General features: G+C 45.5%; 2 protein-coding genes and 1 pseudogene across 2 annotated transcripts in view; all 3 read right to left on the reverse strand.

The window, feature by feature from the left end:
- LOC121272214 (integumentary mucin C.1-like) overlaps positions 1–2749 on the reverse strand; it is a gene marked incomplete at both ends in the record, with an annotated part of 6824 nt that extends 4075 nt beyond the window's left edge. The window contains one exon of the mRNA XM_041178741.1: positions 2686–2749. Coding sequence (XP_041034675.1) covers positions 2686–2749 — 64 coding nt within the window. The remainder of the gene's footprint in view (positions 1–2685) is intronic.
- A 17607-nt stretch (positions 2750–20356) lies between these two features.
- Positions 20357–21993, reverse strand: LOC121272373 (annotated as a pseudogene).
- Positions 21994–28053: 6060 nt separating this feature from the next.
- Positions 28054–47855, reverse strand: LOC121272216 (mucin-5AC-like; the record flags this gene model as incomplete). The annotated part of the gene is made up of 8 exons (XM_041178742.1): positions 47743–47855; positions 44594–44754; positions 39809–39913; positions 39215–39739; positions 35721–36490; positions 34664–34850; positions 32516–33058; positions 28054–28583 (listed from the first exon to the last, which is right to left on the reverse strand). Coding segments are annotated over exons 1-8 (2934 nt in total), but the record flags the coding sequence as incomplete, so codon positions are not given.
- Between the last annotated feature and the right edge of the window lie 21087 nt (positions 47856–68942).

Here is a 68942-nt window from a genome sequence, read left to right on the forward strand (position 1 = left end):
GTGTTGCAGTGGTTTTGCTGGTTTCTGTGGTAGGTGTTGAGGTGGTTTTGCTCGTTTCTGTGTTAGGTGTTGAGATGGTTTCACTGGTTTCTGTGGTACGTGTTGTGGTTTCGCTGGTGTCGATGGGAGGTGTTGAGATTATTTCGCTGGTTTCTGTAGTAGGTGTTGAGTTGGTTTCGCTTGTTTCTGTGGAAGGTGTTAAGGTGGTTTCACTCGTATCTATTATAGCTGTTGATGTGGTGTCACTGTTTTCTGTGTTAGGTATTGAGGTGGTTTGATTGGTTCCTGTGGTAGGTGCTGAGGTAGTTTCACTACTTTCTGTTGTAGGTGTTGAGCTGGATTTGCTGATTTCTACTGGAGGTGTTGAGATGCTTTCACTGCTTTCTGTGGTAGGTGTTGCAGTGGTTTTATTGGTTTCTGTGGTAGTTGTTGAGTTGGGTTCCCTAGTTTCTGTGGTAGGTGTTGAGGTGGTTTCGCTGGTTTTGATGGGAGGTGTTGAGGTTACTTTGCTGGTTTTGGTGGTAGGTGTTAATGTGGTTTCACTTGTACCTATGGTAGGTGTTGATGCGATTTCACTGGTTTCTGTGTTAGGTGTTGAGGTGGCTTCACTGCTTTCTGTGGTAGGTGTTACAGTGGTTTTGCTGGCTTCTCTGGTAGTTGTTGAGGTGGTTTCACTGGTTTCTGTGGTAGGTGTTGAGGTGGTTTCACTGGTTCCTATGGTAGGTGTTGAGGTGGTTTTGCTGATTTCTGTGGTAGGTGTTTTGGTGGTTTTAATGGTTCCTATTGGAGGTGATGAGTTCGTTTCACTGGCTTCTGTGGAAGGTGTTGAGGTGGTTGCGCTGGTTTCTGTGTTAGGTGCAAATTTAGTTTCGCTGGTTTCTGTGGTAGGAGTTGAGGTGCTTTCAGTGATTTCTGTGGTAGGTGTTGATGTGGTTTCACTGGTTTCTGTGGTAGGTGCCAAGATATTTTCGCTGTTTTCTGTGGTAGGTGTTGAGGTGGTTTTGGTGGTTTCTGTAGTAGGTGTTGAGGTGGTTTCACTGGTTCCTTTAGTGGGTGTTGAGGTGGTTTCACTGGTTCCTTTAGTGGGTGTTGAGGTGGTTTCGCTGGCTTCTGTGGCAGGTGTTGAGGTGGTTTTGCTGGGTTCTGTGGTAGGTGTTGAGGTGGTTCTGCTCGTTTCTGTAGTAGGTGTTGAGGTGTTTTCAATAGTTCTTATGGTAGGTGTTGAAGTGGCTTTGCTGGCTTCTGTGGTAGGTGTTGAGGTGGTTTCACTGGCTTCTCTGGTAGGTGTTGAGGTGGTTTCAATGTTTTCTAAAGTATGTGCTGTGGAGATTTCACTGGCTTCTGTGGTAGGTGTTGATGTGCTTTTGCTGGTATCTGTGGTAGGTGCAGAGTTAATTTTGCTGGTTTCTGTGGTAGGAGTTGATGTGCTTTCAGTGATTTCTGTGGTAGGTGTTGATGTGGTTTCACTGGTTTCTGTGGTAGGTGCCAAGATATTTTCTCTGGTTTCTGTGGTAGGTGTTGTGTTGATTTTGGTGGTTTCTTTAGTAGGTGTTGATGTGGTTTCACTGGTTTCGATGGGAGGTGTTGTGGTGGTTTCACTGGTTCCTATGGTGGGTGGTGAGGTGGTTTCGCTGGCTTCTGTGGTTGGTGTTGAGGTGGTTTTGCTGGTTTCTGTGGTAGGTGTTGAGTTGTTTTCAATAGTTCCTATGGTAGGTGTTGAAGTGGCTTTGCTGGCTTCTGTGGTAGGTGTTGAGCTGGTTTCACTGGCTTCTCTGGTAGGTGTTGAGGTGGTTTCACTGTTTTCTAAAGTATGTGCTGTGGTGATTTCACTGGTTTCTGTGGTAGGTGTTGAGGTGCTTTTGCTGGTTTCTGTGGTAGGTGCAGAGTTGGATTCGCTGGTTTCTGTGGTAGGAGTTGAGGTGCTTTCAGTGGTTTCTGTGGTAGGTGTTGATGTGGTTTCACTGGTTTCTGTGGTAGGTGCCAAGATATTTTTGCTGGTTTCTGTGGTAGGTGTTGAGGTGGTTTTGATGGTTCCTTTGGTGGGTGCTGAGGTGGTATCGCCAGCTTCTGTGGTAGGTGTTGAGGTGGTTTTGCTGGTGTCTGTGGTAGGTGTTGACATGGGGTTCCTGGTTTCTGTGGTAGGTGTTGAGGTGGTTTCGCTACTTTCTGTGGTAGGTGTTGAGGTGGTTTCGCTGATTTCTACTGGAGGTGTTGAGGTGCTTTTGCTAATTTCTGTGGTAGGTGTTGAGGTGCTTTCGCTGATTTCTGTGGTAGGTGTTGACGTGGGTTCGCTGGTTTCTGTGTTAGATGTTGAGATGGTTTCACTGCTTCCTATGGTAGGTGTTGAGGTGGTTTCGCTGGCTCCTGTGGTAGGTGTTGCGGTGGTTTTGCTGGTTTCTGTGGTAGGTGTTGAGGTGGTTTTGCTTGTTTCTGTGTTAGGTGTTGAGATGGTTTCACTGGTTTTTGTGGTATGTGTTATGGTTTCGCTGGTGTCGATGGGAGGTGTTGAGGTTATTTCGCTGGTTTCTGTAGTAGGTGCTGAGGTGGTTTCGCTTGTTTCTGTGGAAGGTGTTAAGGTGGTTTCACTCGTATCTATGAGAGCTGTTGATGTGGTGTCACTGATTTCTGTGTTAGGTGTTGAGGTGGTTTGATTGCTTCCTGTGGTAGGTGTTGAGGTGCTTTCACTGCTTTCTGTTGTAGGTGTTGCGGTGGTTTTATTGGTTTCTGTGGTAGTTGTTGAGGTTGGTTCCCTGGTTTCTGTGGTAGGTGTTGAGGTGGTTTCGGTGGTTTTGATGGGAGTTGTTGAGGTTACTTTGCTGGTTTTGGTGGTAGGTGTCAATGTGGTTTCACTTGTACCTATGGTAGATGTTGATGTGATTTCACTGGTTTCTGTGTTAGGTGTTGAGGTGGTTTCACCGCTTTCTGTGGTAGGTGCTGAGGTGGTTTCACCCGTTTTTGTGGTAGGTGCCAAGATATTTTCGCTGGTTTCTGTGGTAGGTGTTGAGGTGGCTTCACTGGTTTCAATGGGAGGTGTTGAGGTGGTTTCACTGGTTACTTTGGTGGGTGTTGAGGTGGTTTCGTTGGCCTCTGTGGTAGGTATTGAGGTGGTTTTGCTGGGTTCTGTGGTAGGTGTTGAGGTGGTTTTGCTGGGTTCTGTGGTAGGTGTTGAGGTGGTTTTGCTGGTTTCTGTGGTAGGTGTTGAGGTGTTTTCAATAGTTCCTATGGTAGGTGTTGAAGTGGCTTTGCTGGCTTCTGTGGTAGGTGTTGAGGTGGTTTCACTGGCTTCTCTGGTAGGTGTTGAGGTGGTTTCAATATTTTCTAAAGTTGGGGCTGTGGTGATTTCACTGGCTTCTGTGGTAGGTGTTGAGGTGCTTTTGCTGGTTTCTGTGGTAGGTGCAGAGTTAGATTTGCCAGTTACTGTGGTAGGAGTTGAGGTGCTTTCAGTGATTTCTGTGGTAGGTGTTGTTGTGGTTTCACTGGTTCCTGTGGTAGGTGCCAAGATATTTTCGCTGGTTTCTGTGGTAGGTGTTGAGGTGATTTTGGTGGTTTCTTTAGTAGGTGTTGATGTGGTTTCACTGGTTTCGATGGGAGGTGTTGTTGTGGTTTCACTGGTTCCTATGGTGGGTGTTGAGGTGGTTTCGCTGGCTTCTGTGGTTGGTGTTGAGGTGGTTTTGCTGGTTTCTGTGGTAGGTGTTGAGTTGTTTTCAATAGTTCCTATGGTAGGTGTTGAAGTGGCTTTGCTGGCTTCTGTGGTAGGTGTTGAGCTGGTTTCTCTGGCTTCTCTGGTAGGTGTTGAGGTAGTTTCACTGTTTTCTAAAGTATGTGCAGTGGTGATTTCACTGGTTTCTGTGGTAGGTGTTGAGGTGCTTTTGCTGGTTTCTTTGGTAGGTGCAGAGTTGGATTTGCTGGTTTCTGTGGTAGGAGCTGAGGTGCTTTCAGTGATTTCTGTGGTAGGTGTTCATGTGGTTTCACTGGTTTCTGTGGTTGGTGCCAAGATATTTGCGCTGGTTTCTGTGGTAGGTGTTGATGTGGGTTTGGTGGCTTCTGTAGTAGGTGTTGAGGTGGTTTTGCTGGTGTCTGTGGTAGGTGTTGAGGTGGGTTTGCTGGATTCTGTGGTAGTTGTTGAGGTGGTTTTGCTCGTTTCTGTGGTCGGTGTTGAGGTGATTTTGCTGGTTACTTTGGTGGGTGTTGAGGTGGTTTCGTTGGCCTCTGTGGTAGGTATTGAGGTGGTTTTGCTGGGTTCTGTGGTAGGTGTTGAGGTGGTTTTGCTGGGTTCTGTGGTAGGTGTTGAGGTGGTTTTGCTGGTTTCTGTGGTAGGTGTTGAGGTGTTTTCAATAGTTCCTATGGTAGGTGTTGAAGTGGCTTTGCTGGCTTCTGTGGTAGGTGTTGAGGTGGTTTCACTGGCCTCTCTGGTAGGTGTTGAGGTGATTTCAATATTTTCTAAAGTTGGGGCTGTGGTGATTTCACTGGCTTCTGTGGTAGGTGTTGAGGTGCTTTTGCTGGTTTCTGTGGTAGGTGCAGAGTTAGATTTGCCAGTTAATGTGGTAGGAGTTGAGGTGCTTTCAGTGATTTCTGTGGTAGGTGTTGTTGTGGTTTCACTGGTTCCTGTGGTAGGTGCCAAGATATTTTCGCTGGTTTCTGTGGTAGGTGTTGAGGTGATTTTGGTGGTTTCTTTAGTAGGTGTTGATGTGGTTTCACTGGTTTCGATGGGAGGTGTTGTTGTGGTTTCACTGGTTCCTATGGTGGGTGTTGAGGTGGTTTCGCTGGCTTCTGTGGTTGGTGTTGAGGTGGTTTTGCTGGTTTCTGTGGTAGGTGTTGAGTTGTTTTCAATAGTTCCTATGGTAGGTGTTGAAGTGGCTTTGCTGGCTTCTGTGGTAGGTGTTGAGCTGGTTTCTCTGGCTTCTCTGGTAGGTGTTGAGGTAGTTTCACTGTTTTCTAAAGTATGTGCAGTGGTGATTTCACTGGTTTCTGTGGTAGGTGTTGAGGTGCTTTTGCTGGTTTCTTTGGTAGGTGCAGAGTTGGATTTGCTGGTTTCTGTGGTAGGAGCTGAGGTGCTTTCAGTGATTTCTGTGGTAGGTGTTCATGTGGTTTCACTGGTTTCTGTGGTAGGTGCCAAGATATTTTCGCTGGTTTCTGTGGTAGGTGTTGATGTGGGTTTGGTGGCTTCTGTAGTAGGTGTTGAGGTGGTTTTGCTGGTGTCTGTGGTAGGTGTTGAGGTGGGTTTGCTGGATTCTGTGGTAGTTGTTGAGGTGGTTTTGCTCGTTTCTGTGGACGGTGTTGAGGTGGTTTTGCTGATTTCTACTGGAGGTGTTGAGCTGCTTTTGCTAATTTCTGTGTTAGGTGTTGAGATGGTTTCACTGGCTTCTGTGAAAGGTGTTGAGGTGGTTTTGCTGGTGTCTGTGGTAGGTGTTGTGGTGGTTTCAGTGATTTCTACTGGAGGTGTTGAGGTGCTTTTGCTAATTTCTGTGGTAGGTGTTGAGGTACTTTCACTGATTTCTGTGGTAGGTGTTGTGATTGTTTCACTGGTTCCTATGGTGGGTGTTGAGGTGGCTTCGCTGGCTTCTGTGGTTGGTGTTGAGGTGGTTTTGCTGGTTTCTGTGTTAGGTGTTGAGATGGTTTCACTGCTTCCTATGGTGGGTGTTGAGGTGGTTTCGCTGGATCCTGTGGTAGGTGTTGAGGTGGTTTCACTGGTTTCGAAGGGAGGTGTTGAGGTGCTTTCACTGGCTCCTATGGTGGGGGTTGAGGTGGTTTCACTGGCTTCTGTGGTTGGTGTTGAGGTGGTTTTGCTGGCTTCTGTGGTAGGTGTTGAGGTGGTTTTGGTGGGTTCTGTGGTAGGTGTTGAGGTGGCTTTGCTAGTTTCTGTGGTAGGTGTTGAGGTGTTTTCCATAGTTCCCATGGTGGGTGTTGAAGTGGCTTTGCTGGCTTCTGTGGTAGGTGTTGAGTTGGTTTCACTGGCTTCCCTGGTAGGTGTTGAGGTGGTTTCACTTTTTTCTAAAGTATGTGCTGTGGTCATTTCAATGGCTTCTGTGGTAGGTGTTGAGGTGCTTTTGCTGGTTTCTGTGGTAGGTGCAGATTTAGTTTCGCTGGTTTCTGTGGTAGGAGTTGAGGTGCTTTCAGTGATTTCTGTGGTAGGTGTTGATGTGGTTTCACTGGTTTCTGTGGTAGGTGCCAAGATATTTTCGCTGGTTTCTGTGGTAGGTGTTGAGGTGGTTTCACTGGTTCCTTTAGTGGGTGTTGAGGTGGTTTCACTGGTTCCTTTAGTGGGTGTTGAGGTGGTTTCGCTGGCTTCTGTGGCAGGTGTTGAGGTGGTTTTGCTGGGTTCTGTGGTAGGTGTTGAGGTGGTTCTGCTCGTTTCTGTAGTAGGTGTTGAGGTGTTTTCAATAGTTCAAGTGGTAGGTGTTGAAGTGGCTTTGCTGGCTTCTGTGGTAGGTGTTGAGGTGGTTTCACTGGCTTCTCTGGTAGGTGTTGAGGTGGTTTCAATGTTTTCTAAAGTATGTGCTGTGGTGATTTCACTGGCTTCTGTGGTAGGTGTTGAGGTGCTTTTGCTGGTTTCTGTGGTAGGTGCAGAGTTAATTTTGCTGGTTTCTGTGGTAGGAGTTGATGTGCTTTCAGTGATTTCTGTGGTAGGTGTTGATGTGGTTTCACTGGTTTCTGTGGTAGGTGCCAAGATATTTTCTCTGGTTTCTGTGGTAGGTGTTGTGTTGATTTTGGTGGTTTCTTTAGTAGGTGTTGATGTGGTTTCACTGGTTTCGATGGGAGGTGTTGTGGTGGTTTCACTGGTTCCTATGGTGGGTGGTGAGGTGGTTTCGCTGGCTTCTGTGGTTGGTGTTGAGGTGGTTTTGCTGGTTTCTGTGGTAGGTGTTGAGTTGTTTTCAATAGTTCCTATGGTAGGTGTTGAAGTGGCTTTGCTGGCTTCTGTGGTAGGTGTTGAGCTGGTTTCACTGGCTTCTCTGGTAGGTGTTGAGGTGGTTTCACTGTTTTCTAAAGTATGTGCTGTGGTGATTTCACTGGTTTCTGTGGTAGGTGTTGAGGTGCTTTTGCTGGTTTCTGTGGTAGGTGCAGAGTTGGATTCGCTGGTTTCTGTGGTAGGAGTTGAGGTGCTTTCAGTGATTTCTGTGGTAGGTGTTGATGTGGTTTCACTGGTTTCTGTGGTAGGTGCCAAGATATTTTTGCTGGTTTCTGTGGTAGGTGTTGAGGTGGTTTTGATGGTTCCTTTGGTGGGTGCTGAGGTGGTATCGCCGGCTTCTGTGGTAGGTGTTGAGGTGGTTTTGCTGGTGTCTGTGGTAGGTGTTGACATGGGTTTGCTGGTTTCTGTGGTAGGTGTTGAGGTGGTTTCGCTGCTTTCTTTGGTAGGTGTTGAGGTGGTTTCGCTGATTTCTACTGGAGGTGTTGAGGTGCTTTTGCTAATTTCTGTGGTAGGTGTTGAGGTGCTTTCGCTGATTTCTGTGGTAGGTGTTGACGTGGGTTCTCTGGTTTCTGTGTTAGATGTTGAGATGGTTTCACTGCTTCCTATGGTAGGTGTTGAGGTGGTTTCGCTGGCTCCTGTGGTAGGTGTTGCGGTGGTTTTGCTGGTTTCTGTGGTAGGTGTTGAGGTGGTTTTGCTTGTTTCTGTGTTAGGTGTTGAGATGGTTTCACTGGTTTCTGTGGTATGTGTTATGGTTTCGCTGGTGTCGATGGGAGGTGTTGAGGTTATTTCACTGGTTTCTGTAGTAGGTGCTGAGGTGGTTTCGCTTGTTTCTGTGGAAGGTGTTAAGGTGGTTTCACTCGTATCTATGAGAGCTGTTGATGTGGTGTCACTGATTTCTGTGTTAGGTGTTGAGGTGGTTTGATTGCTTCCTGTGGTAGGTGTTGAGGTGCTTTCACTGCTTTCTGTTGTAGGTGTTGCGGTGGTTTTATTGGTTTCTGTGGTAGTTGTTGAGGTTGGTTCCCTGGTTTCTGTGGTAGGTGTTGAGGTGGTTTCGGTGGTTTTGATGGGAGTTGTTGAGGTTACTTTGCTGGTTTTGGTGGTAGGTGTCAATGTGGTTTCACTTGTACCTACGGTAGATGTTGATGTGATTTCACTGGTTTCTGTGTTAGGTGTTGAGGTGGTTTCACCGCTTTCTGTGGTAGGTGCTGAGGTGGTTTCACCAGTTTTTGTGGTAGGTGCCAAGATATTTTCGCTGGTTTCTGTGGTAGGTGTTGAGGTGGCTTCACTGGTTTCAATGGGAGGTGTTGAGGTGGTTTCACTGGTTACTTTGGTGGGTGTTGAGGTGGTTTCGTTGGCTTCTGTGGTAGGTATTGAGGTGGTTTTGCTGGGTTCTGTGGTAGGTGTTGAGGTGGTTTTGCTGGTTTCTGTGGTAGGTGTTGAGGTTTTTTCAATAGTTCCTATGGTAGGTGTTGAAGTGGCTTTGCTGGCTTCTGTGGTAGGTGTTGAGGTGGTTTCACTGGCTTCTCTGGTAGGTGTTGAGGTGGTTTCAATATTTTCTAAAGTATGTGCTGTGGTGATTTCACTGGCTTCTGTGGTAGGTGTTGAGGTGCTTTTGCTGGTTTCTGTGGTAGGTGCAGAGTTAGATTTGCCGGTTTCTGTGGTAGGAGTTGAGGTGCTTTCAGTGATTTCTGTGGTAGGTGTTGTTGTGGTTTCACTGGTTCTTGTGGTAGGTGCCAAGATATTTTCGCTGGTTTCTGTGGTAGGTGTTGAGGTGATTTTGGTGGTTTCTTTAGTAGGTGTTGATGTGGTTTCACTGGTTTCGATGGGAGGTGTTGTTGTGGTTTCACTGGTTTCGATGGGAGGTGTTGAGGTGCTTTCACTGGCTCCTATGGTGGGGGTTGAGGTGGTTTCACTGGCTTCTGTGGTTGGTGTTGAGGTGGTTTTGCTGGCTTCTGTGGTAGGTGTTGAGGTGGTTTTGGTGGGTTCTGTGGTAGGTGTTGAGGTGGTTTTGCTAGTTTCTGTGGTAGGTGTTGAGGTGTTTTCCATAGTTCCCATGGTGGGTGTTGAAGTGGCTTTGCTGGCTTCTGTGGTAGGTGTTGAGTTGGTTTCACTGGCTTCCCTGGTAGGTGTTGAGGTGGTTTCACTTTTTTCTAAAGTATGTGCTGTGGTCATTTCAATGGCTTCTGTGGTAGGTGTTGAGGTGCTTTTGCTGGTTTCTGTGGTAGGTGCAGATTTAGTTTCACTGGTTTCTGTGGTAGGAGTTGAGGTGCTTTCAGTGATTTCTGTGGTAGGTGTTGATGTGGTTTCACTGGTTTCTGTGGTAGGTGCCAAGATATTTTCGCTGGTTTCTGTGGTAGGTGTTGAGGTGGTTTCACTGGTTCCTTTAGTGGGTGTTGAGGTGGTTTCACTGGTTCCTTTAGTGGGTGTTGAGGTGGTTTCGCTGGTTCCTTTAGTGGGTGTTGAGGTGGTTTCACTGGTTCCTTTAGTGGGTGTTGAGGTGGTTTCGCTGGCTTCTGTGGCAGGTGTTGAGGTGGTTTTGCTGGGTTCTGTGGTAGGTGTTGAGGTGGTTCTGCTCGTTTCTGTAGTAGGTGTTGAGGTGTTTTCAATAGTTCTTATGGTAGGTGTTGAAGTGGCTTTGCTGGCTTCTGTGGTAGGTGTTGAGGTGGTTTCACTGGCTTCTCTGGTAGGTGTTAAGGTGGTTTCAATGTTTTCTAAAGTATGTGCTGTGGTGATTTCACTGGCTTCTGTGGTAGGTGTTGATGTGCTTTTGCTGGTTTCTGTGGTAGGTGCAGAGTTAATTTTGCTGGTTTCTGTGGTAGGAGTTGATGTGCTTTCAGTGATTTCTGTGGTAGGTGTTGATGTGGTTTCACTGGTTTCTGTGGTAGGTGCCAAGATATTTTCTCTGGTTTCTGTGGTAGGTGTTGTGTTGATTTTGGTGGTTTCTTTAGTAGGTGTTGATGTGGTTTCACTGGTTTCGATGGGAGGTGTTGTGGTGGTTTCACTGGTTCCTATGGTGGGTGGTGAGGTGGTTTCGCTGGCTTCTGTGGTTGGTGTTGAGGTGGTTTTGCTGGTTTCTGTGGTAGGTGTTGAGTTGTTTTCAATAGTTCCTATGGTAGGTGTTGAAGTGGCTTTGCTGGCTTCTGTGGTAGGTGTTGAGCTGGTTTCACTGGCTTCTCTGGTAGGTGTTGAGGTGGTTTCACTGTTTTCTAAAGTATGTGCTGTGGTGATTTCACTGGTTTCTGTGGTAGGTGTTGAGGTGCTTTTGCTGGTTTCTCTGGTAGGTGCAGAGTTGGATTCGCTGGTTTCTGTGGTAGGAGTTGAGGTGCTTTCAGTGATTTCTGTGGTAGGTGTTGATGTGGTTTCACTGGTTTCTGTGGTAGGTGCCAAGATATTTTTGCTGGTTTCTGTGGTAGGTGTTGAGGTGGTTTTGATGGTTCCTTTGGTGGGTGCTGAGGTGGTATCGCCGGCTTCTGTGGTAGGTGTTGAGGTGGTTTTGCTGGTGTCTGTGGTAGGTGTTGACATGGGTTTGCTGGTTTCTGTGGTAGGTGTTGAGGTGGTTTCGCTACTTTCTGTGGTAGGTGTTGAGGTGGTTTCGCTGATTTCTACTGGAGGTGTTGAGGTGCTTTTGCTAATTTCTGTGGTAGGTGTTGAGGTGCTTTCGCTGATTTCTGTGGTAGGTGTTGACGTGGGTTCTCTGGTTTCTGTGTTAGATGTTGAGATGGTTTCACTGCTTCCTATGGTAGGTGTTGAGGTGGTTTCGCTGGCTCCTGTGGTAGGTGTTGCGGTGGTTTTGCTGGTTTCTGTGGTAGGTGTTGAGGTGGTTTTGCTTGTTTCTGTGTTAGGTGTTGAGATGGTTTCACTGGTTTCTGTGGTATGTGTTATGGTTTCCCTGGTGTCGATGGGAGGTGTTGAGGTTATTTCGCTGGTTTCTGTAGTAGGTGCTGAGGTGGTTTCGCTTGTTTCTGTGGAAGGTGTTAAGGTGGTTTCACTCGTATCTATGAGAGCTGTTGATGTGGTGTCACTGATTTCTGTGTTAGGTGTTGAGGTGGTTTGATTGCTTCCTGTGGTAGGTGTTGAGGTGCTTTCACTGCTTTCTGTTGTAGGTGTTGCGGTGGTTTTATTGGTTTCTGTGGTAGTTGTTGAGGTTGGTTCCCTGGTTTCTGTGGTAGGTGTTGAGGTGGTTTCGGTGGTTTTGATGGGAGTTGTTGAGGTTACTTTGCTGGTTTTGGTGGTAGGTGTTAATGTGGTTTCACTTGTACCTATGGTAGATGTTGATGTGATTTCACTGGTTTCTGTGTTAGGTGTTGAGGTGGTTTCACCGCTTTCTGTGGTAGGTGCTGAGGTGGTTTCACCCGTTTTTGTGGTAGGTGCCAAGATATTTTCGCTGGTTTCTGTGGTAGGTGTTGAGGTGGCTTCACTGGTTTCAATGGGAGGTGTTGAGGTGGTTTCACTGGTTACTTTGGTGGGTGTTGAGGTGGTTTCGTTGGCTTCTGTGGTAGGTATTGAGGTGGTTTTGCTGGCTTCTGTGGTAGGTGTTGAGGTGGTTTTGCTGGGTTCTGTGGTAGGTGTTGAGGTGGTTTTGCTGGTTTCTGTGGTAGGTGTTGAGGTGTTTTCAATAGTTCCTATGGTAGGTGTTGAAGTGGCTTTGCTGGCTTCTGTGGTAGGTGTTGAGGTGGTTTCACTGGCTTCTCTGGTAGGTGTTGAGGTGGTTTCAATATTTTCTAAAGTTGGGGCTGTGGTGATTTCACTGGCTTCTGTGGTAGGTGTTGAGGTGCTTTTGCTGGTTTCTGTGGTAGGTGCAGAGTTAGATTTGCCGGTTTCTGTGGTAGGAGTTGAGGTGCTTTCAGTGATTTCTGTGGTAGGTGTTGTTGTGGTTTCACTGGCTCCTGTGGTAGGTGCCAAGATATTTTCGCTGGTTTCTGTGGTAGGTGTTGAGGTGATTTTGGTGGTTTCTATAGTAGGTGTTGATGTGGTTTCACTGGTTTCGATGGGAGGTGTTGTTGTGGTTTCACTGGTTCCTATGGTGGGTGTTGAGGTGGTTTCGCTGGCTTCTGTGTTTGGTGTTGAGGTGGTTTTGCTGGTTTCTGTGGTAGGTGTTGAGTTGTTTTCAATAGTTCCTATGGTAGGTGTTGAAGTGGCTTTGCTGGCTTCTGTGGTAGGTTTTGAGCTGGTTTCTCTGTCTTCTCTGGTAGGTGTTGAGGTAGTTTCACTGTTTTCTAAAGTATGTGCAGTGGTGATTTCACTGGTTTCTGTGGTAGGTGTTGAGGTGCTTTTGCTGGTTTCTTTGGTAGGTGCAGAGTTGGATTCGCTGGTTTCTGTGGTAGGAGTTGAGGTGCTTTCAGTGATTTCTGTGGTAGGTGTTCATGTGGTTTCACTGGTTTCTGTGGTAGGTGCCAAGATATTTTCGCTGGTTTCTGTGGTAGGTGTTGATGTGGGTTTGGTGGCTTCTGTAGTAGGTGTTGAGGTGGTTTTGCTGGTGTCTGTGGTAGGTGTTGAGGTGGGTTTGCTGGATTCTGTGGTAGTTGTTGAGGTGGTTTTGCTCGTTTCTGTGGTCGGTGTTGAGGTGGTTTTGCTGATTTCTACTGGAGGTGTTGAGCTGCTTTTGCTAATTTCTGTGTTAGGTGTTGAGATGGTTTCACTGGCTTCTGTGGTAGGTGTTGAGGTGGTTTTGCTGGTGTCTGTGGTAGGTGTTGGGGTGGTTTCAGTGATTTCTACTGGAGGTGTTGAGGTGCTTTTGCTAATTTCTGTGGTAGGTGTTGAGGTACTTTCACTGATTTCTGTGGTAGGTGTTGTGATTGTTTCACTGGTTCCTATGGTGGGTGTTGAGGTTGCTTCGCTGGCTTCTGTGGTTGGTGTTGAGGTGGTTTTGTTGGTTTCTGTGTTAGGTGTTGAGATGGTTTCACTGCTTCCTATGGTGGGTGTTGAGGTGGTTTCGCTGGATCCTGTGGTAGGTGTTGAGGTGGTTTCACTGGTTCCGATGGGAGGTGTTGAGGTGCTTTCACTGGCTCCTATGGTGGGGGTTGAGGTGGTTTCACTGGCTTCTGTGGTTGGTGTTGAGGTGGTTTTGCTGGCTTCTGTGGTAGGTGTTGAGGTGGTTTTGGTGGGTTCCGTGGTAGGTGTTGAGGTGGTTTTGCTAGTTTCTGTGGTAGGTGTTGAGGTGTTTTCCATAGTTCCCATGGTGGGTGTTGAAGTGGCTTTGCTGGCTTCTGTGGTAGGTGTTGAGTTGGTTTCACTGGCTTCCCTGGTAGGTGTTGAGGTGGTTTCACTTTTTTCTAAAGTATGTGCTGTGGTCATTTCAATGGCTTCTGTGGTAGGTGTTGAGGTGCTTTTGCTGGTTTCTGTGGTAGGTGCAGATTTAGTTTCACTGGTTTCTGTGGTAGGAGTTGAGGTGCTTTCAGTGATTTCTGTGGTAGGTGTTGATGTGGTTTCACTGGTTTCTGTGGTAGGTGCCAAGATATTTTCGCTGGTTTCTGTGGTAGGTGTTGAGGTTGTTTTGGTGGTTTCTGTAGTAGGTGTTGAGGTGGTTTCACTGGTTCCTTTAGTGGGTGTTGAGGTGGTTTCGCTGGCTTCTGTGGTTGGTGTTGAGGTGGTTTTGCTGGTTTCTGTGGTATAGGTGTTGAGGTGGTTCTGCTCGTTTCTGTACTAGGTGTTGAGGTGTTTTCAATAGTTCTTATGGTAGGTGTTGAAGTGGCTTTGCTGGCTTCTGTGGTAGGTGTTGAGGTGGTTTCACTGGCTTCTCTGGTAGGTGTTGAGGTGGTTTCAATGTTTTCTAAAGTATGTGCTGTGGTGATTTCACTGGCTTCTGTGGTAGGTGTTGAGGTGCTTTTGCTGGTTTCTGTGGTAGGTGCAGAGTTAATTTTGCTGGTTTCTGTGGTAGGAGTTGATGTGCTTTCACTGATTTCAGTGGTAGGTGTTAATGTGGTTTCACTGGTTTCTGTGGTAGGTGCCAAGATATTTTCTCTGGTTTCTGTGGTAGGTGTTGAGGTGATTTTGGTGGTTTCTTTAGTAGGTGTTGATGTGGTTTCACTGGTTTCGATGGGAGGTGTTGTGGTGGTTTCACTGGTTCCTATGGTGGGTGTTGAGGTGGTTTCGCTGGCTTCTGTGGTTGGTGTTGAGGTGGATTTGCTGGTTTCTGTGGTAGGTGTTGAGTTGTTTTCAATAGTTCCTATGGTAGGTGTTGAAGTGGCTTTGCTGGCTTCTGTGGTAGGTGTTGAGCTGGTTTCACTGGCTTCTCTGGTAGGTGTTGAGTTGGTTTCACTGTTTTCTAAAGTATGTGCTGTGGTGATTTCACTGGTTTCTGTGGTAGGTGTTGAGGTGCTTTTGCTGGTTTCTGTGGTAGGTGCAGAGTTGGATTCGCTGGTTTCTGTGGTAGGAGTTGAGGTGCTTTCAGTGGTTTCTGTGGTAGGTGTTGATGTGGTTTCACTGATTTCTGTGGTAGGTGCCAAGATATTTTTGCTGGTTTCTGTGGTAGGTGTTGAGGTGGTTTTGATGGTTCCTTTGGTGGGTGCTGAGATGGTATCGCCGGCTTCTGTGGTAGGTGTTGAGGTGGTTTTGCTGGTGTCTGTGGTAGGTGTTGACATGGGTTTGCTGGTTTCTGTGGTAGGTGTTGAGGTGGTTTCGCTACTTTCTGTGGTAGGTGTTGAGGTGGTTTCGCTGATTTCTACTGGAGGTGTTGAGGTGCTTTTGCTAATTTCTGTGGTAGGTGTTGAGGTGGTTTTGCTGGTGTCTGTGGTAGGTGTTGACGTGGGTTTGCTGGTTTCTGTGGTAGGTGTTGAGGTGGTTTCGCTACTTTCTGTGGTAGGTGTTGAGGTGGTTTCGCTGATTTCTACTGGAGGTGTTGAGGTGCTTTTGCTAATTTCTGTGGTAGGTGTTGAGGTGCTTTCGCTGATTTCTGTGGTAGGTGTTGACGTGGGTTCGCTGGTTTCTGTGTTAGATGTTGAGATGGTTTCACTGCTTCCTATGGTAGGTGTTGAGGTGGTTTCGCTGGCTCCTGTGGTAGGTGTTGCAGTGGTTTTGCTGGTTTCTGTGGTAGGTGTTGAGGTTGTTTTGCTTGTTTCTGTGTTAGGTGTTGAGATGTTTTCACTGGTTTCTGTGGTATGTGTTATGGTTTCGCTGGTGTCGATGGGAGGTGTTGAGGTTATTTCGCTGGTTTCTGTAGTAGGTGCTGAGGTGGTTTCGCTTGTTTCTGTGGAAGGTGTTAAGGTGGTTTCACTCGTATCTATGAGAGCTGTTGATGTGGTGTCACTGATTTCTGTGTTAGGTGTTGAGGTGGTTTGATTGCTTCCTGTGGTAGGTGTTGAGGTGCTTTCACTGCTTTCTGTTGTAGGTGTTGTGGTGGTTTTATTGGTTTCTGTGGTAGTTGTTGAGGTTGGTTCCCTGGTTTCTGTGGTAGGTGTTGAGGTGGTTTCTGTGGTTTTGATGGGAGTTGTTGAGGTTACTTTGCTTGTTTTGGTGGTAGGTGTTAATGTGGTTTCACTTGTACCTATGGTAGATGTTGATGTGATTTCACTGGTTTCTGTGTTAGGTGTTGAGGTGGTTTCACTGCTGTCTCTGGTAGGTGCTGAGGTGGTTTCACCAGTTTTTGTGGTAGGTGCCAAGATATTTTTGCTGGTTTCTGTGGTAGTTGTTGAGCTGGTTTCACTGCTTCCTATGGTGGGTGTTGAGGTGGTTTCGATGGCTTCTGTGGTTGGTGTTGAGGTGGTTTTGCTGGCTTCTGTCGTAGGTGTTGAGTTGGTTTTGCTGGGTTCTGTGGTAGGTGTTGAGGTGGTTTTGCTGGTTTCTGTGGTAGGTGTTGAGGTGCTTTCAATAGTTCCAATGGTAGGTGTTGAAGTGGCTTTGCTGGCTTCTGTGGTAGGTGTTGAGGTGGTTTCACTGGCTTCTCTGGTAGGTGTTGAGGTGGTTTCACTGTTTTCTAAAGTATGTGCTGTGGTGATTTCACTGGCTTCTGTGGTAGGTGTTGAGGTGCTTTTGCTGGTTTCTGTGGTAGGTGTAGAGTTAGTTTTGCTGGTTTCTGTGGTAGGAGTTGAGGTGCTTTCAGTGATTTCTGTGGTAGGTGTTGATGTGGTTTCACTGGTTTCTGTGGTAGGTGCCAAGATATTTTCGCTGGTTTCTGTGGTAGGTGTTGAGGTGGTTTTGGTGGTTTCTGTAGTAGGTGTTGAGGTGGTTTTACTGGTTCCTTTGGTGGGTGTTGAGGTGGGTTCGCTGGCTTCTGTGGTAGGTGTTGAGGTGGTTTTGCTGGTGTCTGTGGTAGTTGTTGACATGGGTTTGCTGGTTTCTGTCGTAGGTGTTGAGGTGGTTTCGATACTTTCTGTGGTAGGTGTTTTCGCTGATTTCTACTGGAGGTGTTGAGGTGCTTTTGCTAATTTCTGTGGTAGGTGTTGAGGTGCTTTCGCTGATTTCTGTGGTAGGTGTTGACGTGGGTTCGCTGGTTTCTGTGTTAGGTGTTGAGATGGTTTCACTGCTTCCTATGGTAGGTGTTGAGGTGGTTTCGCTGACTCCTGTTGTAACTGTTGCGGTGGTTTCACTGGTTTCTGTGGTAGGTGTTGAGGTGGTTTTGCTTTTTTCTGTGTTAGGTGTTGAGATGGTTTCACTGGTTTCTGTGGTATGTGTTGTGGTTTCGCTGGTGTCGATGGGAGGTGTTGAGGTTATTTCGCTGGTTTCTGTAGTAGGTGTTGAGGTGGTTTCGCTTGTTTCTGTGGACGGTGCTAAGGTGGTTTCAATCGTATCTATGATAGCTGTTGATGTGGTGTCACTGATTTCTGTGTTCGGTGTTGAGGTGGTTTGATTGCTTCCTGTGGTAGGTGCTGAGGTGGTTTCACTACTTTCTGTTGTAGGTGTTGAGCTGGATTTGATGATTTCTACTGGAGGTGTTGAGATGCTTTCACTGCTTTCTGTGGTAGGTGTTGCCGTGTTTTTATTGGTTTCTGTGGTAGTTGTTGAAGTGGGTTCCCTGGGTTCTGTGGTAGGTGTTGAGGTGGTTTCGCTGGTTTTGATGGGAGGTGTTGAGGTTACTTTGCTGGTTTCGGTGGTAGGTGTTAATGTGGTTTCACTCGTACCTATGGTCGGTGTTTATGTGATTTCATTGGTTTCTCTGTTAGGTGTTGAGGTGGTTTCACTGCTTTCTGTGGTAGGTGCTGAGGTGGTTTCACCAGTTTTTGTGGTAGGTGCCAAGATATTTTTGCTGGTTTCTGTGGTAGGTGTTGAGGTGGGTTTGGTGGTTTCTGTAGTAGGTGTTGATGTGGTTTCATTGGTTCCTATGGTGGGTGTTGAGTTGCTTTCGCTGGCTTCTGTGGTAGGTGTTGAGGTGGTTTTGCTGATTTCTACTGGAGGTGTTGAGGTGCTTTTGCTAATTTCTGTTGTAGGTGTTGAGGTGCTTTCGCTGATTTCTGTGGTAGGTGTTGGTGTGGGTTTGCTGGATTCTGTGTTAGGTGTTGAGATGGTTTCAATGCTTCCTATGTTAAGCGTTGAGTGGTTTCGCTGGATCCTGTGGTAGGTGTTGAGGTGGCTTCACTGGTTTCAATGGGAGGTGTTGAGGTGGTTTCACTGGTTACTATGGTTCGTGTTGAGGTGGTTTCGTTGGCTTCTGTGGTAGGTATTGAGGTGGTTTTGCTGGGTTCTGTGGTAGGTGTTGAGGTGGTGTTGCTGGGTTCTGTGGTAGGTGTTGAGGTGGTTTTGCTGGTTTCTGTGGTAGGTGCAGAGTTAGTTTTCCGGTTTCTGTGGTAGGAGTTGAGGTGCTTTCACTGATTTCTGTGTTAGGTGTTGATGTGGTTTCACTGGTGTCTGTGGTAGGTGCCAAGATATTTTTGCTGGTTTCTGTGGTAGGTGTTGAGGTGGTTTTGGTGGTTTATGTAGTAGGTGTCGAGGTGGTTTCACTGGTTCCTATGGTCAGTGTTGAGGTGGTTTTGCTGGTCTCTGTGGTAGGTGTTGAGGTGGTTTTGCTGGTGTCTGTGGTAGGTGTTGAGGTGGGTTTGCTGGTTTCTGGGGTAGGTGTTTAGGTGGTTTCGCTACTTTCTGTTGGTAGTTGTTGAGGTGGTTTTGCTGATTTCTACTGGAGGTGTTGAGGTGCTTTTGCTAATTTCTGTGGTAGGTGTTGAGGTGCTTTCGCTGATTTCTGTGGTAGGTGTTGACGTGGGTTCGCTGGTTTCTGTGTTAGTTGTTGAGATGGTTTCACTGCTTCCTATGGTAGGTGTTGAGGTGGTTTCGCTGGCTCTTGCGGTAGGTGTTGCGGTGGTTTTGCTGGTTTCTGTGGTAGGTGTTGAGGTGGTTTTGCTTTTTGCTGTGTTAGTTGTTGAGATGGTTTCACTGGTTTCTGTGGTACGTGTTGTGGTTTCGCTGGTGTCGATGGGAGGTGTTGAGGTTATTTAGCTGATTTCTGTAGTAGGTGTTGAGGTGGTTTCGCTTGTTTCTGTGGATGGTGTTAAGGTGGTTTCACTCGTATCTATGATAGCTGTTGATGTGATGTCACTGATTTCTGTGTTAGGTGTTGAGGTGGTTTGATTACTTCCTGTGGTAGGTGCTGAGGTGCTTTCACTACTTTCTGTTGTAGGTGTTGAGCTGGATTTGCTGATTTCTACTGGAGGTGTTGAGATGCTTTCACTGCTTTCTGTGGTAGGTGTTGCGGTTGTTTTATTGGTTTCTGTGGTTGTTGTTGAGGTGGGTTCCCTGGTTTCTGTGGTAGGTGTTGAGGTGGTTTTGCTGGTTTTGATGGGAGGTGTTGAGGTTACTTTGCTGGTTTTGGTTGTAGGTGTTAATGTGGTTTCACTTGTACCTATGGTAGGTGTTGATGTGATTTCACTGGTTTCTGTGTTAGGTGTTGAGGTGGTTTCACTGCTTTCTGTGGTAGGTGCTGAGGTGGTTTCACCAGTTTTTGTGGTAGGTGTTGAGATGGTTTCGCTGGTTTCGATGGGAGGTGTTGCGGTGTTTTCACTGGTTTCTGTGGTAGGTGTTGAGCTGGTTTCACTGTTTCCGCGGTAGGTGTTGAGGTGGTTTTGCTCATTTCTGTGGTAGTTGTTGAGTTGGTTTCATTGGTTCCTATGGTAGGTGTTGGGGTGGTATTGCTGGCTTCTCTGGAAGTTGTTGAGGTGGTTTCACTGGTTTCTGTGGGAGGTGTTGAGGTGGTTTCACTGGTTCCTATGGTAGGTGTTGAGGTGGTTTTGCTGATTTCTGTGGTAGGTGTTGTGGTGGTTTTACTGGTTCCTATTGGAGGTGATGAGGTCGTTTCGCTGGCTTCTGTGGAAGGTGTTGAGGTGGTTTTGCTGGTTTCTGTGTTAGGTGTTGAGGTGTGTTCCCTCGTTTCTGTGGTAGATTTGGAGGTGGTTTCATTGGTTTCAATGGGAGGTGTTGAGGTGGTTTCACTGGTTTCTGTGTTAGGTGTTGATGTGGTTTCACTGGTTTCGATGGGATGTGTTGAGGTTATTTTGCTGCTTTCTGTGGTAGGTGTTGAGGTGGATTGGCTGGTTTCTGTGGAAGGTGTTGACGTGGTGTCACTGGTTCCTATTGTAGGTGTTAATGTGGTTTCGGTGGTTTCTGTGGTAGGTGTTGAGGTGGTTTCACTGTTTCCTATGGTAGGTGTTGTGGTGGTTTCACTGGTTCCTATGATAGGTGCTGAGGTGGTTTTGCTGGTTTCTGTGCTAGGTGTTGAGGTGGTTTCCCTGATTTCTGTGGTAGGTGTTGAGGTGGTTTCACTGGTTCCTATGCTAGATGCTGATGTGGTTTCGCTGGTTTCTGTGGTAGGTGTTGAGGTGGATTTGCTGGTTTCTGTGGAAGGTGTTGACGTGGTTTCACTGGTTCCTATTGTAGGTGTTGATGTGGTTTCGGTGGTTTCTGTGGTAGGTTTTGAGGTGGTTTCACTGTTTCCTATGGTAGGTGTTGTGGTGGTTCACTGGTTCCTATGGTAGGTGCTGAGGTGGTTTTGCTGGTCTCTGTTCTAGGTGTTGAGGTGGTTTCCCTGATTTCTGTGGTAGGTGTTGAGGTGGTTTCACTGGTTCCTATGGTAGATGCTGATGTGGTTTCGCTGGTTTCTGTGGTAGGTGTTGAGGTTTTTTCACTGTTTCCTATGGTAGGTGTTGTGGTAGTTTCACTGGTTCCTATGGTAGGTGTTGAGGTGGTTTTGCTGCCTTCTGTGTTAGGTGTTGAGGTGTGTTCCCTGGTTTCTGTGGTAGATTTGGAGGTGGTTTCATTGGTTTCAATGGGAGGTGTTGAGGTGGTTTCACTGGTTTCTGTGTTAGGTGTTGATGTGGTTTCACTGGTTTCGATGGGATGTGTTGAGGTTATTTTGCTGCTTTCTGTGGTAGGTGTTGAGGTGGATTTGCTGGTTTCTGTGGAAGGTGTTGATGTGGTTTCACTGGTTGCTATTGTAGGTGTTGATGTGGTTTCGGTGGTTTCTGTGGTAGGTGTTGAGGTGGTTTCACTGTTTCCTATGGTAGGTGTTGTGGTGGTTTCACTGGTTCCTATGGTAGGTGCTGAGGTGGTTTTGCTGGCTTCTGTGGTAGATGTTGAGGTGGATTCCCTGGTTTCTGTGGTAGGTGTTGAGGTGGTTTCACTGTTTCCTATGGTAGGTGTTGTGGTGGTTTCACTGGTTCCTATGGTAGGTGCTGAGGTGGTTTTGCTGGTTTCTGTGGTAGGTGTTGAGGTGGTTTCCCTGATTTCTGTTGTAGGTGTTGAGGTGATTTCACTGGTTCCAATGGTAGGTGTTGAGGTGGATTTGCTGGTTTTTGTGGAAGGTGTTGACGTGGTTTCACTGGTTCCTATTGTAGGTGTTGATGTGGTTTCGGTGGTTTCTGTGGTAGGTGTTGAGGTGGTTTCGCTGTTTCCTATGCTAGGTGTTGTGGTGGTTTCACTGGTTCCTATGGTAGGTGCTGAGGTGGTTTTGCTGACTTCTGTGGTAGATGTTGAGGTGGTTTCCCTGGTTTCTGTGGTAGGCGTTGAGGTGGTTCCATTGGTTTCTGTGCTTGGTGTTGGGGTGGAATCGCTGGTTTCTGTGGTAGGTGTTGAGGTGGTTCAACTGGTTCCAATGGTAGGTGCTGAGGTGGTTTTGCTGGTTTCTGTGCTAGGTGTTGAGGTGGATTCCCTGATTTCTGCTGTAGGTGTTGAGGTGATTTCACTGGTTCCTATGGTAGATGCTGATGTGGTTTCGCTGGTTTCTGTGGTAGGTGTTGAGGTGGATTTGCTGGTTTTTGTGGAAGGTGTTGACGTGGTTTCACTGGTTCCTATTGTAGGTGTTGATGTGGTTTTGGTGCTTTCTGTGCTAGGTGTTGAGGTGGTTTCACTGTTTCCTATGCTAGGTGTTGTGGTTGTTTCACTGGTTCCTATGGTAGGTGCTGAAGTAGTTTTGCTGGCTTCTGTGGTAGATGTTGAGGTGGTTTCCCTGGTTTCTGTGGTAGCATTGAGGTGGTTCCATTGGTTTCTGTGCTTGGTGTTGGGGTGGTTTCGCTGGTTTCTGTGGTAGGTGTTGAGGTGGTTTCACTGGTTCCTATGGTAGGTGTTGAGGTGGCTTTGCTGATTTCTGTGGTAGGTGTTGTGGTGGTTTTACTGGTTCCTATTGGAGGTGATGAGGTCGTTTCGCTGGCTTCTGTGGAAGGTGTTGAGGTTGTTTCGCTGGTTTCTGTGTTAGGTGTTGAGGTGTGTTCCCTGGTTTCTGTGGTAGATTTGGAGGTGGTTTCATTGGTTTCAATGGGAGGTGTTGAGGTGGTTTCACTGGTTTCTGTGTTAGGTGTTGATGTGGTTTCACTGGTTTCGATGGGATGTGTTGAGGTTATTTTGCTGCTTTCTGTTTTAGGTGTTGAGGTGGATTTTTTGGTTTCTGTGTAAGGTGTTGACGTGGTTTCACTGGTTCCTATTGTAGGTGTTGATGTGGTTTCGGTGGTTCCTATTGTAGGTGCTGAGGTGGTTTTGCTGCCTTCTGTGGTAGATGTTGAGGTGGTTTCCCTGGTTTCTGTGGTAGGTGTTGAGGTGGTTCCATTGGTTTCTGTGCTAGGTGTTGAGGTGGTTTCCCTGATTTCTGCGGTAGGTGTTGAGGTGGTTTCACTGGATCCTATGGGAGATGCTGATGTGGTTTTGCTTGTTTCTGTGGTAGGTGTTGAGGTGGTTTCACTGTTTCCTATGGTAGGTGTTGTGGTGGTTTCGCTGGTTCCTATGGTAGGTGCTGAATTGGTTTTGCTGGCTTCTGTGGTATTTGTTGGGGTGGTTTCGCTGGTTTTTGTAGTAGGTTTTGAGGTGGCTTCACTGCTTTCTGTGGTAGGTGTTAAGGTGGTTTCGCTCGTAGCTATGATAGCTGTTGATGTGGTGTCACTGATTTCTGTGTTAGGTGTTGAGGTGGTTTGATTGCTTCCTGTGGTAGGTGCTGAGGTGGTTTCGCTACTTTCTGTGGTAGGTGTTAAGCTGGATTGACTGATTTCTACTGGAGTTGTTGAGGTGCTTTCGCTGATTTCTGTGGTAGGTGTTGTGGTGGTTTTACTGGTTCCTATTGGAGGTGATGAGGTCGTTTTGCTGGCTTCTGTGGAAGGTGTTGAGGTGGTTTCGCTGGTTTCTGTGTTAGGTGTTGAGGTGTGTTCCCTGATTTCTGTGGTAGATGTTGAGTTGTTTTCACTGGTTTCAATGGGAAGTGTTGAGTTGGTTTCACTGGTTTCTGTGTTAGGTGTTGATGTGGTTTCACTGGTTTCTGTGGTAGGTGCCAAGTTTTTTTCGCTGGTTGCTGTGGTAGGTATTGAGGTGGTTTTGGTGGTTTCTGTAGTATGTGTTGAGGTGGTTTTGCTGGTGTCTGTGGTAGGTCTTGAGATCGATTTGCTGGTTTCTGTGGTAGTTGTTGAGGTGGTTTTGCTACTTTCTGTGGTCGTTGTTGAGATGTTTTCACTGGTTCCTATGGTAGGTTTTGAGGTGGTTTCGCTGATTTCTACTGGAGGTGTTGAGGTGCTTTTGCTAATTTCTGTGGTAGGTGTTGAGGTGCTTTCGCTGATTTCTGTGGTAGGTGTTGACGTGGGTTCGCTGGTTTCTGTGTTAGATGTTGAGATGGTTTCACTGCTTCCTATGGTAGCTGTTGAGGTGGTTTCGCTGGCTCCTGTGGTAGGTATTGCGGTGGTTTTGCTGGTTTCTGTGGTAGGTGTTGATGTGGTTTTGCTCGTTTCTGTGTTAGGTGTTGAGATGGTTTCACTGGTTTCTGTGGTACGTGTTGTGGTTTCGCTGGTGTCGATGGGAGGTGTTGAGGTTATTTCACTGGTTTCTGTAGTAGGTGTTGAGTTGGTTTCGCTTGTTTCTGTGGAAGGTGTTAAGGTGGTTTCACTCGTATCTATGAGAGCTGTTGATGTGGTGTCACTGATTTCTGTGTTAGGTATTGAGGTGGTTTGATTGCTTCCTGTGGTAGGTGCTGAGGTGGTTTCACCAGTTTTTGTGGTAGGTGCCAAGATATTTTTGCTGGTTTCTGTGGTAGGTGTTGAGGTGGTTTGGCTTGTTTCTGTGGAAGGTGTTAAGGTGGTTTCACTCATATCTATGAGAGCTGTTGATGTGGTGTCACTGATTTCTGTGTTTGGTGTTGAGGTGGTTTGATTGCTTCCTGTGGTAGGTGCTGAGGTGGTTTCAGTACTTTCTGTTGTAGGTGTTGAGCTGGATTTGCTGATTTCTACTGTAGGTGCTGAGGTGCTTTCACTGCTTTCTGTGGTAGGTGTTATGGTGGTAGTTGTTGAGGTGGGTTCCCTGGTTTCTGTGGTAGGTGTTGAGGTGGTTTCGCTGGTTTTGATGGTAGGTGTTGAGGTTACTTTGCTGGTTTTGGTTTTAGGTGTTAATGTGGTTTCACTCGTACCTATGGTAGGTGTTGATGTGATTTCACTGGTTTCTGTGTTAGGTGTTGAGGTGGTTTCATTGCTTTCTGTGGTAGGTGCTGAGGTGGTTTCACCAGTTTTTCTGGTAGGTTTTGAGATGGTTTCGCTGGTTTCGATGGGAGGTGTTGAGGTGGTTTCACTGGTTTCTGTGGTAGGTGTTGAGCTGGTTTCGTTGGGTTCTGCGATAGGTGTTGAGGTGGTTTTGCTCATTTCTGTGGTAGGTGTTGAGTTGGTTTCATTGGTTCCTATGGTAGGTGTTGGGGTGGTTTTGCTGGCTTCTCTGGTAGTTGTTGAGGTGGTTTTTCTGGCTTCTGTGGTAGATGTTGAGGTGGTTTCCCTGGTTTCTGTGGTAGGTGTTGAGGTGGTTCCATTGGTTTCTGTGCTAGGTGTTGAGGTGGTTTCCCTGATTTCTGCGGTAGGTGTTGAGGTGGTTTCACTGGTTCCTATGGTAGATGCTGATGTGGTTTCGCTGGTTTCTGTGGTAGGTGTTGAGGTGGTTTCACTGTTTCCTATGGTAGGTGTTGTGGTGGTTTCACTGGTTCCTATGGTAGGTGCTGAAGTGGTTTTGCTGGCTTCTGTGGTATTCGTTGAGGTGGTTTCGCTGGTTTTTGTAGTAGGTGTTGAGGTGACTTCACTGGTTTCTGTGGTAGGTGTTAAGGTGGTTTCGCTCGTAGCTATGATAGCTGTTGATGTGGTGTCACTGATTTCTGTGTTAGGTGTTGAGGTGATTTGATTGCTTCCTGTGGTAGGTGCTGAGGTGGTTTCGCTACTTTCTGTGGTAGGTGTTAAGCTGGATTGACTGATTTCTACTGGAGTTGTTGAGGTGCTTTTGCTGATTTCTGTGGTAGGTGTTGAGGTGGTTTCACTGGTTCCTATGGTAGGTGCTGAAGTGGTTTTGCTGGCTTCTGTGGTATTCGTTGAGGTGGTTTCGCTGGTTTTTGTAGTAGGTGTTGAGGTGACTTCACTGGTTTCTGTGGTAGGTGTTAAGGTGGTTTCGCTCATAGCTATGATAGCTGTTGATGTGGTGTCACTGATTTCTGTGTTAGGTGTTGAGGTGGTTTGATTGCTTCCTGTGGTAGGTGCTGAGGTGGTTTCGCTACTTTCTGTGGTAGGTGTTAAGCTGGATTGACTGATTTCTTCTGGAGTTGTTGAGGTGCTTTTGCTGATTTCTGTGGTAGGTGTTGAGGTGGTTTCACTGGTTCCTATGGTAGGTGCTGAAGTGGTTTTGCTGGCTTCTGTGGTAGACGTTGAGGTGGTTTCCCCGGTTTCTGTGGTAGGTGTTGACGTGGTTCCTTTGGTTTCTGTGCTAGGTGTTGAGTTGGTTTCACTGTTTCCTATGGTAGGTGCTGTGGTGGTTTCACTGGTTCCTATGGTAGGTGCTGAAGTGGTTTTGCTGGCTTCTGTGGTATTTGTTGAGGTGGTTTCACAGGTTTTTGTAGTAGGTGTTGAGGTGGCTTCACTGGTTTCTGTGGTAGGTGTTAAGGTGGTTTCGCTCGTCGCTATGATAGCTGTTGATGTGGTGTCACTGATTTCTGTGTTAGGTGTTGAGGTGGTTTGATTGCTTCCTGTGGTAGGTGCTGAGGTGGTTTTGCTACTTTCTGTGTTAGGTGCTAAGCTGGATTGACAGATTTCTACTGGAGTTTTTGAGGTGCTTTCGCTGTTTTCTGTGGTAGGTGTTGTGGTGGTTTTACTGGTTCCTATTGGAGGTGATGAGGTCGTTTCGCTGGCTTCTGTGGAAGGTGTTGAGGTGGTTTCACTGGTTTCTGTGTTCGGTGTTGAGGTGTGTTCCCTGGTTTCTGTGGTAGATGTTGAGGTGGTTCCACTAGTTTCAATTGGAGGTGTTGAGGTGGTTTTGGTGGTTTCTGTAGTAGGTGTTGAGGTGGTTTTGCTGGTGTCTGTGGTAGGTGTTGAGGTGGGTTTGCTGGTTTCTGTGGTACTTACTGAGGTGGTTTTGCTTGTTTCTGTGTTAGGTGTTGAGGTGGTTTCACTGATTTCTACTGGAGGTGTTGAGCTGCTTTTGCTAATTTCTGTGTTAGGTGTTGAGATGGTTTCACTGCTTCCTATGGTAGGTTTTGAGGTGGTTTTGCTGGCTCCTGTGGTAGGTGTTGTGGTGGTTTCACTGGTTTCTGTGGTAGGTGTTGAGGTGGTTTTGCTCGTTTCTGTGTTAGGTGTTGAGATGGTTTTGCTGGTTTCTTTGGTGGGTGTTGTGGTGTTTTTGCTGGCTTCTGTGTTAGGTGTTGAGGTGGTTTCGCTGGTTTCTGTGGAAGGTGTTAAGGTAGTTTCACCCGTATCTATGAGAGTTGTTGATGTGGTGTCACTGATTTCTGTCTTAGGTGTTGAGGTGGTTTGATGGCTTCCTGTGGTAGGTGCTGAGGTGGTTTCACTACTTCCTGTTGTAGGTGTTGAGCTGGATTAGCTGATTTCTACTGGTGGTGTTGAGATGCTTTCACTGCTTTCTGTGGTAGGTGTTGCGGTGTTTTTATTGGTTTCTGTGGTAGTTGTTGAGGTGGGTTCCCTGGTTTCTGTGGTAGGTGTTGAGGTGGTTTCGCTGGTTTTGATGGGAGGTGTTGAGCTTACTTTGCTGGTTTTGGTGGTAGGTGTTAATGTGGTTTCACTTGTACCTATGGTAGGTGTTGATGTGATTTCACCGGTTTCTGTGTTAGGTGTTGAGGTGGTTTCCCTGGTTTCTGTGGTAGGTGTTGAGGTGGTTCCATTGGCTTCTGTGCTAGGTGTTGAGGTGGTTTCCCTGATTTCTGTGGTAGGTGTTGAGGTGGTTTCACTGGATCCTATGGTAGATGCTGATGTGGTTTTGCTGGTTTCTGTGGTAGGTGTTGAGGTGGTTTCACTGTTTCCTATGGTAGGTGTTGTGGTGGTTTCACTGGTTCCTATGGTAGGTGCTGAAGTGGTTTTGCTGGCTTCTGTGGTATTTGTTGAGGTGGTTTCGCTCGTTTTTGTAGTAGGTGTTGAGGTGGCTTCACTGGTTTCTGTGGTAGGTGTTAAGGTGGTTTCGCTCGTAGCTATGATAGCTGTTGATGTGGTGTTACTGATTTCTGTGTTAGGTGTTGAGGTGGTTTGATTGCTTCCTGTGGTAGGTGCTGAGGTGGTTTCGCTACTTTCTGTGGTAGGTGTTAAGCTGGAGTAACTGATTTCTACTGGAGTTGTTGATGTGCTTTCGCTGATTTCTTTGGTAGGTGTTGTGGTGGTTTTACTGGTTCCTATTGGTGGTGATGAGGTCGTTTCACTGGCTTCTGTGGAATGTGTTGAGGTGGTTTCGCTGGTTTCTGTGTTAGGTGTTGAGGTGTGTTCCTTGGTTTCTGTGGTAGATTTGGAGGTGGTTTCATTGGTTTCAATGGGAGGTGTTGAGGTGGTTTCACTGGTTTCTGTGTTAGGTGTTGATGTGGTTTCACTGGTTTCGATGGGATGTGTTGAGGTTATTTTGCTGCTTTCTGTGGTAGGTGTTGAGGTGGATTGGCTGGTTTCTGTGGAAGGTGTTGACGTGGTGTCACTGGTTCCTATTGTAGGTGTTAATGTGGTTTCGGTGGTTTCTGTGGTAGGTGTTGAGGTGGTTTCACTGTTTCCTATGGTAGGTGTTGTGGTGGTTTCACTGGTTCCTATGATAGGTGCTGAGGTGGTTTTGCTGGTTTCTGTGCTAGGTGTTGAGGTGGTTTCCCTGATTTCTGTGGTAGGTGTTGAGGTGGTTTCACTGGTTCCTATGCTAGATGCTGATGTGGTTTCGCTGGTTTCTGTGGTAGGTGTTGAGGTGGATTTGCTGGTTTCTGTGGAAGGTGTTGACGTGGTTTCACTGGTTCCTATTGTAGGTGTTGATGTGGTTTCGGTGGTTTCTGTGGTAGGTTTTGAGGTGGTTTCACTGTTTCCTATGGTAGGTGTTGTGGTGGTTCACTGGTTCCTATGGTAGGTGCTGAGGTGGTTTTGCTGGTCTCTGTTCTAGGTGTTGAGGTGGTTTCCCTGATTTCTGTGGTAGGTGTTGAGGTGGTTTCACTGGTTCCTATGGTAGATGCTGATGTGGTTTCGCTGGTTTCTGTGGTAGGTGTTGAGGTTTTTTTCACTGTTTCCTATGGTAGGTGTTGTGGTAGTTTCACTGGTTCCTATGGTAGGTGTTGAGGTGGTTTTGCTGCCTTCTGTGTTAGGTGTTGAGGTGTGTTCCCTGGTTTCTGTGGTAGATTTGGAGGTGGTTTCATTGGTTTCAATGGGAGGTGTTGAGGTGGTTTCACTGGTTTCTGTGTTAGGTGTTGATGTGGTTTCACTGGTTTCGATGGGATGTGTTGAGGTTATTTTGCTGCTTTCTGTGGTAGGTGTTGAGGTGGATTTGCTGGTTTCTGTGGAAGGTGTTGATGTGGTTTCACTGGTTGCTATTGTAGGTGTTGATGTGGTTTCGGTGGTTTCTGTGGTAGGTGTTGAGGTGGTTTCACTGTTTCCTATGGTAGGTGTTGTGGTGGTTTCACTGGTTCCTATGGTAGGTGCTGAGGTGGTTTTGCTGGCTTCTGTGGTAGATGTTGAGGTGGATTCCCTGGTTTCTGTGGTAGGTGTTGAGGTGGTTTCACTGTTTCCTATGGTAGGTGTTGTGGTGGTTTCACTGGTTCCTATGGTAGGTGCTGAGGTGGTTTTGCTGGTTTCTGTGGTAGGTGTTGAGGTGGTTTCCCTGATTTCTGTTGTAGGTGTTGAGGTGATTTCACTGGTTCCAATGGTAGGTGTTGAGGTGGATTTGCTGGTTTTTGTGGAAGGTGTTGACGTGGTTTCACTGGTTCCTATTGTAGGTGTTGATGTGGTTTCGGTGGTTTCTGTGGTAGGTGTTGAGGTGGTTTCGCTGTTTCCTATGCTAGGTGTTGTGGTGGTTTCACTGGTTCCTATGGTAGGTGCTGAGGTGGTTTTGCTGACTTCTGTGGTAGATGTTGAGGTGGTTTCCCTGGTTTCTGTGGTAGGCGTTGAGGTGGTTCCATTGGTTTCTGTGCTTGGTGTTGGGGTGGAATCGCTGGTTTCTGTGGTAGGTGTTGAGGTGGTTCAACTGGTTCCAATGGTAGGTGCTGAGGTGGTTTTGCTGGTTTCTGTGCTAGGTGTTGAGGTGGATTCCCTGATTTCTGCTGTAGGTGTTGAGGTGATTTCACTGGTTCCTATGGTAGATGCTGATGTGGTTTCGCTGGTTTCTGTGGTAGGTGTTGAGGTGGATTTGCTGGTTTTTGTGGAAGGTGTTGACGTGGTTTCACTGGTTCCTATTGTAGGTGTTGATGTGGTTTTGGTGCTTTCTGTGCTAGGTGTTGAGGTGGTTTCACTGTTTCCTATGCTAGGTGTTGTGGTTGTTTCACTGGTTCCTATGGTAGGTGCTGAAGTAGTTTTGCTGGCTTCTGTGGTAGATGTTGAGGTGGTTTCCCTGGTTTCTGTGGTAGCATTGAGGTGGTTCCATTGGTTTCTGTGCTTGGTGTTGGGGTGGTTTCGCTGGTTTCTGTGGTAGGTGTTGAGGTGGTTTCACTGGTTCCTATGGTAGGTGTTGAGGTGGCTTTGCTGATTTCTGTGGTAGGTGTTGTGGTGGTTTTACTGGTTCCTATTGGAGGTGATGAGGTCGTTTCGCTGGCTTCTGTGGAAGGTGTTGAGGTTGTTTCGCTGGTTTCTGTGTTAGGTGTTGAGGTGTGTTCCCTGGTTTCTGTGGTAGATTTGGAGGTGGTTTCATTGGTTTCAATGGGAGGTGTTGAGGTGGTTTCACTGGTTTCTGTGTTAGGTGTTGATGTGGTTTCACTGGTTTCGATGGGATGTGTTGAGGTTATTTTGCTGCTTTCTGTTTTAGGTGTTGAGGTGGATTTTTTGGTTTCTGTGTAAGGTGTTGACGTGGTTTCACTGGTTCCTATTGTAGGTGTTGATGTGGTTTCGGTGGTTCCTATTGTAGGTGCTGAGGTGGTTTTGCTGCCTTCTGTGGTAGATGTTGAGGTGGTTTCCCTGGTTTCTGTGGTAGGTGTTGAGGTGGTTCCATTGGTTTCTGTGCTAGGTGTTGAGGTGGTTTCCCTGATTTCTGCGGTAGGTGTTGAGGTGGTTTCACTGGATCCTATGGGAGATGCTGATGTGGTTTTGCTTGTTTCTGTGGTAGGTGTTGAGGTGGTTTCACTGTTTCCTATGGTAGGTGTTGTGGTGGTTTCGCTGGTTCCTATGGTAGGTGCTGAATTGGTTTTGCTGGCTTCTGTGGTATTTGTTGGGGTGGTTTCGCTGGTTTTTGTAGTAGGTTTTGAGGTGGCTTCACTGCTTTCTGTGGTAGGTGTTAAGGTGGTTTCGCTCGTAGCTATGATAGCTGTTGATGTGGTGTCACTGATTTCTGTGTTAGGTGTTGAGGTGGTTTGATTGCTTCCTGTGGTAGGTGCTGAGGTGGTTTCGCTACTTTCTGTGGTAGGTGTTAAGCTGGATTGACTGATTTCTACTGGAGTTGTTGAGGTGCTTTCGCTGATTTCTGTGGTAGGTGTTGTGGTGGTTTTACTGGTTCCTATTGGAGGTGATGAGGTCGTTTTGCTGGCTTCTGTGGAAGGTGTTGAGGTGGTTTCGCTGGTTTCTGTGTTAGGTGTTGAGGTGTGTTCCCTGATTTCTGTGGTAGATGTTGAGTTGTTTTCACTGGTTTCAATGGGAAGTGTTGAGTTGGTTTCACTGGTTTCTGTGTTAGGTGTTGATGTGGTTTCACTGGTTTCTGTGGTAGGTGCCAAGTTTTTTTCGCTGGTTGCTGTGGTAGGTATTGAGGTGGTTTTGGTGGTTTCTGTAGTATGTGTTGAGGTGGTTTTGCTGGTGTCTGTGGTAGGTCTTGAGATCGATTTGCTGGTTTCTGTGGTAGTTGTTGAGGTGGTTTTGCTACTTTCTGTGGTCGTTGTTGAGATGTTTTCACTGGTTCCTATGGTAGGTTTTGAGGTGGTTTCGCTGATTTCTACTGGAGGTGTTGAGGTGCTTTTGCTAATTTCTGTGGTAGGTGTTGAGGTGCTTTCGCTGATTTCTGTGGTAGGTGTTGACGTGGGTTCGCTGGTTTCTGTGTTAGATGTTGAGATGGTTTCACTGCTTCCTATGGTAGCTGTTGAGGTGGTTTCGCTGGCTCCTGTGGTAGGTATTGCGGTGGTTTTGCTGGTTTCTGTGGTAGGTGTTGATGTGGTTTTGCTCGTTTCTGTGTTAGGTGTTGAGATGGTTTCACTGGTTTCTGTGGTACGTGTTGTGGTTTCGCTGGTGTCGATGGGAGGTGTTGAGGTTATTTCACTGGTTTCTGTAGTAGGTGTTGAGTTGGTTTCGCTTGTTTCTGTGGAAGGTGTTAAGGTGGTTTCACTCGTATCTATGAGAGCTGTTGATGTGGTGTCACTGATTTCTGTGTTAGGTATTGAGGTGGTTTGATTGCTTCCTGTGGTAGGTGCTGAGGTGGTTTCACCAGTTTTTGTGGTAGGTGCCAAGATATTTTTGCTGGTTTCTGTGGTAGGTGTTGAGGTGGTTTGGCTTGTTTCTGTGGAAGGTGTTAAGGTGGTTTCACTCATATCTATGAGAGCTGTTGATGTGGTGTCACTGATTTCTGTGTTTGGTGTTGAGGTGGTTTGATTGCTTCCTGTGGTAGGTGCTGAGGTGGTTTCAGTACTTTCTGTTGTAGGTGTTGAGCTGGATTTGCTGATTTCTACTGTAGGTGCTGAGGTGCTTTCACTGCTTTCTGTGGTAGGTGTTATGGTGGTAGTTGTTGAGGTGGGTTCCCTGGTTTCTGTGGTAGGTGTTGAGGTGGTTTCGCTGGTTTTGATGGTAGGTGTTGAGGTTACTTTGCTGGTTTTGGTTTTAGGTGTTAATGTGGTTTCACTCGTACCTATGGTAGGTGTTGATGTGATTTCACTGGTTTCTGTGTTAGGTGTTGAGGTGGTTTCATTGCTTTCTGTGGTAGGTGCTGAGGTGGTTTCACCAGTTTTTCTGGTAGGTTTTGAGATGGTTTCGCTGGTTTCGATGGGAGGTGTTGAGGTGGTTTCACTGGTTTCTGTGGTAGGTGTTGAGCTGGTTTCGTTGGGTTCTGCGATAGGTGTTGAGGTGGTTTTGCTCATTTCTGTGGTAGGTGTTGAGTTGGTTTCATTGGTTCCTATGGTAGGTGTTGGGGTGGTTTTGCTGGCTTCTCTGGTAGTTGTTGAGGTGGTTTTTCTGGCTTCTGTGGTAGATGTTGAGGTGGTTTCCCTGGTTTCTGTGGTAGGTGTTGAGGTGGTTCCATTGGTTTCTGTGCTAGGTGTTGAGGTGGTTTCCCTGATTTCTGCGGTAGGTGTTGAGGTGGTTTCACTGGTTCCTATGGTAGATGCTGATGTGGTTTCGCTGGTTTCTGTGGTAGGTGTTGAGGTGGTTTCACTGTTTCCTATGGTAGGTGTTGTGGTGGTTTCACTGGTTCCTATGGTAGGTGCTGAAGTGGTTTTGCTGGCTTCTGTGGTATTCGTTGAGGTGGTTTCGCTGGTTTTTGTAGTAGGTGTTGAGGTGACTTCACTGGTTTCTGTGGTAGGTGTTAAGGTGGTTTCGCTCGTAGCTATGATAGCTGTTGATGTGGTGTCACTGATTTCTGTGTTAGGTGTTGAGGTGATTTGATTGCTTCCTGTGGTAGGTGCTGAGGTGGTTTCGCTACTTTCTGTGGTAGGTGTTAAGCTGGATTGACTGATTTCTACTGGAGTTGTTGAGGTGCTTTTGCTGATTTCTGTGGTAGGTGTTGAGGTGGTTTCACTGGTTCCTATGGTAGGTGCTGAAGTGGTTTTGCTGGCTTCTGTGGTATTCGTTGAGGTGGTTTCGCTGGTTTTTGTAGTAGGTGTTGAGGTGACTTCACTGGTTTCTGTGGTAGGTGTTAAGGTGGTTTCGCTCGTAGCTATGATAGCTGTTGATGTGGTGTCACTGATTTCTGTGTTAGGTGTTGAGGTGGTTTGATTGCTTCCTGTGGTAGGTGCTGAGGTGGTTTCGCTACTTTCTGTGGTAGGTGTTAAGCTGGATTGACTGATTTCTTCTGGAGTTGTTGAGGTGCTTTTGCTGATTTCTGTGGTAGGTGTTGAGGTGGTTTCACTGGTTCCTATGGTAGGTGCTGAAGTGGTTTTGCTGGCTTCTGTGGTAGACGTTGAGGTGGTTTCCCCGGTTTCTGTGGTAGGTGTTGACGTGGTTCCTTTGGTTTCTGTGCTAGGTGTTGAGTTGGTTTCACTGTTTCCTATGGTAGGTGCTGTGGTGGTTTCACTGGTTCCTATGGTAGGTGCTGAAGTGGTTTTGCTGGCTTCTGTGGTATTTGTTGAGGTGGTTTCACAGGTTTTTGTAGTAGGTGTTGAGGTGGCTTCACTGGTTTCTGTGGTAGGTGTTAAGGTGGTTTCGCTCGTCGCTATGATAGCTGTTGATGTGGTGTCACTGATTTCTGTGTTAGGTGTTGAGGTGGTTTGATTGCTTCCTGTGGTAGGTGCTGAGGTGGTATTGCTACTTTCTGTGTTAGGTGCTAAGCTGGATTGACAGATTTCTACTGGAGTTTTTGAGGTGCTTTCGCTGTTTTCTGTGGTAGGTGTTGTGGTGGTTTTACTGGTTCCTATTGGAGGTGATGAGGTCGTTTCGCTGGCTTCTGTGGAAGGTGTTGAGGTGGTTTCACTGGTTTCTGTGTTCGGTGTTGAGGTGTGTTCCCTGGTTTCTGTGGTAGATGTTGAGGTGGTTCCACTAGTTTCAATTGGAGGTGTTGAGGTGGTTTTGGTGGTTTCTGTAGTAGGTGTTGAGGTGGTTTTGCTGGTGTCTGTGGTAGGTGTTGAGGTGGGTTTGCTGGTTTCTGTGGTACTTACTGAGGTGGTTTTGCTTGTTTCTGTGTTAGGTGTTGAGGTGGTTTCGCTGATTTCTACTGGAGGTGTTGAGCTGCTTTTGCTAATTTCTGTGTTAGGTGTTGAGATGGTTTCACTGCTTCCTATGGTAGGTTTTGAGGTGGTTTTGCTGGCTCCTGTGGTAGGTGTTGTGGTGGTTTCACTGGTTTCTGTGGTAGGTGTTGAGGTGGTTTTGCTCGTTTCTGTGTTAGGTGTTGAGATGGTTTTGCTGGTTTCTTTGGTGGGTGTTGTGGTGTTTTTGCTGGCTTCTGTGTTAGGTGTTGAGGTGGTTTCGCTGGTTTCTGTGGAAGGTGTTAAGGTAGTTTCACCCGTATCTATGAGAGTTGTTGATGTGGTGTCACTGATTTCTGTCTTAGGTGTTGAGGTGGTTTGATGGCTTCCTGTGGTAGGTGCTGAGGTGGTTTCACTACTTCCTGTTGTAGGTGTTGAGCTGGATTTGCTGATTTCTACTGGTGGTGTTGAGATGCTTTCACTGCTTTCTGTGGTAGGTGTTGCGGTGTTTTTATTGGTTTCTGTGGTAGTTGTTGAGGTGGGTTCCCTGGTTTCTGTGGTAGGTGTTGAGGTGGTTTCGCTGGTTTTGATGGGAGGTGTTGAGCTTACTTTGCTGGTTTTGGTGGTAGGTGTTAATGTGGTTTCACTTGTACCTATGGTAGGTGTTGATGTGATTTCACCGGTTTCTGTGTTAGGTGTTGAGGTGGTTTCCCTGGTTTCTGTGGTAGGTGTTGAGGTGGTTCCATTGGCTTCTGTGCTAGGTGTTGAGGTGGTTTCCCTGATTTCTGTGGTAGGTGTTGAGGTGGTTTCACTGGTTTCAATGGGAAGTGTTGAGGTGGTTTCGCTGGTTTCTGTGGTAGGTGTTGAGGTGGTTTCACTGTTTCCTATGGTAGGTGTTGTGGTGGTTTCACTGGTTCCTATGGTAGGTGCTGTGGTGATTTCGCTGGCTTCTGTGGTATTTGTTGAGGTGGTTTCACTGGTTTTTGTAGTAGGTGTTGAGGTGGCTTCACTGGTTTCTGTGGTAGGTGTTGATGTGGTTTCGCTCGTAGCTATGATAGCTGTTGATGTGGTGTTACTGATTTCTGTGTTAGGTGTTGAGGTGGTTTGATTGCTTCCTGTGGTAGGTGCTGAGGTGGTTTCGCTACTTTCTGTGGTAGGTGTTAAGCTGGAGTAACTGATTTCTACTGGAGTTGTTGATGTGCTTTCGCTGATTTCTTTGGTAGGTGTTGTGGTGGTTTTACTGGTTCCTATTGGTGGTGATGAGGTCGTTTCACTGGCTTCTGTGGAATGTGTTGAGGTGGTTTCGCTGGTTTCTGTGTTAGGTGTTGAGGTGTGTTCCTTGGTTTCTGTGGTAGATGTTGAGGTGGTTTCATTGGTTTAAATGGGAGGTGTTGAGGTAGTTTCACTGGTTTCTGTGTTAGGTGTTGATGTGGTTTCACTGGTTTCGATGGGATGTGTTGAGGTTATTTTGCTGCTTTCTGTGGTAGGTGTTGAGGTGGATTTGCTGGTTTCTGTGGAAGGTGTTGATGTGGTTTCACTGGTTCCTATTATATGTGTTGATGTGGTTTCGGTGGTTTCTGTGGTAGGTGTTGAGGTTGTTTCACTGTTTCCTATGGTAGGTATTGTGGTGGTTTCACTGCTTCCTATGGTAGGTGCTGAGGTGGTTTTGCTGGCTTCTGTGGTAGATGTTGAGGTGGTTTCCCTGGTTTGTGTGGTAGGTGTTGAGGTGGTTTCGCTGGTTTTGATGGTAGGTGTTGAGGTTACTTTGCTGGTTTTGGTTTTAGGTGTTAATGTGGTTTCACTCGTACCTATGGTAGGTGTTGATGTGATTTCACTGGTTTCTGTGTTAGGTGTTGAGGTGGTTTCACTGCTTTCTGTGGTAGGTGCTGAGGTGGTTTCACCAGTTTTTCTGGTAGGTGTTGAGATGGTTTCGCTGGTTTCGATGGGAGGTGTTGAGGTGGTTTCACTGGTTTCTGTGGTAGGTGTTGAGCTGGTTTCGCTGGGTTCTGCGATAGGTGTTGAGGTGGTTTTGCTCATTTCTGTGGTAGTTGTTGAGTTGGTTTCATTGGTTCCTATGGTAGGTGTTGGGGTGGTTTTGCTGGCTTCTCTGGTAGTTGTTGAGGTGGTTTTTCTGGCTTCTGTGGTAGATGTTGAGGTGGTTCCATTGGTTTCTGTGCTAGGTGTTGAGGTGGTTTCCCTGATTTCTGAGGTAGGTGTTGAGGTGGTTTCACTGGTTCCTATGGTAGATGCTGATGTGGTTTCGCTGGTTTCTGTGGTAGGTGTTGAGGTGGTTTCACTGTTTCCTATGGTAGGTGTTGTGGTGGTTTCACTGGTTCCTATGGTAGGTGCTGAAGTGGTTTTGCTGGCTTCTGTGGTATTCGTTGAGGTGGTTTCGCTGGTTTTTGTAGTAGGTGTTGAGGTGACTTCACTGGTTTCTGTGGTAGGTGTTAAGGTGGTTTCGCTCGTAGCTATGATAGCTGTTGATGTGGTGTCACTGATTTCTGTGTTAGGTGTTGAGGTGGTTTGATTGCTTCCTGTGGTAGGTGCTGAGGTGGTTTCGCTACTTTCTGTGGTAGGTGTTAAGCTGGATTGACTGATTTCTACTGGAGTTGTTGAGGTGCTTTTGCTGATTTCTGTGGTAGGTGTTGAGGTGGTTTCACTGGTTCCTATGGTAGGTGCTGAAGTGGTTTTGCTGGCTTCTGTGGTAGACATTGAGGTGGTTTCCCCGGTTTCTGTGGTAGGTGTTGACGTGGTTCCTTTGGTTTCTGTGCTAGGTGTTGAGTTGGTTTCACTGTTTCCTATGGTAGGTGCTGTGGTGGTTTCACTGGTTCCTATGGTAGGTGCTGAAGTGGTTTTGCTGGCTTCTGTGGTATTTGTTGAGGTGGTTTCACAGGTTTTTGTAGTAGGTGTTGAGGTGGCTTCACTGGTTTCTGTGGTAGGTGTTAAGGTGGTTTCGCTCGTCGCTATGATAGCTGTTGATGTGGTGTCACTGATTTCTGTGTTAGGTGTTGAGGTGGTTTGATTGCTTCCTGTGGTAGGTGCTGAGGTGGTTTCGCTATTTTCTGTGTTAGGTGCTAAGCTGGATTGACAGATTTCTACTGGAGTTTTTGAGGTGCTTTCGCTGTTTTCTGTGGTAGATGTTGTGGTGGTTTTACTGGTTCCTATTGGAGGTGATGAGGTCGTTTCGCTGGCTTCTGTGGAAGGTGTTGAGGTGGTTTCACTGGTTTCTGTGTTCGGTGTTGAGGTGTGTTCCCTGGTTTCTGTGGTAGATGTTGAGGTGGTTCCACTAGTTTCAATTGGAGGTGTTGAGGTGGTTTTGGTGGTTTCTGTAGTAGGTGTTGAGGTGGTTTTGCTGGTGTCTGTGGTAGGTGTTGAGGTGGGTTTGCTGGTTTCTGTGGTACTTACTGAGGTGGTTTTGCTCGTTTCTGTGTTAGGTGTTGAGGTGGTTTCGCTGATTTCTACTGGAGGTGTTGAGCTGCTTTTGCTAATTTCTGTGTTAGGTGTTGAGATGGTTTCACTGCTTCCTATGGTAGGTTTTGAGGTGGTTTTGCTGGCTCCTGTGGTAGGTGTTGTGGTGGTTTCACTGGTTTCTGTGGTAGGTGTTGAGGTGGTTTTGCTCGTTTCTGTGTTAGGTGTTGAGATGGTTTTGCTGGTTTCTTTGGTGGGTGTTGTGGTGTTTTTGCTGGCTTCTGTGTTAGGTGTTGAGGTGGTTTCGCTGGTTTCTGTGGAAGGTGTTAAGGTAGTTTCACCCGTATCTATGAGAGCTGTTGATGTGGTGTCACTGATTTCTGTCTTAGGTGTTGAGGTGGTTTGATGGCTTCCTGTGGTAGGTGCTGAGGTGGTTTCACTACTTCCTGTTGTAGGTGTTGAGCTGGATTTGCTGATTTCTACTGGTGGTGTTGAGATGCTTTCACTGCTTTCTGTGGTAGGTGTTGCGGTGTTTTTATTGGTTTCTGTGGTAGTTGTTGAGGTGGGTTCCCTGGTTTCTGTGGTAGGTGTTGAGGTGGTTTCGCTGGTTTTGATGGGAGGTGTTGAGCTTACTTTGCTGGTTTTGGTGGTAGGTGTTAATGTGGTTTCACTTGTACCTATGGTAGGTGTTGATGTGATTTCACCGGTTTCTGTGTTAGGTGTTGAGGTGGTTTCCCTGGTTTCTGTGGTAGGTGTTGAGGTGGTTATATTGGTTTCTGTGCTAGGTGTTGAGGTGGTTTCCCTGATTTCTGCGGTAGGTGTTGAGGTGGTTTCACTGGATCCTATGGTAGATGCTGATGTGGTTTTGCTGGTTTCTGTGGTAGGTGTTGAGGTGGTTTCACTGTTTCCTATGGTAGGTGTTGTGGTGGTTTCACTGGTTCCTATGGTAGGTGCTGAAGTGGTTTTGCTGGCTTCTGTGGTATTTGTTGAGGTTGTTTCGCTCGTTTTTGTAGTAGGTGTTGAGGTGGCTTCACTGGTTTCTGTGGTACGTGTTAAGGTGGTTTCGCTCGTAGCTATGATAGCTGTTGATGTGGTGTTACTGATTTCTGTGTTAGGTGTTGAGGTGGTTTGATTGCTTCCTGTGGTAGGTGCTGAGGTGGTTTCGCTACTTTCTGTGGTAGGTGTTAAGCTGGAGTAACTGATTTCTACTGGAGTTGTTGATGTGCTTTCGCTGATTTCTTTGGTAGGTGTTGTGGTGGTTTTACTGGTTCCTATTGGTGGTGATGAGGTCGTTTCACTGGCTTCTGTGGAATGTGTTGAGGTGGTTTCGCTGGTTTCTGTGTTAGGTGTTGAGGTGTGTTCCTTGGTTTCTGTGGTAGATGTTGTGGTGGTTTCATTGGTTTAAATGGGAGGTGTTGAGGTAGTTTCACTGGTTTCTGTGTTAGGTGTTGATGTGGTTTCACTGGTTTCGATGGGATGTGTTGAGGTTATTTTGCTGCTTTCTGTGGTAGGTGTTGAGGTGGATTTGCTGGTTTCTGTGGAAGGTGTTGATGTGGTTTCACTGGTTCCTATTATATGTGTTGATGTGTTTTCGGTGGTTTCTGTGGTAGGTGTTGAGGTTGTTTCACTGTTTCCTATGGTAGGTATTGTGGTGGTTTCACTGCTTCCTATGGTAGGTGCTGAGGTGGTTTTGCTGGCTTCTGTGTTAGATGTTGAGGTGGTTTCCCTGGTTTGTGTGGTAGGTGTTGAGGTGGTTTCGCTGGTTTTGATGGTAGGTGTTGAGGTTACTTTGCTGGTTTTGGTTTTAGGTGTTAATGTGGTTTCACTCGTACCTATGGTAGGTGTTGATGTGATTTCACTGGTTTCTGTGTTAGGTGTTGAGGTGGTTTCACTGCTTTCTGTGGTAGGTGCTGAGGTGGTTTCACCAGTTTTTCTGGTAGGTGTTGAGATGGTTTCGCTGGTTTCGATGGGAGGTGTTGAGGTGGTTTCACTGGTTTCTGTGGTAGGTGTTGAGCTGGTTTCGCTGGGTTCTGCGATAGGTGTTGAGGTGGTTTTGCTCGTTTCTGTGGTGGTTGTTGAGTTGGTTTCATTGGTTCCTATGGTAGGTGTTGGGGTGGTTTTGCTGGCTTCTCTGGTAGTTGTTGAGGTGGTTTTTCTGGCTTCTGTGGTAGATGTTGAGGTGGTTTCCCTGGTTTCTGTGGTAGGTGTTGAGGTGGTTCCATTGGTTTCTGTGCTAGGTGTTGAGGTGGTTTCCCTGATTTCTGAGGTAGGTGTTGAGGTGGTTTCACTGGTTCCTATGGTAGATGCTGATGTGGTTTCGCTGGTTTCTGTGGTAGGTGTTGAGGTGGTTTCACTGTTTCCTATGGTAGGTGTTGTGGTGGTTTCACTGGTTCCTATGGTAGGTGCTGAAGTGGTTTTGCTGGCTTCTGTGGTATTCGTTGAGGTGGTTTCGCTGGTTTTTGTAGTAGGTGTTGAGGTGACTTCACTGGTTTCTGTGGTAGGTGTTAAGGTGGTTTCGCTCGTAGCTATGATAGCTGTTGATGTGGTGTCACTGATTTCTGTGTTAGGTGTTGAGGTGGTTTGATTGCTTCCTGTGGTAGGTGCTGAGGTGGTTTCGCTACTTTCTGTGGTAGGTGTTAAGCTGGATTGACTGATTTCTTCTGGAGTTGTTGAGGTGCTTTTGCTGATTTCTGTGGTAGGTGTTGAGGTGGTTTCACTGGTTCCTATGGTAGGTGCTGAAGTGGTTTTGCTGGCTTCTGTGGTAGACATTGAGGTGGTTTCCCCGGTTTCTGTGGTAGGTGTTGACGTGGTTCCTTTGGTTTCTGTGCTAGGTGTTGAGTTGGTTTCACTGTTTCCTATGGTAGGTGTTGTGGTGGTTTCACTGGTTCCTATGGTAGGTGCTGAAGTGGTTTTGCTGGCTTCTGTGGTATTTGTTGAGGTGGTTTCGCTCGTTTTTGTAGTAGGTGTTGAGGTGGCTTCACTGGTTTCTGTGGTACGTGTTAAGGTGGTTTCGCTCGTAGCTATGATAGCTGTTGATGTGGTGTTACTGATTTCTGTGTTAGGTGTTGAGGTGGTTTGATTGCTTCCTGTGGTAGGTGCTGAGGTAGTTTCGCTACTTTCTGTGGTAGGTGTTAAGCTGGAGTAACTGATTTCTACTGGAGTTGTTGATGTGCTTTCGCTGATTTCTTTGGTAGGTGTTGTGGTGGTTTTACTGGTTCCTATTGGTGGTGATGAGGTCGTTTCACTGGCTTCTGTGGAATGTGTTGAGGTGGTTTCGCTGGTTTCTGTGTTAGGTGTTGAGGTGTGTTCCTTGGTTTCTGTGGTAGATGTTGAGGTGGTTTCATTGGTTTAAATGGGAGGTGTTGAGGTAGTTTCACTGGTTTCTGTGTTAGGTGTTGATGTGGTTTCACTGGTTTCGATGGGATGTGTTGAGGTTATTTTGCTGCTTTCTGTGGTAGGTGTTGAGGTGGATTTGCTGGTTTCTGTGGAAGGTGTTGATGTGGTTTCACTGGTTCCTATTATATGTGTTGATGTGGTTTCGGTGGTTTCTGTGGTAGGTGTTGAGGTTGTTTCACTGTTTCCTATGGTAGGTATTGTGGTGGTTTCACTGCTTCCTATGGTAGGTGCTGAGGTGGTTTTGCTGGCTTCTGTGGTAGATGTTGAGGTGGTTTCCCTGGTTTGTGTGGTAGGTGTTGAGGTGGTTTCGCTGGTTTTGATGGTAGGTGTTGAGGTTACTTTGCTGGTTTTGGTTTTAGGTGTTAATGTGGTTTCACTCGTACCTATGGTAGGTGTTGATGTGATTTCACTGGTTTCTGTGTTAGGTGTTGAGGTGGTTTCACTGCTTTCTGTGGTAGGTGCTGAGGTGGTTTCACCAGTTTTTCTGGTAGGTGTTGAGATGGTTTCGCTGGTTTCAATGGGAGGTGTTGAGGTGGTTTCACTGGTTTCTGTGGTAGGTGTTGAGCTGGTTTCGCTGGGTTCTGCGATAGGTGTTGAGGTGGTTTTGCTCATTTCTGTGGTAGTTGTTGAGTTGGTTTCATTGGTTCCTATGGTAGGTGTTGGGGTGGTTTTGCTGGCTTCTCTGGTAGTTGTTGAGGTGGTTTTTCTGGCTTCTGTGGTAGATGTTGAGGTGGTTTCCCTGGTTTCTGTGGTAGGTGTTGAGGTGGTTCCATTGGTTTCTGTGCTAGGTGTTGAGGTGGTTTCCCTGATTTCTGAGGTAGGTGTTGAGGTGGTTTCACTGGTTCCTATGGTAGATGCTGATGTGGTTTCGCTGGTTTCTGTGGTAGGTGTTGAGGTGGTTTCACTGTTTCCTATGGTAGGTGTTGTGGTGGTTTCACTGGTTCCTATGGTAGGTGCTGAAGTGGTTTTGCTGGCTTCTGTGGTATTCGTTGAGGTGGTTTCGCTGGTTTTTGTAGTAGGTGTTGAGGTGACTTCACTGGTTTCTGTGGTAGGTGTTAAGGTGGTTTCGCTCGTAGCTATGATAGCTGTTGATGTGGTGTCACTGATTTCTGTGTTAGGTGTTGAGGTGGTTTGATTGCTTCCTGTGGTAGGTGCTGAGGTGGTTTCGCTACTTTCTGTGGTAGGTGTTAAGCTGGATTGACTGATTTCTACTGGAGTTGTTGAGGTGCTTTTGCTGATTTCTGTGGTAGGTGTTGAGGTGGTTTCACTGGTTCCTATGGTAGGTGCTGAAGTGGTTTTGCTGGCTTCTGTGGTAGACGTTGAGGTGGTTTCCCCGGTTTCTGTGGTAGGTGTTGACGTGGTTCCTTTGGTTTCTGTGCTAGGTGTTGAGTTGGTTTCACTGTTTCCTATGGTAGGTGCTGTGGTGGTTTCACTGGTTCCTATGGTAGGTGCTGAAGTGGTTTTGCTGGCTTCTGTGGTATTTGTTGAGGTGGTTTCACAGGTTTTTGTAGTAGGTGTTGAGGTGGCTTCACTGGTTTCTGTGGTAGGTGTTAAGGTGGTTTCGCTCGTCGCTATGATAGCTGTTGATGTGGTGTCACTGATTTCTGTGTTAGGTGTTGAGGTGGTTTGATTGCTTCCTGTGGTAGGTGCTGAGGTGGTTTCGCTATTTTCTGTGTTAGGTGCTAAGCTGGATTGACAGATTTCTACTGGAGTTTTTGAGGTGCTTTCGCTGTTTTCTGTGGTAGGTGTTGTGGTGGTTTTACTGGTTCCTATTGGAGGTGATGAGGTCGTTTCGCTGGCTTCTGTGGAAGGTGTTGAGGTGGTTTCACTGGTTTCTGTGTTCGGTGTTGAGGTGTGTTCCCTGGTTTCTGTGGTAGATGTTGAGGTGGTTCCACTAGTTTCAATTGGAGGTGTTGAGGTGGTTTTGGTGGTTTCTGTAGTAGGTGTTGAGGTGGTTTTGCTGGTGTCTGTGGTAGGTGTTGAGGTGGGTTTGCTGGTTTCTGTGGTACTTACTGAGGTGGTTTTGCTCGTTTCTGTGTTAGGTGTTGAGGTGGTTTCGCTGATTTCTACTGGAGGTGTTGAGCTGCTTTTGCTAATTTCTGTGTTAGGTGTTGAGATGGTTTCACTGCTTCCTATGGTAGGTTTTGAGGTGGTTTTGCTGGCTCCTGTGGTAGGTGTTGTGGTGGTTTCACTGGTTTCTGTGGTAGGTGTTGAGGTGGTTTTGCTCGTTTCTGTGTTAGGTGTTGAGAAGGTTTTGCTGGTTTCTTTGGTGGGTGTTGTGGTGTTTTTGCTGGCTTCTGTGTTAGGTGTTGAGGTGGTTTCGCTGGTTTCTGTGGAAGGTGTTAAGGTAGTTTCACCCGTATCTATGAGAGCTGTTGATGTGGTGTCACTGATTTCTGTCTTAGGTGTTGAGGTGGTTTGATGGCTTCCTGTGGTAGGTGCTGAGGTGGTTTCACTACTTCCTGTTGTAGGTGTTGAGCTGGATTTGCTGATTTCTACTGGTGGTGTTGAGATGCTTTCACTGCTTTCTGTGGTAGGTGTTGCGGTGTTTTTATTGGTTTCTGTGGTAGTTGTTGAGGTGGGTTCCCTGGTTTCTGTGGTAGGTGTTGAGGTGGTTTCGCTGGTTTTGATGGGAGGTGTTGAGCTTACTTTGCTGGTTTTGGTGGTAGGTGTTAATGTGGTTTCAATTGTACCTATGGTAGGTGTTGATGTGATTTCACCGGTTTCTGTGTTAGGTGTTGAGGTGGTTTCCCTGGTTTCTGTGGTAGGTGTTGAGGTGGTTCCATTGGTTTCTGTGCTAGGTGTTGAGGTGGTTTCCCTGATTTCTGCGGTAGGTGTTGAGGTGGTTTCACTGGATCCTATGGTAGATGCTGATGTGGTTTTGCTGGTTTCTGTGGTAGGTGTTGAGGTGGTTTCACTGTTTCCTATGGTAGGTGTTGTGGTGGTTTCACTGGTTCCTATGGTAGGTGCTGAAGTGGTTTTGCTGGCTTCTGTGGTATTTTTTGAGGTGGTTTCGCTCGTTTTTGTAGTAGGTGTTGAGGTGGCTTCACTGGTTTCTGTGGTAGGTGTTAAGGTGGTTTCGCTCGTAGCTATGATAGCTGTTGATGTGGTGTTACTGATTTCTGTGTTAGGTGTTGAGGTGGTTTGATTGCTTCCTGTGGTAGGTGCTGAGGTGGTTTTGCTACTTTCTGTGGTAGGTGTTAAGCTGGAGTAACTGATTTCTACTGGAGTTGTTGATGTGCTTTCGCTGATTTCTTTGGTAGGTGTTGTGGTGGTTTTACTGGTTCCTATTGGTGGTGATGAGGTCGTTTCACTGGCTTCTGTGGAATGTGTTGAGGTGGTTTCGCTGGTTTCTGTGTTAGGTGTTGAGGTGTGTTCCCTGGTTTCTGTGGTAGATGTTGAGGTGGTTTCATTGGTTTAAATGGGAGGTGTTGAGGTAGTTTCACTGGTTTCTGTGTTAGGTGTTGATGTGGTTTCACTGGTTTCGATGGGATGTGTTGAGGTTATTTTGCTGCTTTCTGTGGTAGGTGTTGAGGTGGATTTGCTGGTTTCTGTGGAAGGTGTTGACGTGGTTTCACTGGTTCCTATTATAGGTGTTGATGTGGTTTCGGTGGTTTCTGTGGTAGGTGTTGAGGTTGTTTCACTGTTTCCTATGGTAGGTATTGTGGTGGTTTCACTGGTTCCTATGGTAGGTGCTGAGGTGGTTTTTCTGGCTTCTGTGTTAGATGTTGAGGTGGTTTCCCTGGTTTCTGTGGTAGGTGTTGAGGTGGTTCCATTGGTTTCTGTGCTAGGCGTTGAGGTGGTTTCGCTGGTTTCTGTGGTAGGTGTTGAGGTGGTTTCACTGTTTCCTATGGTAGATGTTCTGGTGGTTTCACTGGTTCCTATGGTAGGTGCTGAAATGGTTTTGCTTGCTTCTGTGTTATTTGTTGTGGTGGTTTTGCTCGTTTCTGTGTTAGGTGTTGAGTTGGTTTTGCTGGTTTATTTGGTGGGTGTTGTGGTGTTTTTGCTGGCTTCTGTGGTAGGTGTTGAGGTGGTTTCGCTGGTTTCTGTGGTACGTGTTGTTGTTCCGCTGGTGTCGATGTGAGGTGTTGAGGTTATTTCGCTGGTTTCTGTAGTAGGTGTTGAGGTGGTTTCGCTTGTTTCCGTGGAAGGTGTTAAGGTGGTTTCACTCGTATCTATGAGAGCTCTTGATGTGGTGTCACTGATTTCTGTGTTAGGTGTTGAGGTGGTTTGATTGCTTCCTGTGGTAGGTGCTGAGGTGGTTTCACTACTTTCTGTTGTAGCTGTTGAGCTGGATTTGCTGATTTCTACTGGAGGTGTTGAGATGCTTTCACTGCTTTCTTTGGTAGGTGTTGCGTTGGTTTTATTGGTTTCTGTGGTAGTTGTTGAGGTGGGTTCCCTGGTTCCTGTGTTAGGTGTTGATGTGGTTTTGCTGGTTTTGATGGGAGGTGTTAATGTGGTTTCACTTGTACCTATGGTAGGTGTTGATGTGATTTCACTGGTTTCTGTGTTAGGTGTTGAGGTGGTTTCATTGCTTTCTGTGGTAGGTGCTGAGGTGGTTTCACCAGTTTTTGTGGTAGGTGTTGAGATGGTTTCGCTGGTTTCGATGGGAGGTGTTGCGGTGGTTTCACTGGTTTCTGTGGTTGGTGTTGAGCTGGTTTCGCTGGTTTCTGCGGTAGGTGTTGAGGTGGTTTTGCTCGTTTCTGTGGTAGTTGTTGAGTTGGTTTCATTGGTTCCTATGGTAGGTGTTGGGGTGGTTTTGCTGGCCTCTCTGATAGTTGTTGAGGTGGTTTCACTGGTTTCTGTGGTAGGTGTTGAGGTGGTTTCACTGGTTCCTATGGTAGGTGTTGAGGTGGTTTTGCTGGCTTCTGTGGTAGATGTTGAGGTGGTTTCCCTGGTTTCTGTGGTAGGTGTTGAGGTGGTTCCATTGGTTTCTGTGATAGGTGTTGAGGTGGTTTCCCTGATTTCTGCGGTAGGTGTTGAGGTGGTTTCACTGGATCCTATGGTAGATGCTGATGTGGTTTTGCTGGTTTCTGTGTTAGGTGTTGAGGTGTGTTCCCTGGTTTCTGTGGTAGATGTTGAGGTGGTTTCATTGGTTTAAATGGGAGGTGTTGAGGTGGTTTCACTGGTTTCTGTGTTAGGTGTTGATGTGGTTTCACTGGTTTCGATGGGATGTGTTGAGGTTATTTTGCTGCTTTCTGTGGTAGGTGCTGAGGTGGATTTGCTGGTTTCTGTGGAAGGTGTTGACATGGTTTCACTGGTTCCTATTATAGGTGTTGATGTGGTTTCAGTGATTTCTGTTTTAGATGTTGAGGTGGTTTCACTGTTTCCTATGGTAGGTGTTGTGGTGGTTTCACTGGTTCCTATGGTAGGTACTGAGGTGGTTTTGCTGGCTTCTGTGGTAGATGTTGAGGTGGTTTCCCTGGTTTCTATGGTAGGTGTTGAGTTGGTTCCATTGGTTTCTGTGCTAGGTGTTGAGGTGGTTTCGCTGGTTTCTGTGGTAGGTGTTGAGGTGGTTTCACTGTTTCCTATGGTAGATGTTCTGGTGCTTTCACTGGTTCCTATGGTAGGTGTTGAAGTGGTTTTGCTGGCTTCTGTGGTATTTTTTGAGATGGTTTCACTGGTTTTTGACTCAAAGCCTTCCCACACATACACACACACACACACTCACACACACACACACAGAGAAGCTATCCAAACCCACTATTAATGCACTTTTACAAAAAAAATCACAATAATATTATGAGAATTATTATATTTTCATGACATATCCACATCTTGTGAATTAATAAATAAAAATTCTGAAGTCACCACCCCCTCTCTCTCTCTCTCCCCCAACCACCCCCTCTCTCTCTCTCTCCCTAACCTCCCCCTCTCTCTCTCTCTCCCCCTAACCACCCCCTCTCTCTCTCCCCCTAACCACCCCCTCTCTCTCTCTCCCCCTAACCTCCCCCCCTCTCTCTCTCCCCCTAACCTCCCCCTCTCTCTCTCTCTCCCCCTAACCTCCCCCCTCTCTCTCTCCCCCTAACCTCCCCCTCTCTCTCTCTCTTTCATTGATTTCTGTGGTATGTGTTGTGGTGGTTTTACTGGTTTCTGTGGTAGGTGTTAATCTGGTTTCACTCGTATCTATGGTAGGTGTTGATGTGATTTCACTGGTTTCTGTGTTAGGTGTTGAGGTGGCTACATTGGTTTCTGTGGTAGGTGTTGAGGTGGTTATGCTGGTTTCTGTGGTAGACGTTGAGGTGCTCGCACTGATTGCTATGGTTATAAACAAAAAAGCATAAATCAGTCCTGCACTGAAGTGGATTATAATCCTTGTCCCTATTTGGGACTATTCTGGGTCAGGCGTACTCATTGGATGATCACTCTCTTTTAAGATTGAGAATGACAGGCCTCACACGGACACTAAAATGGGTCTAAAGAACTAATCTAACACTGCCCGAAGGAAAGAAACCACCAAAGAATATTGCCATCTTCCGGTTAGTTTTTTTTTAGCTTTGACAGTTCTAGGAAAAGAAATTATAAATTTATTTCTATGAGAGAATCTAGGTCTTAATAATATTACAGAGATATATTCAAGGTATCCATCAATATTTAAAGTAGTATTTAAGTTAAATCCCTGAGTAGAAGGCTACAGAGTTAATTATGGCGAGTAGTATTATAGCTACACTTCAGAAGCCATACTTTTACATATGACAGATGCCATGTAGTTCCAATAATTATCCCATGAAAGAGCTAAACCAGCAGGCAACATGTTGAGCACACATGCTGGGCAGCATGCTTTGTTTTAGTCAATGTCCTTCGCTTTAGTCAACATCCTTCAAGCAAACAGGATACTGAGGAGCATAGGTGATGGTCACTATACTCAATTTCCAGGATTCATTTAACAAGTTATTTCAGGTCATCCTTAAGATAATTTATTATTAGATTGAGGGATCTAACAATTTATCAATTCCTTGCTGACTAGCTGTAGAGGCCAGTTCCTGTTTTTATGGGGAACTGTCTTGTGTCGGAGGATATAACATATTCTATGCCATACTATGTTAGTGTCGTTGAGCGTATAATTATGCCAATGCATGTTTATAGTTTCTGAACCTTTGTCCCACAGATGAATTCTGCCTTTAATTTTTAATCCCTACTTCATAGGAGGATCACTCTTCTTAATCTTATAATTCTGTATTTATAGCTGGATTCTCTTAAAACTTCATATTTATGGCTACATTCCTTCACACAGTCCTCAACCCTCATCCACACTCTCCATGACCGATCCATGCCACCTCATGCCAAGCGAATCCACAAGGTTCAGCCCTGTTTCTAACAGGTCTAATCTGTGCACATTGAGCTTCAGACACCTCTCACACCAAAATCAGACGTGAACGGAGGGAGCTGCTGATTTCAATGGGCATGCGCAAATCCAGACCTTGGCCCATTCCTGCCCCATGTGTAAATGGTAGCTTCCGTGTTCAGGTATGGGACTTCCAGACTTGGGCTTCTTTTGCCATTTTCACCATGAAGCGGCCTTCGTCTCTTCATGCTATCAGAGACCTTATCTGTGTTCTAACCCTCCACCCCATTCCACATTTCCCTGGCTCTGCACTTCCTTAAAAACTATTCAATCTCTGACAAGGAGAGGCAATATAAACTACAATGCACAACTTTAAGGGGAATGTAGGAACAAAAGATCTTGGAAGTGTATATACACAATCTTTGAAGATGTTATGAGAAATTGAGAAGACTTTTAAAAATGCATACAGACTTCTTTCTATCTTTCAGCCTCCCCGTTGTTGCCCATTGACCACCTGATATGATATTCAGGTGGCCCTCTGAATGGGTGAGCAGCCCACCTGCCAGAAAGAGCTTTAATTACATAAATCCAGGGATTTGATGCCAGTCCTCAAAGGAGGATCACTGGTGTCCTTTTAAAAGACAACTACAGGTAAGGACAGCTTACGGACAGAAATTTTAGGTCAGAGTACGGGTGCTCAAGCGTAAAACAGCGCGTGATGATGTTGGGTGTGCATCCCGATGTTATCACGCACTCGCGCGATATTTCAGTCAGTGGGCATGCACAATGTCGGAAGCGTGCTCACCAACAATTAAAAGGGCAATTAAGCCCATTAAAGTTCCAATTGTCCCTGATTTTTCATGGTCTGTCCAACCTTATGGGTGGCGGATTGGCAAATCTGTCAGGCGGACTTTGCATTTTTGATGAAACATCACCCAAGAATGGAATGAGGTTTCCGTTAATAAATAGAAATAAAATAAAAATGTATGGACATCATTTTCATCATGTATGTGTCAGGTGACTGATTCTGATGTGTAGACATTTTTTTCCTGGATTTTAAATTTTTATTTATTGGTTATAAATTCTTCAGCTCTCTGAGGCAGCTTTCTGCCTTCAGGGAGCTTTCAATTCACGCTCCCCCACGCTCACGTCAGCACTTGCCCTCCTGCCGCCCCCAACCCGGCAGCCCTGGGCATTTCAGTGCGTGCTTCACGCTGGCTGCCCAATAATTGACCCGGCAACATGACATTGCAGCCAGTGGCCGTTCACAGGCAGCAGTTGATTCCCAGGCCACTCCCGGGCTGGCCAACCTAAAAATCCTGCCCTATGTTATTTTCGTGGGGCAAGGAATGACTGGTGAATTTTGCTTTGGAATCTCATCTCACTCCACACCCACACAGATCACCCCTCCAATAAACTCTGACCCATTACCAGTTTGCGGATATTTCACCCCAACACACACCACCCACCCTTGCCCCAGTCCCAGGTTCTCTCTCCTCCTCACCCTCTCAGGCCAGTCAGCTCAGCGTGTGAACAGTTGATTAGCAAACATATTACTGAAGAGTATAACATATCGAGACTCACCTGCAGCTATAGCAAAAACCAGGCAGCATAAGTATATACTAGTCCTCATTTTGTACATTGTGCTTTTTGTTTTAAAATCCCAGTCAAAACAAGACTTGAAAGGGACAAAACGATAGAGGAGTTAAAATAGTTGAAGTTGGAAATGAGCTGTTTTTCAAGGTATCTTCAGGTAAAGTTCATTCCAATTCTAAAGATGGGCTAGTAATCCACTGGAGTAAGTGGTGAAAGTGTCGGAGGCAGTTAAACTGAAGTGCGATAATATGTTCCAACAATGAACTTTGTGACTCCAGATAAATAAATTATCAGACCAAGGTCATATATTCTCTAGGTGTTTAGTGCCCCATAACTAATGGGGAAGTTATCCATTTCTTTGGGACAGAATCAGTGGTTCCTGTACTGATTTTGCTTCATGTGTCTTAAGGAAGGACTTACACTGAGAATGACTTTCAGTGCACATTGTCTTGCTTGACAATACCTAGGACTTTTGAGTATTTCAATGTTATTTTATGATCATCATTTTTAGCTAACTCCATTACACAATCATACAAACATATGAATTAGGAGCAGGAGTAGGCCACTGACCTGAATGTAACCTCAACCCCACATTCCTACTTACACCCTGATAATCTTTCAACCGTTGTTAATCAAGAATCTATTTAGCTTGGCCTTAAAAATATTCAAAGTCTCTGCTTCCATCACCTTTTGAGGAAGAAAATTCCAAAGACTCAGAGAAAAAAAATTCTCCTTGTGTGTTTCTTAGGTGAACGACTCCTTATTTTTAAACAGTCACCGCTAGTTCTGGATTCCCACACAAGAGGAAACATCCTCTCCACATCCACCCTGTTAAGAGCCCTCAGGGTTGTAAATGTTTCTATTAAGTTGCCTCTTACTCTTCTAAATTCCAGTGGATACAAGCCCAGCCTGTCCAGCCTTTCCTCATAAGAAAACCCACCCATTCCTGGTATTAGTCTAGTAAACCTTCTCTGAACTGCTTCTAATGCCTTTACATTTGTCTTTAAATAAGGAGATCAGTATTGCACACAATACTCCAGATGTGGTCTCACCAGTGCCCTGTACAACTGAAGCATTAGCTCCTTACTTTTGTAATCAATTCCCCTCACAATAAGTGATAACAGTCTATTAGCTTTCCAAATTAACTGCTGTACCTGCATAATAACCTTTTGTGATTCATGCATCGGACCGATCCCTCTGAATCTCAGAGCTCTGCAATCTCTCACCATTTAGATAATAAGCTTATTTTTTATTCTTCCTTCCAAAATGGACGATTTCACATTTGCCCACATTATACTCCATTTGCCAGATCTTTGCCCACTCACTTAACCTATCTATGTCACTTTGTAGCCTCCTTACATCCTCTTCACAATTTACCAATTTACTTTCCTACCTATCTTTGTGTCATCATCAAATTTAGCCACCATTCCTACGGTCACTTCATCCAAGTCATTTATATAAATTGTAAAAAGTTGAGGTCCCAGCACTGATCCCTGTGGCACACCGCTTGTCACATCCTGCCAACCAGAAAAAGACCCATTTGTGCCAACTCTGCTTCCTGTTAGCTCGTTAATCTTCTATCCATGCCAATATGTTTCCCCTGCACCATGAGCTTTTATTTTCTGCAATAACCTTTATTGTGGCACTTTTATCAAATGCCTTCTGGAAATCTAAGTACAGTACATCCACCTGTTCCCCTTTATCCATTGCACATGTGACTCCTTCAAGGAACTCCAATGAATTGTTTAAACACGATTTCCCTTTTACAAAACCATGTTGGCTCTGCCTAATTGTCTTGAATTTTTCTAAGTGCCATGCTATAACATCTTTAATTATATCTTCCAGCATTTTCCCTATGACAGCTGTTAGGCTAACTGGCCTGTGGTTTCCTGCTTTCTGTCTCCCTCCCTTTTTGAATAAAGGAGTTACATTTGTCATTTTGTCATGGAACCTTCCCCAATTCTGGGAATTCTGGAAAATTAAAACCTATGCATCAACTCTCTCACTGGCCACTTCTTTCAAGACCTTAGGGTGGTGTCCATCTGGAGCCTGGGGATTCGTCAGCCCACAGTCCCAACCATTTGCTTAACAGCACTTCCCTAGCGATTGTAATTTTCCCAAATTCTTCCCTTCTTTCTATTTCCTGATTTGCAGCTATTTCTGGGATGTAACTTGTGTTCTCTTTAGTGAAGGCTGAAGCAAAATACCTGTTTAATTCATCCGCCATTTTCCTACTTTCCATTATCAATTCCCCAGAAGCACTCGCTATAGGACCAACGCTGCTATAATTGGTTAATTCATTTCTTATTCAAATATCTGTAGAAACACTTACTATCCGTCTTTATATTACAAGCTAGCTTTCTCTCATTCTCTACTTTTTTGCTCACTAATATTTATGTCATTCTTTGCTGTTCTTTATATTCTTTTCAATCTTCTGACTTGCCACCTGTCTTTGCTTAATTATATGCTTTTTCTTTAAGTTTGATACTGTCTTTAACTTTTTCAGTTAACCACAGATGTTTTTTTTCATTGGAATGTATATATTCTGTGTATTCTCAAATACCTCTGCCACTGAACTTCTATTCACCGATCCCTTAATCTTGTTTGCCAGTTCACTTTAGCTAGCTCCCCGCTTTCATGCCCTCATAATTGCCCTTAAGTTTAAAATACTAGTTTTGGATGCATTTGTTTTTCCCTGAAAATGAATGTAAAATTCAATCATATTATCATCGCTGCTACCTTAGGGGTGCCTTCACTATGAAGTAATAGGACCATATGACATATGAGCAGAAGTAGGCCATTCGGCCCATCACTTCTGCTCTGTCATTCAATGAGATCATCGCTGATCTGATAATCCTCAACTTCATTTTCCTGCCTTTTCCCTGTGCCTCTTGATTCCCTTACTGATTAAAAATCTTCTACTCAGCCCTGAATATACTTAATGAGCCAGCCTCTACAGCCCTCTGTCATAAAGAATTCCACAGATTGACTACCCTCTGAGAGGAAAAATCCTCACAGTCGCTGGAGGAGCTGACAGAGTCAGAGAGTGTCCATGGCGCCAGCAGTCAGAGAACTGCAGGGGACCAGGCACATGATCAGTCGGTGCCTGATGATGTGCCTCTGGAGTCGTCCACAACGCAGCAAACACATGAAATGCGGCCAGGTGTGCAGGAGCATCTGGTGGTGATACATGAGACTATGCTTGGCTTGGTCTCCATAGTGGAGGAGTTTACGCGGACGATCGCCGATTCAGTGAGCCACATGTCCGAACGCCATGCATCCTCCATGGAGAGAGTGGCGACTCTCGTGAAGAGGGGCTTCCAGGAGAACAAGCAACTCCTCCTGGGGTTACGCTCAAGCCTGCAAGCCCTCACAGTGCCAGTAGCCACAGCTGGTCATTGCCAATGTGGGAGATGGTGTGGTCTTTAAGCTTCTCAGCTTGTCGCCCAACCATCAACAGTGAGCAGGGAGGTCCGGGGCAACCTCACGTCGGCACAGCAGCAGCCTGTCGTATCTGCGGGCTCCTCTCAGGGCATTCCGGATGAGGGCACCAGCTGCTCCTCCCCACTCCCAGTGACCGCTTCATCGGGTGAGGCTGCGACGACTGGGGAACTGCCAGCTGTGGACCTGGCAGATCCCTCCCAGGTGGGGCCAGCACAGACTCCACGGGACAGAGGAAGGCCGCCAAGGTCATCGAAGCCAACAGGACAGCAGAGTCAGCAGGCTGTCTCAGAAGCCACTCCGAGCGATGGGGCAACACCAAGTCGTAGCACCCATAAACGTAGGCATAAGGCACCTGAGGCACACCATGGGTTTCTCACTGGTGCTTTTGTGTTGGCCCCAAATTAGGGAATTATTATTTCTTGCTGTTGTAAAAATGTTTTGCTTTCATTTTTTTTGACCATATGATGAATAAAATTAAACCCAGATGTGTTACCATGGCTGAGGGTGGCTCCTTTGTTCTGCATTTGTATGTTTTACAGTCATGTCATGAGTGTTTGAGTGGACATTGAGGTTTATGTCCAAAGCCCTTAGTTGCAGCTGATGAAGTGGCAGATGTAGCACTTAAGTGTCGAGTATGGAAGCACCCGGCAAAGCAGGTCCTCCTGATCCATTTGTGTGGAGCTAGCTGAAGTATTTGTTAGATTAAAGTCTCCCAGGTGTCCCTGCCTCCTTGGTATAGTGTCGGGTCAGCGATCAGCCCCTCATCATTCCCCTGTGTTTTCTCATCCTCCAAATCAGTTCTGGACTCCTCATGTGCAGCCACATCCACTGCATCAATGTCTTCATCATCCACTGTGTCACCCCCTTTCCAGCGCAAGATTGTGCAGGGCACAGCATGCTACCACATGACAGAACCCATACCCAGACTAAAGGGAGGCCTCCGGAAAGCTGCAGGCCCGATGAAAATTCCTGGTTGAATAGTGCTGAGCTGAAGTTTCAAAGTACTCAGAAAGCTGCTGGAATTCATTATGAACTGCTACAGATCACACAGGCAAGTTTAAAAAACTTTCTGCAATAAATACTCACAGACCAGATTGACAACCCACTGAGCCTTCTTATCCTGCCCGCGAATGAGTTTTACTAAAAAGTCGCTTACCCACCTGCTTGTTGCGCCCGTGCGGCGACCCGAAGATTGTACGTGCGCTTGAAAATCGGCATTGATTGCTGATCTAAGGGCCTTAACTAGCCCGTTAATTAATGGCGGATGTGCATCACTCTTCATCGTGCACTGCCCAACGAAATATTGCAACGCTCGCCCGACGTCACCACGTGTCATTTTACGTGCTGACGTGCAGGGCCCACTCCCTGCACGCTGCCCAGCAAATTCTGCCCTTGGATCCGTTTATATAATTGGTTGGTTTAAAATGACCTCAGCAACAAAGAGCATGGGGCTGAAATTCTACTGGGTTGAAGGTTGGGAAATGGCTCCCAATCACGCACCATAACTGTGGGAGATGTGTGAATTAGTCTTGGAGAAATGGTTTAAACGCTGTTTAATCAATTTTCTTGGAGTTTTTGTGAATCTTGATATGCAATTATGAATGATTATTCTTCCAGGGACTCACCTCTCCCTGTGTCTTTAACCTCCTCCAGCAATCAAATCCTCTGGGAACTCTGCTTTCCTTCAATTCTAGACTCTTGTCCATCCCTTATTTCCTTCACCATATCATTGGCAGCCTTCTGCTACCTGGACCCTAACCTCTGGAATTCCTTCCTTAATTCTCTCTGTTTCTCGTTCCTCCTTGCAGACAGTCCTTGAAGTCTTTTTGACCAAGCCTTTGGTCACTGTTTTACAAACATATGAACATATGAATCAGGAGCAGGAGTCGTTCATTCATGGCTGATCTGATTGTGGCCTCAACTCCACATTCCACCTTTCTGGGGAAGAGAGTTCCAAAGATTCACAACCCTCTGAGAGAAGAAAAAATCATCTCATCTCTGTCATAATTTTTATTTTATTTTTAACTTATTTTATTTTAAAACTTATGTTTAAACTGAGTCCCCTAGTTCTAGTCTCTAGTCTTAGTATCTCCTTATGTGGCTCTGACAATGTTCCTGTGAACTGCCTTGGGTTGTCTCACTACATAAGTGCTGCATAAGTGCAAATTGTTTTTAAAGCCATGGATCTCAGCTGACTTCTAAGAAAGAATTTTGATGGACAGAACATTGTGCTTTTGTGCACTTGGATGACATGCACCATGGGGCTGGGAGGTGAAGTTAAATTGAACTTGGCCTGTTGCCAAAGTGCATCCTGTGGATTGTACATGCCACGAAGGGGTGGGTGCTCATGCCTGGAAATTTGTTTGCATCCATGTTTTGCTTACACAATTTGGCACAGGGCTTGTGCCTTGGGCCTGAATGGTGAGGTCTGAGGAGCCTTCGATATTGTGCCTTTGACCTCTGTAACATAAAGCTGGTCTGGTGAGAGGGGTATCAGGGCCAGTGCTGGCAGTTAATACCACGTTGCACTGAGTGAGATTAGCACTCAGCAAGTGGGACACACGGGTGTTCAAAAATTGGTCCTGTAGGATGCTGGTTTGAATAAATGCTTTCTCCTTCTAACGCCAATGCAACCACTGGAATATGGCTGGAGGTGCAATTCCAGCTGGCCATATTGGAGGCTTAGGAGGCTCTTTTGAGCCCCCCAAAAAAGACCAGATCTCTAGATCAGAGCCTTTTTAGGACATTAACATTAGGTCACTCTTATAAGGCAGGAAATTTGCACACAGTCCAAACAGCAATTTTGATGTCTGCTGAAGGATGAGCATCAAACAGGGAACCAGTGAGAAATCCCCTGCTGTTGTTCTAAAAAATGCTATGTGATCCTTCACACCCACCTGAAAGGGCAGCTGGGGCCTCAGATTTACATTGCTGGATTGGGAATTGAACCCCCAAACTTGTGACTACAGATGTGAGCTTGTTACCACATTCTGGGATGGTGGGGCTCTAGTGCCATTTTTGGAGTTGTGCAGCATTCTTCCTTGTAAAATTGGCCATAGCTCTTCCACTAGTTAGCAAGAAACCTGTTAGTGAGTGTAATAGGGTTGACATGTTACAAGAGTCTGAAAACATGAAAAAGGGGGCGGGGCAGGTGGAGCAAAAGAGAAGGCCAAGGATAGGTTAGATACTGGAGGAGATAAAGTGCCTTGCTCTCATGCTCACATTTCTGTCCTTGGCCTGCTACAATGTTCCAAGCCCAACATAAGTGTGAGGAACAGCACCTCATCTTCTAATTAGGCATTTGACAGACTTCTGGACTCAACATTGAGGTCAACAACTTCAGACCATGAACTCTGTCCTCCATTTTGATTTTTTTCCTCTAGTACCAATCTGTCTCTTGTTTTCATGTTTTGCTTTCAGACAGTGCTGACCTTTATTCTGCTATTGACACCTATTTTGGCCAAGATTAGTACCTTTAATACTATCGTTACCTCTCCCATTACATGTGTTTCATGACATCTTTGTCATTTGATCTCCCCCACTCTATAACCTATCCCTCACCTCCTCTTTTCCTCCACATGCCCCTCCCCACTTTTTCAACATCATAAAATCCATCACATTTCTGCCTTTCTTCAGTTCTGAAGAAGAGCCATATTGGACTCGAAATGTTAACTCTGTTTATCTCTTCACAGATGTTGCCAGAACTGCTGAGTTTTTTCCAGCACTTCCTGTTTTTATTCGGATCTCCAACATATGCAGTATTTTGCTTTTATGCTTTACATTACCATGTAAACTTGGAAATAGTTTTGCTCATATTTCAGTCCTTAGAACCTCATTTCAATCAAAGTCTCTTTTGCTTAAGTTGCTCATAGCCTTAACAATGGCAATGGTGATGAATATTGGTGCTTTTCCAAGGTCTTGTACCTATCAATAGCCATAAAGGTGCATACATTTTGCCTCAATGATCTCCTCATGGGACATTGACCTCTTGTTAAACTCAGGGACTATCATTGCCTATGACTAGATCCATATATAAAATAGGTAGGTGTTAGAGTTAAGAATGTAAGAAATAGGAGTAGAAGTAGGCCTGATGGCCCCGTGAGCTTTCTCTGCCTTTATGCGTGTAATTGATCCTCAAATTCAATTCCATTTTCCTGCCCAATCCCCATACTCCTTGATTCCCCTCAAGCCACAATTAATTGACCTTCACCTTGAATATATTCAACAGCTAAGCCAATGTAAAGAATTCTAAGCCCTCAACGTGAAGAAATTTCATCTCACCTCAGTCCCAGATGGCCATCCATTATCCTTAAACTATGCCCCTTTAGTTTTGACCCCAGCCAGGGGAAACAGTTTCTCAGCATCTCCCCTGCCAAGCTTTCTCGGAATATTGTATGTTTCAATGAGATTACCTATCATTCTTCTAATTCCTAGAGAGTATAGGTCCTCACTTTATAGAGCTAAAGATATAACTGAGAAAGGCAGAAAAGGGTAGTTTGTGAGAGTGAGTCTTTTATTAGCGTTCACTACCTAAATTCTGTTTCCCCTTTCATTAGTATATCCTCCAGTACCAACAATGCCAATACACTGCTAGGTCCACAGGTCTATCTTAACAAAACAATCCACAGCCTTGCAGCATTATCCTTTGCACCAGTTCCTCAGCATTTGCTCTGGCAATTGATATTTAAGCTCATCTATTAGCATCTTGCATCTCCCACTTGATTGTTTTGTTTGGTCTTTATGTTCCACTAGAGAGCTCCTGGCTGGACACTGTCCTCAGCTCAGTCTTAATCACTGGCATTACGTGTCAATGTTACAATGAATTTCAATTCTGTTTTGTGTTGTAATATGATTGAAATGCTACTCAGTTCTTGTTATATAGCTTGATAAACGGTCTCCTTTAGTCTAAGGTCCAGCTGAACGCAAAGGGGTAATGTAGATCATATTTCATTGCAAATAAACTTTGAACAAATGTATTGCAGTAATTAATAAGATTAGTAAGAATAGTAAGAGTTATGCATTATTGAAAACTTGAGCAATATTTTATGATATGCTTATTTGGTGAATATTTTGCTCAACAAGATGAGGCATCTTGTGCTAAGTAAACAGCCCTATATATTGTATCAAACACACCCAGGTCAGGTACAGCATAGGATAGCTATAAAGTTCCCACTACCCCCATCACATCAAAGATTCTTTGGGCAGGTACAACATAGGGTGATACAGTATAAAGCTTGAACACTATCCTTTTGTTTCACTCTTTATTTCGGCATCAGCCAAATTTACAACAATTTTCACCAATTCTAGAACAAGCATTACCCATCCATGAAAAGGAATTGAGAAACATCATTGAATAATGAACAAGGTAACTACAGACATGGGAAGCTCAGCTTCTTCGAGGCACCTCTTCCGGTCCTCACTCATCGAATTTCCATTGCTGGGACCCGACCTTTTTACATTGGATTGTAAGTATTTAAATTATGAATCTTTTCATGCATTCTGGGGCAAGTTTTGTGATGTTGGTGAACAACCTTCCTGCAATGCAACTATGTGGTGAGAAAACATGCTGTGAGGTCAGCACACACAATTCATAGCAAAAATTGACTTGCAAGGTCATGAATTTGGCAGCTTTGAAATTCCCCACCACCTCTAGAAAAGTCTGGGTAGGCATAGCCATTCACCAAAGCTCACCATTAGGATTCCTGAATAGTGACATTCACTGTAGCTGTCTTTGCCATGTGTTGGTGGACAGCACTTTCTGCATAATATGCTCTGGATGAGACAGGGGACTTTCTGCACTCCATTTGGTGCTGGAGGTCAATGTTGGTAACAGGGAAATGGAGGATTACAGGCATTTTTTAAAAATACATTCACTTGATGTGAGCATTGATCACAAGACCCTTTATTATTGCCTATCCTTAGCTGGCCATGAGAAAGTGATGGTGGATCTTCTCCTTGAAGTGTTCCAGTCTACATGGTGAATGTGCTTCCAAAGTGCTGTCAGGAATTTCCAGGATTTTGACCGAATGATCCTGAAGGAATGATGATATATATCCAAGTTAGAATGGAAATGACTTGGATGAGAACTTTTGAGGTGGTCAAGTTCCCAAGTGCTTGCCAAGTATATAAGAAATAGGAACAGGCTTAGCCTTGTCCACCATTCATAGTTGATCTTCTTCCTGCACTATCCTGACTGCTTCTCAAATCCCTTGATTCCCTGAGAGTCCAAAAATCTATCCAACTCAGCCATAAACAGACTAAACAATGGAGTACCCATAACCCTATGGCATTCTAACCTCCTGACATAAGAGCCAACATGTCATTTGCCTTCCTAATGCTGGCCCAACCAGTGAAGCCCACATCCCTTGAATGAATAAAACATAAAATAATTACTTGATGTACCTGCATACTAAATTTTTGTACTCCTTGTAAATATACCTAAGTCTCTCTGAACGTCAACATTTAGAAGTTTTGCACCTTTTAGAAATATTCTGCTTTTCTATTCTTACTACCTAAGTGAATAACCTCACGTTTCCCCACATTATGCTCCATCTGTCACCTGCCTCTTTGTGTCATCCTCACAGCTTACATTTCCACCTAGCTTTGTGTCATCAGAAAATTTGTATACATTACCCAGGGTCTCAATTGGCTAAGCCATTAATATAGATTGTAAATAGCTTGCGGCACTCCACTAGTTACAAACTACCAACTTGAAAATGCCCCATTTACCCCTACTCTTGGCTCCCTGTCCATTAACTAATCTTTCACCCATGCTAATATATTACGTAGATGGAGTCAAGCTTTTTGTGTGTTGTAGCTGCACCCATTCAAGCACTCATTTGGGAATCAGGCAGGCAGGTGGGATTAGAAAAACTGCACCAATGTAGACTGGTTAATTCTTTGTGATGGGAAGAATGGAAAAGATTCATCTGCCAGGTGTGGGAAAATGCAAAAAGCAAGTTAATGCCTGTGATAAAACAGCAGAGATATTAACTGGAATTGTAGCAGGGATGAGGGATTTCAGCGATGTGAAGGAACTGGGATTGTTCTCCTTTGAACAGAGAAGGATAAGGGGGGATTTAATAGTGACATTCCAAATTACGAAGGGCAGAATTTTGCCTTTGATGGGCAGGCGGTTCCGACGGACTCGGCAGTGAGTGGGCAGCCGATCGCCGCCGCCGAAACGGGCCCCACCGCCATTTTAAGTGGGTGGGCCAATTAAGGCCCGCCCAGCGGGTCACCCGATGGGAAGCGCTTTGCGTTTCCTGTGCAGGCTAGGTGTGTGGGGGAGGAATCCCCAACTGCGAGAGTGCTCTCTTTCACGCGTGAGTGCGAAAAAGTGCACATCTCCCTGAGGCAAAGTGCTGCCTCAGGGAGATCGCTGAAACCCTGTGAAACTCTAAAAATAGAAAAATTTAAAAATGATTAACATGTCGCCTTCATGTGAAAATGTCACACGAGATGGGACATGTTAGTGAAGAACACAAACACTTCATTAAAAGTTTTAAACCTGATATCAAACCACAACCTGCCACTGGATGAGGTTTGTAAAAAAATCACTTACCTGCCTGCCCGTTGGGCCCATGCGCCGACCCGAAGTTCGCACGGGCCCCTCAAAATCCTGGTCGATTGGAGAGTTAATGGCCTTAATGAGGCCTTTAATTAATGGTGGGCGCGCATCACACTGCATAGTGCGCCCGCCAGCTGAAATATTGCGATGCCGAGCGCTGATGTTGGAACGCTCGCACGACGTCAGCGCACGACATTTTAAGAGCTGGCGTGCGGACTCCACCATCCACACGCCAGCCAGAAGATTCTGCCCAAGGAATTTTGACTGAGTGAACAGATAGAAATATTTCTAATGGCAGAAGGGTCAGCAACCATAGAACACAGATTTAATATTACACAGGAAGTTGTCATGATTTGGTTCTGCGATTTTGCAAATGCTTTGAGCAGTCATACAGCTAACGTCACCAACTGATTGCTGGCCATATTTGTTGGCGTCATTGTGAAAATAACAAGAAGAGTTCCCTCAGGCTCAGGTTTTGACGCTGACTTATCTCTCTGCGTCATGGCTAGAATGTCTTGGGGTATCTGTGTTCGATTGGCACTCTCAGTTATCACAATCCAACCAGCCTTTAGAAACCAGGCTTTCATTCAGAAGAAGCTTCCAGTTGTGCAGAGCTCTCAGTGCCAGACCAAAACCTCAGGAGCAACTGGGTTCACTTTTCCACAAACCTTTTGTTTCACTCTGCTCAATGTGCAAAAATTGCACTTTACAAAGGGTTTCTGAAGGCGTCATGCCCAAATGTAGCAAAGAACAGAGTAGCTAATAGCTCCAGTGCAAGAAGCGGAGGAGAACGCAATGCAAGGGGGGGAGACAGAAAGTTGTGGGGAAGGGGAGAGTGGTGTGAGGGTGGAGAGGGAAAGGTGCAAGGGGAGGAGAAGGAGCGTTGTGAGGAGGGAGAAAACTGTGAAGAAAGGAGAGACAGTGATGCGAGGAGTAGGAGAGAGCAGTGCAAGGAAGGGAAGAGAGCATTCTTAAGGGTGCACTGGGAATGGAGGAATAGTACATGGAGTGGGGGTTGCCCATTGTGTACATTAGCATTACCATCACAGGGACATTTAGCTCACCCATGTTTAACTGATATAATAAATATCCAAAATCACAATTATGTAGAACAGAAAACCATCTGATGAAATGTGAACTTTGCCCCTTCTCTCTCAATACCTTCTCCTGACAAGAGGACTATGGGGGGGAGATCAGAAATCTCAGGTTTATATTACAATCTCTTGATATTTGATAACTCCCCAATACTGACCCACAGGACAGTAAAGTGCCAGGCCAGGCCTCAGCTGAGCCAGGCCAGCACAAAGGGCCACTAAAGGTGGTTCAGTCCCAGGGGTAAGGAAAGGAGCCCCTACTCATAATTTCTATCCTGTGTTCCACTGTGGGAATGTATAGGAAGCCCCTTCTCTCCATTCCACCAATCTCAGCTGTGACAAGTCCTGTTGAGGCACTGCGAGATACACGGGGCTATTGATCCCATGGATCTTCACCCAGGCTTCCTGACGTTGAGGGCAAAGCAAAATGTGAGAACTAATAAACCATGCTCTTTTTACTGGAATTAACTCTAAAGAAGAAAAACAAATCTAAACACAATGTGATAATCAGACTATTGCAGCTTAGTTCAGTTTGTTAACCCGAAGCATGAGAAGTTAATCAGATCAGTAGAAGGAGATCGTAGACTTTAGACAGCATGTAGTTCTGTGATCTGCGGCCTTGGGATTTTGATTTGCAGAATAAAAAAACAGAATAATAAAGCTTTAATGCCTGGCTATTTGCAGGGTATTAGATTACAAAGAGGACGGCGTAGTGCTGTAGTGTTGCGGGGTGTGCAGAGTGGGGTGGGGAAGAGGGGTAGGGGGGATGGGGGGTGGAGGGGGTTGGGTTGGAAAGGCCTGGGGGAAGGGGCTGCACCCCAGGTCAGACCTTGGGGTGGGGAAGGGGAGGCTCCCAATTAGGGAAAGAGATATCCATGAGGGTGCCTGAGGACTGAGCTGCCTACCTGCCATAAATTGGTTGCTTAAGGGCAATTGGGGGAGGCCTTGCCCGCACCCCACCCCCTCCATTATATATCAGATGGTTTGGGGCAGGTGGCTAGATGGATGGAAGGCCGCCTGGGGTATTTTACAATCCCACCCCCTCTAAACACCTGCTGTCAGGGGCTGTAAAATTCTGTTTACAATCTTAAAGTTCAAACAAGGTCATACAGGAGTGAAATCAGGAAGCAATTTTGGACATAAAGGGTAGGGAAAATCTGTTACATTTGTGATCGATGTTGCTGTTGAAACTGGGGTTAATTGGCACAATAGTGAGATTGATTGAGAGACAGGAAGCAGAGTAGGGGTAAATGGAGCATTTTCCAGTCGGCAGGCTGTGACTGGCGGAGTGCCACAAGTGTAGTGCTGTGACCTCAGCTATCTACAATTTTCATTAATGTCATAGACAAACAGACAGAGAGTAATGTATCTAAGTTTGCTGATGATATGAAACTGGGTAGGAACGTAAGCTGTGAAGAGGACACAGTGGCTGCAAAGAGTGAGTGGGCAACAAGGCGGAAGATGGAGCATAATATGGGGAAGTGTGAAGTTATTCGCCTTGATAATAAAAATAGAAACATAGGATATTTTTTCAAAGGTGTTAAACTTGTAAATGTTGATATTCAAAGGGACTTGGGTGTACTTGTACAAGGAACACAATGTTAGCATGCGGGTACAGCAAACAATTAGAAAGGCAAATCAGATGCTGTTGGGCTTTATTGCAAGGGGATTCGAGTACAAGAATAAAGAAGCATTGTTATAGTTGTACATGGCTTTGGTGAGACTGTGTGCAGGGTTTCCATATTTAAGGAAGGATATATTTGCATTGGACGCGGTAATGTGAAGGTTCGCTCGATTGTTTCCTGCGATGAAAAGTTTGTCCTATGATGAGAGGCTGAGTAAATTGGGTCTATATTCTCTGGAGTTTAGAACATGACCATGTTAATGAAACCATGGACAGATTCCTGCTCTATTTCTGTCCAATGGAATCCTAACATTCAGGTTATCAAATGAAGTCTTACCCCAAAAGATGAGTTCACGGCCTCCATTCTGGGCAAGAAATTTTCCAATTCCTTGTCCCCGGAAAGAGCTGAAAATTTGAACATAGCTGTAAAAAGGTATTGTACTCTCCTTATCATTGAAAGGTCTACACCTGCTTCAGGTCCACAGCACTGAGAATGTTCTGTAGCCAGGCATCCCCTGAGAGCTGCGTGAACCAGCCTTCCCAACTCCCATACGCTGATTCAACAGCATCCCAGCACCTAGAACCCGAGTGATTCAGGATCCCAGCAGCCAGGATCTGAGTCCTGCAGCATCTCAGATCCCAGCACCCAGCATTTCTGAGTCCCACAGCATCCCAACACTCAGACTCCAAGTGAAGTAGGATCCCAACACCCAGATATCTTTGCTACTTTCAGTTCATCAGTTCATTGGCGGAATGTTTCTGTTAACTTTTGATTGTCCAAAATCGATTGTTAAGCAAAGCTTAAATCAATTACCTTTCTCCGTCACTTAGGAGACAGTTTCTCAGACTCTCCTCAATGGCTGTGCCAATCTAACTTCAGGCACATCCCAACAGTTTATCAATCACACAGCACGAAAGGCATTGAGTCTTACCATGGAAATTCGCAGGCCAGTCCCAATCCTCCTCCTCCCACCAAGGTGTTATCTGTTTTCCTCTCTTCTCCCTGTTGGATTACAAATGTTTTGCCCTGTGTTAGTGGATGCACAGACTCAGGGTGATACTGATCAGATTTGTCCCTTGAAGGATCTCTTGGGTCCAATTCTCAGAGGAATACTGTACAGGGAAGCAGGAATTACAGTCAGTTTTACTTTTTATTTGTTGACGTTTCGAGTCCTCATGACCCTTCGACAGAACTTGAGCTCAAGTTCTGTCGAAGGGTCATGAGGACTCGAAACGTCAACTCTTTTCTTCTCCGCCGATGCTGCCAGACCTGCTGAGTTTTTCCAGGTAATTCTGTTTTTGTTTTTGTTTTTGTTTTGGATTTCCAGCATCCGCAGTTTTTTTGTTTTTACTTTTTATTTGTTTATTATTAAGCAGGCTTCGCTGACAAGGCCTGAGGGCAGCTAAGAGACAACCCACATTGATGTGGGATTGAAGTCTCATAGATCAGACAGGGTAAGAATGGCAGATTTCCTTCCCTGGAGCATTAACGGATCAGCTGGGTTTTGCAACCACCCAACAGCTCCATATGGTCACTGTAACCAGCTGTTTATTTTCATATTTTTTTAAACAGAATTCCAATTCTCAATTTGGCAAGGTGAGATTTAAACTCAGGTTCTCTGGGTTATTAGTCCATGGATGCTAAGCCAAAGAAGGAGACATCAGAAGAGGTGACCAAAGGACCTTTTTATTGGGCATTACTTATCCATATGCTGGTATCTTTTGCAACATAAAATCATCACTATCGGCACGTCTATGATTATCAGGGCCACCACTACCATCACCAGGATCAGCTTCAATATGTGGACTGGAAATTGGCAGTTTCCTCCAATGTACCAGTAATCCTTCGACGTTTCACAACTGAAACCAAAAATAAATGGTCAGGCTCATTGAAGTTACTGAACGAAAATACAGATCCAGAGTAAAGTTCCCTCAACACTGTCTCCAAACACTCCCAGGGCAGGTACAACATGGGTTAGGCACAGAGTGAAGTACCATCTGCACTGCCTCATCAGACACTTCCAAGCCATGGATATCATGACTAAGACGCAGACTAAAATTTGTTGTAGAATGCTTCCTCAATTTTGTTAATCTGCAGCCTCAGATAAGTATCCCCCATGGCTTGTGTGACATTTCTCCATTTCATCAATCTGCCATTTTGGTCCTTCTAATTGTGATTGCCAATTTCAGTCTGATTGCATTGCATGTTAGGTATGTCTGACCTATTTGAGAATCCAGTTCCACGTCAACGTGGTTGACATTGACATCTTAACTATTGTCTGAAGTGGCTTTGCAAGCCGCTCATTTGTATCAGCATCCACTCAGGGAAAATAATGATAAACAGTAAGTGCATCAAACAGGGCACTATGGGTGGATAAAAAGTCCTTGACAGGACTTGACAGCAGCACCTTCATCCTGAGTTTCAATGAAAAAAAGCTTCTCAGTCTTTGCTAGATCCAACCCTTGGCCAAGAGAAGTGACAGTTCAGTACCAACCCATGACTCCTCTTTAAGTTTTGGCTTTCCCAAGCTGATCATCATTTTAGCCAGAAGTGTCATGAAAGGCAATTACCAAACAGAGATCAATGCATCAACAGCAGCAAATAAAAAACTATGAGATAAATTTTTTGACGTCCCACTCCTGGGCTGTAAGGTGTAGGTCTTTCCCAATTCTGTAACCCACATTCCCTTCTGATGGAATTTTGGGTCTTGCCAGGGTTGCCAACATTAGTTGGACATAGTCCTGGAGGTTTCATCACATGACATCTGACCTCCCCACCCAAACAGCTTTATTCCTGTTTTCCAGTATTTTAAAACTAATAAACGAAAGTGTTCAATGCAAATAAGAATAACACACAGTTCTTTTTAATACTGCAATGATTTTTCTTCTTGGTTTGCTCGTGGCATTGTCCAGGAGATTAATCCTTAAATCTGGAGATACCAAGACAATTCTATGGGGTTAGCAACCCTATACCTCGCTAAATTAACTGCTATGAATCAAATACAACTGAATCTTACAAGCACTTGGGGCCTTTCCTTGAGATTTCGCATTTTCCATATATGCACTTTAAAGCATCTTTACTGTCTTTGTGAGACCTCGACACACAGACTCATCTTGAGGGTGTACTTTCAGTTGTTTATTAGTCCTTGAAATTGTCTTCAACATTCGCGGTGAAATTAACTGTTGAACAAAGTCCGTTAGTGGATAACAGTATCATCACCTTGCTAATATATCCTGCACTGCCCGCAAACGTTTCCTCTAAGCTGCACTAGTGTGCAGCCCTGCAGCAATAATGAATGTACCACGGAACACAATAAACAACCTTGCGCACAATCAATGTTCCCTTTATGCATAAGTTACCCACATGATCAATAAATATGTACCAAGGAAAATGTATTGCATAAAATAGATGTCATTGGATTAAATTATTCGATTAGTTTCAGATTCTTCCAAAGTGTAAATTCCAGTTCATGTGAAACAAATTTCTAAGTTTTATAACAGAAAATGAGCGAATGTCATTAATTAACCAATCACATTAAACACTAAGGTCTTGCACTCTCTGCACAATTGTTTTGTAACCTGTTCTCCCTAGTTAGACATTCAAGAAATACATGTAGATTGCCCAGTATCAACTAGGCAGGATATAATGATCCCAGAATACTCTTAAAACAATATTGCCAACACGTTGGGCTCTACAACCTGGTAATCTCCATCCCCCCAAAACTATGTCTAATTGCCTTTTTAACTAATTCACAATATTAATTTCAGGGGTCTTCCAATTGTTAAGTAAGAGTGAAGCAAATTCTCATGTGCAGCAATCATACATAATCACTGTGAATGTCCTGAAGTCATGACTTGGATTTGTTTATATAATTGTGAGTTACATATGGTTGATTCAATATGGCTCAGCAACAAAGAGCATGGGGTTGAATTTCCACTGGGTCAAGGTTAGGGAATAGCTCCCAATCATCCACCATAACTCTGGGAGAGATCTGATAAATTCCTGGAGAAATGGCTTATGCGTTGTATAATCCATTTCCTTAGCAATTCAGTGGATCTTGATATTAATGCAATTTGTAATTTTGAGTGAAAATTCTTCCATGACCTCACCTCTCCCCATGCCTTTAACTTCCTCCAGCCATCCAATCCTCTGAAAACTCTGCTTTCCTCCAATTCTGGCCTCTCGTCCATCTTGATTTCCTTCACCCCACCTTTGGCAGCCTTCAGCTGCCTGGGCCCTAATCTCTGGAATTCCTTCCTTAAACCTCACTGCCTCTCTCACCTCCTTTTACTCCTTAATAATTTAACTACATAATAATTTTCCTGTGAAGTACCTTGGGATGTTTCACTATGTTCAAGACGCTATATAAATGCAAGCAGTTATAGCCCTAAGAAAGAATTTTTATGGATAGAATATCTTTTATTATTAGTCCTTATTTTACATGTGAAGTTTGAGGAGGACATCTTGTATGTGGGTTGACTTATACTTGAATATTGTTTTAACTTATTTGTTTTCAGGACGTAACCAACGCTAGTATTTACTGTGTGTCCCTGTTTGCCATGAGATGGTGATGCTGAGTCTTTTCTTTGACCTGCTGCAGATCTGTGGAGGTGCTTCCTCAATGGTGATAGACAGGTAATCTCAGAATATTGGCCCAGTAATGATGAAGGAACTGCAATATAGGCCTATGACGGATATGGAGGAGAACTTGAGAAAAGAGAGGTGATCTTGTTTAAACTTATGATTCTATGGAGTCTTAACAGGATTTATGCTGAGGGGAATCTAGAACTCGGGGGCACAATCCAAAAATATGGGATCTACTGTTTAAGACAGAGATGAGAACAAATTTATTCTCTTAGAGGGTCATTAATCTTTGGATTATTGAGTCATTGGGTCATTAAATATAATCAAGGCTTAGTCATGGCTTATGGGGGACAGGCAGCAATTTGGAGTTAAGGCCACGAACAGATCAGCCACATCTTATTGAAGGGTGTAGCAGGCTCAAGGGGCCAAACGACCTACTCCTTTCCCTATTTCTTGTGATGTTATGGAATCTCCTATGGTTCTTACTTATCTCCTCTCCTGTGGCTCTCTGGTTGTCAAATGACCGGCTGATTTATGCCACATTGACTCCTGTTCTTGCCAACTGTAAATTGTACCACTGATGTTGTAAAGGTCACATGGGCCAAGCTGAGCACTGTACCGGGGGTATGCAGCGCTGAGAGAGAAAATTCCGCTGTAATTGCAGGCAGAAGCCAAATGGACATTGAACGGATGGTCAGAGGAACATCAAGCTCATGGAAGCAGGTGCCTGAGGAAAGAAAGATGAGAATTGATTAAATTGCCTGTATAGCAGAGAGTCAGAGCTGGAGGGTGAAAATACCTGGAACCACAGTGTGGGCAGTGGAATTCCCATGTGAAGTTGGAAGAAATGGACAACAGTACTAGAATGACAATGTGGGAGAGAGGGGTAGAATGTTTGGAAAATGTTACCGTGAAATTATACTTGGGAGTGCAGGGAAGAAAGGAGGCATTGTGGTGGGAGTGGATAAAGCAACTTAAGTAACTGGCAGTGAGCGAAGGTCAGGAGGCCGAGGCTGGAGAGACGTTAATTAAAGCCACAGAAGGAACTGGCATTTTTAAAAAATGTAAATGACTGTTAGGACCAAACAAGGGGAAGCAGCAGGAGCAAGATGGGTGTTGAAAGACCCCGGAGGAGAACAAGAGCCAGAAGAGGAGGCTATGGCCAAAGTAAAAATTTAAAAATCTAAATCGTCAGTACAGACAACTGGGAGGTCTGTAAAAAAGTGAAGGATAAACAGGTTTCGGGGAAGTTAATACTGGACAGGTGGATATACCAGCAGAAACTAAAATCACCGATTGAAAAGAGAAAATGCCAAGTGAGAAGAATAGGGCAAAGAGTCAGCATTGGCTGGGAGGAAGAGCTGCTTAGGACAAGGGCCAGAGTTCAGGCTCCCAGAGGCATGTGGAGGTCAAAAAGGTAAT

Source organism: Carcharodon carcharias, chromosome 33, assembly GCF_017639515.1.
Source record: "Carcharodon carcharias isolate sCarCar2 chromosome 33, sCarCar2.pri, whole genome shotgun sequence".
NCBI classification, from domain to species: Eukaryota; Metazoa; Chordata; class Chondrichthyes; order Lamniformes; family Lamnidae; genus Carcharodon; species Carcharodon carcharias.